At 38.4% G+C, this 72,089-nt stretch overlaps 3 protein-coding genes and 1 long non-coding RNA gene across 5 annotated transcripts; 2 read left to right on the forward strand and 2 right to left on the reverse strand.

Annotated features, from left to right (window-relative positions):
- Window positions 1-9,616: 9,616 nt before the first annotated feature.
- On the reverse strand, window positions 9,617-11,166 carry LOC311295574. The gene is made up of 3 exons (XR_014628358.1): window positions 10,818-11,166; window positions 10,263-10,318; window positions 9,617-9,986 (listed from the first exon to the last, which is right to left on the reverse strand). It is a non-coding gene; the product is annotated as an uncharacterized lncRNA (long non-coding RNA).
- Window positions 11,167-39,023: 27,857 nt separating this feature from the next.
- On the forward strand, window positions 39,024-48,714 carry LOC311296026 (uncharacterized protein). 2 transcript variants are annotated; one of them, XM_084417658.1, is made up of 5 exons: window positions 39,024-39,422; window positions 39,939-40,232; window positions 40,334-40,471; window positions 40,593-40,654; window positions 48,147-48,714. In XM_084417658.1, the coding sequence occupies exons 1-5, from the start codon at window positions 39,131-39,133 to the stop codon at window positions 48,192-48,194; spliced, it is 834 nt and encodes a 277-aa protein (XP_084273784.1). In that variant the 5' UTR covers window positions 39,024-39,130; the 3' UTR covers window positions 48,195-48,714. The 2 variants fall into 2 exon arrangements, with proteins under 2 accessions (XP_084273784.1, XP_084273783.1); XM_084417657.1 differs by lacking the exon at window positions 48,147-48,714 and having other exon boundaries at window positions 40,593-43,324.
- A 2,451-nt stretch (window positions 48,715-51,165) lies between these two features.
- Window positions 51,166-52,796, forward strand: LOC311295565 (uncharacterized protein). Its single transcript, XM_084417037.1, has 2 exons — window positions 51,166-51,560; window positions 51,666-52,796. The coding sequence occupies exons 1-2, from the start codon at window positions 51,366-51,368 to the stop codon at window positions 52,743-52,745; spliced, it is 1,275 nt and encodes a 424-aa protein (XP_084273163.1). The 5' UTR covers window positions 51,166-51,365; the 3' UTR covers window positions 52,746-52,796.
- Window positions 52,797-53,317: 521 nt separating this feature from the next.
- Window positions 53,318-55,986, reverse strand: LOC311295808 (uncharacterized protein). Its single transcript, XM_084417331.1, has 3 exons — window positions 55,509-55,986; window positions 55,167-55,316; window positions 53,318-53,952 (listed from the first exon to the last, which is right to left on the reverse strand). Exons 1-3 carry the CDS (start codon window positions 55,864-55,866, stop codon window positions 53,690-53,692), a joined length of 771 nt encoding a protein of 256 aa, XP_084273457.1. The 5' UTR covers window positions 55,867-55,986; the 3' UTR covers window positions 53,318-53,689.
- Window positions 55,987-72,089: the final 16,103 nt, after the last annotated feature.

Raw genomic sequence — 72,089 nt, forward strand, 5'->3', positions numbered from 1 at the left:
GTTTATGTTGTTTTTGTAATAAAGGACCATCTGATCTACATCCTCTTATGTTTTATTTATTTAAGGAATTTGTTTTTACAATATTGAAATTAAAATCAAAGTTTGAAAATGCAAATATTTAGAAATCTGAGTTTTCAGAATAGTGGGAAATCACAACTTAAGTTTATGTATTGGATTTTTTTTACATATCAGAGTAACTAAACACTATTACAATATACTTCAGAACTTTAGATTCTTGTTGGATTTGAATAATTAAAATTGCATCTTTAGTGTTTCTGACGGAGTTGACACAAATCCAGTTCTGAAGGGAAACATGTTTATTTGTTAAAAATGTGTTTTTTATTTAGAACCTGTTCCTTTACATGGTTAAATAGCAAAGACCTTTCTCTGCAGAAACATAACTCTAATTGATATAGTGTGTTTAAAAAAAAAAGTTTAAAACATGTTTTGTCCCGACTCTCAAGAATCAGAGATAGAGATATATATATATATATATGAACTCGTGAAATTGGTTAAATTTATATGTAATAGGTGACTTTTTACTGGGATTGGTGCCGACTACTGAAATCTTGGCATCGTGACGCAATTACTCTGTGAGCGATGAGAGTTTCAGCTGATCCTCGTCTCTCCATCATTTCCTAATTCTCTTCAGTGTCCATTGTTTTATTGGGAGCCTTGGCATGAGTCTTATTTATTGATGTTTCATGTCCTCCAAAGGAATGTCACTGGGATCATGTTGTGGGTTATCAGCATCACCCTCCTGAATGCCATTGGGATCATGTGGTGGGTTATCAGCATCACCCTCCTGTGAGAAAACACAGATTCACAGAAGGTTACTGTTACGTTCGGTTGAAGCGATTCAGGATTCGAATCAGGATCCAAGTGCAGCAGTCTTTTTTATAAAAAAAATATAAAATAATCTTAAACGCAAAACTTCACAAATACAAACTCAGGAACAGGACCAAGACTCGGGAACGGAACAACCACCATAGTTCAACGATAAGAACTGACCAAGACATGGCAGAATCACATGACAAACAGGGAATCACATTAACAAGACACAGAAACAAGACAATGACAAGAACAAGAACCAAAACCCAAAACGTTACAGTGAAGGATTGATGTGAACATGACTGCGATTGCAGAAGCCCTTTCTTGACTTTGAGCTGAAAAGAAACATTTTGGTCTGTGCATGTGAATACACATTAACAATGTGCTTTAAAAATATATAAACTGCTTTTAAACGTTATTAAATGACTCACCATGAACAGAAACACTGAAAAACTTTTTACTGTCGCTGCTGCCACTGATGATCAGTAGTTTATAAACTCCAGAGTGTGTGTCTGTGAAGTTTCTGGTGTTTGTGATGGTCAGAGATCCAGTCTGATGATCCAGCTTCAGTCTGTCTCTGAATCTCTCTTTACACTGAACATCTGTACAGATCTCACTCTGATCTCCAGTGATTTCAGCAATGAGAGTGTCATTAAAATACCACGTCATCACATCATTTGTTTTTCTTGCTACAGCAGGATCAAAAGTGACAGATTCTCCCTTGTTTCTCTTCACTTCATCCAGTTCAGCAGCAGAAACACCTGAAAGACAAACCAACAGATTCTGGAGGATCTTTTGCTGAAAACAAACAAAAACACAACATGTGTTACGAACTGCTCCGAGACGAGGGTTGAGATCCAAACGCAGCTTTATTGTATGGGGCAATCCAGAGGCGTAATCCAATGTACAGGCAAGGGTCATACACAGGCAGGCAGTCAAAACAAAGAAACAAACAAACAAACAAACAAAACAGGCAGGGACCAGAGGCAAGAGAGTAATCCAGGAAACAGGGCAAGATATCCAAAACCAAGAGACAAGAAAACCAGGAGAATGCTCAGAAATGCAGTGTAACACTAAAACAAGACTTCGCGGTGAGTGAATGAACATGGTATAAATCAGAGGTGGGACAAAGTCATTGTTATGCAAGTCACAAGTAAGTCTCAAGTCTTTGCCCTCGATTCCCAAGTCAAGTCGAGTCAAAGATGAGGCAAGTCCCGAGTCGAGTCACAAGTCAAAGCCAACAAGTCTCAAGTCGAGTCCAAAGTCCTACCATTTTAGTTTCGAGTCATTTCAAGTCCTCTTACCACAGAAATAAAATGTATACAAATCATGTATGTCTGTAAGATTTTTATTTATTTAAACCTCTTTTTATACAGTGACATTAATCAAATACAGTGTGTGGGGGGGGGGGGGGGGCAATTGTGATGCAATTATTAATAATTGTGACGTAATTTTTGCATCACAATAAGTGTATTGTGATTGTCAAAACATTTTTGTAACTAAACTGAATTTTATTAGGTTTAGTGACAACATGTTACAATGTTTACATGGTTCAATTTCTGGTAAGCTACGCTTTTTTATGATTTCAGTTCAATTCAATTATTGTGATTTGATTTAATATTGACTCATTTGGATAAATATTAGGTAGGCTACACAAGATAGGCATTCATTTTTCTCTAGAAAAAAACAACTCACCTAATGCTGTAAACATACAGAGAGCCCTATATCAGCTGGCAGTATTATTGAAGGTTAAAAATAACAAATTAAATATAATGTGTTTTTTTATTATAATAACAACTTTATTTAATGATATAAGTAAAAATATAATAAACATGCAATATAGTATTTAGCAAAATACTCTCTATAGCTCTTTTTTTCTAGCCAACTAACATTATGGTCATTAAATGGCTTTCCTGAGGTAAATGTTATGTGACATAATTGTTCTCCAGCTGTTTTATTGACCCCTTTGATTGATGGGTCGATATTATGTATGAGGAATATACATTTCGGTAAGTTGTACTGTATCTTTCAACAGTGTTCATTCGTGTTTAACGTTATTTACTATCAGCTAGAGATGATCGGTTCACGTGCCTGCTATGGGATCTGTCGTGTCACATTTACAAGCGCCAAAACGGTATTTATTGTCTGAATTTCGTAATAAAAGTGACAGAATCTGAGAGCTGAGATTTTTTTATATCATAACTAACCTGCTCTGTCTAGTCTGTCGGTCTCCGTGTCCTCTTTGCTTAGCGATTTTTCTGTGCATGAGAAAATGGATGTGTGGCATGAGAGCGTGTGAAAAGTGTCAATTGCGTGAGTCTCACAGTGAATGCGTGAGAGTTGGCAGCTATGTTACGGTACATCCGATAAGGTGCTTAGCATTCGTTCAAATTCGTAGCATGCGTTGTTGCGTGTTGCGCTTCATTGGTTGTCTTGCAATGTGCCTGCTTAGATGCTGTCGAATCAAAACAACGTGGGACTACAGTGATTGGATGTCGTGCAGGCAGCGCGCGCGCTCTCTGCATGCATACAGGTGGTGCACATTTTTTCACAGATGCAGATAAACTGAGAGCGGCGCGGCCGTGTGAACATTTTTTCCCCAGTTTTCATGGGAAGTAGCAAGTCTTCTCGAGTCAAAAGGCGCAAGTCCAAGTGAAGTCACGAGTCATTGATGTTAAAGTCCAAGTCGAGTTACAAGTCTTTGTACATTTTGTCGAGTCGAGTCTGAAGTCATCAAATTCATGACTCGAGTCTGACTCGAGTCCAAGTCACATGACTCGAGTCCACACCTCTGGTATAAATAGACTAACAGGATGATGAGACACAAGTGAATGCAATCAGTGAATGAGGTACAGGTGAATGTGATAAGTGATGATGAGTCCGGGCAGTGAGTTATGGGAAATGTAGTTTGTGAGTGATAATAGTTTTATGTGGAGTGCCCTCTGGTGGCTCTCAAGGGCACTCCAGCTGATGACCGTTACAACATGAGAGAACTGTGAACATGACTTTGCAGAAGCCTTTTCTTGACTCTCGATCTGAAAAGAAACATTTTGGTCTGTGCATATGAACACATTAACAATGTGCTTTAAATATATATAAACTGCATTTAAACATTTTTAAATGACTCACCATGAACAGAAACACTGAAGATCTTTTTACTGTCGCTGCTGTCACTGATGATCAGTAGTTTATATTCTCCAGAGTCTGTGTTTCTGGTGTTTGTGATGGTCAGAGATCCAGTTTGATGATCCAGCTTCAGTCTGTCTCTGAATCTCTCAGTACCTTCATTACACTGAACATATGTACAGATAAAACTGAGATCTCCACTGATTTCAGCAATGAGAGTGTCATTAAAATACCATTTAATCTCTTCTTGTTGGATTGTTTGAACAGCAGTGTATAAAATGACTGGATATCCCTCCATCACTGACACTGACACTTCATCTGTAATAACACCAGATGAACCTTGAGAAAAACATAAGCCAAAAAATAAATAAAAATACAATAGTGCTGTGAAAATGTTTTTCTACTGATCATATATTTTAAGTAGAAACATATGTCTGTATTCATAATGTAACATATGCAAACAAACAGCAGAAGAATATCTTCTTGTACAGTCGTGCTCAAAAGTGAACACACTCTTTGCAGAATGTGCACAATGTTCACTATTTTAACAAAATAAGATGGATCATACACAATGCATGTTATTTTTTATTTAATACTGTCCTGAATAAGATATTTTATATAAAAGATGTTCACAATAGTCCACAAGACAAAAAAAAAAAAAAAGCTTGATTTATAAAAAACAGATGGAAACATGATGCATAAAGATCCGGGGGTGTAAACGTTTTGATGTGAAGAGGTATTTTCAACTTAATTTGTCTTCTGGGGGACATGTATCTCTTCTGATGCTTCCAAAGGGCAGGACTAAATAAAATAAAAAGCTATTTAAACAAAATAAGAAAAATGTGGACGTCTTCATCCTGTTCAAAGGTTTACACCCCCAGCTCTTAATGCATCATGATTACTTCTGGACGAATATCAGTGAATGTTTGTGTCACAATGGAGAAGAGAGGACCCAAAAGCGATAGCAGGTAAACAGTCTCTTAAATGAAAACAAAGGCAGTAGGCCACAATAGGGCTTTCAAACAGAAAAGTTCTCTTTAGATAATAGTAACAGAACAGCAGAAAAGCCTGGGCTGGGTGAGCAGGTCCTCGAGAGTTCTCAGTGCAAAACCGGCAGTAGTAGATAGATGAATTTGCAGGACCTGGAGGATTTTTCTGAAGAACAATTTTCAGTTTAACTGAAACAAGGGACTCAAGAACAACCATCACAAAACAAAAAATAGTTGTGGATTATCCAGGTAATGACACACAGTATTAAAAATAAATAGGCTATGTAAACTTTTGAACGGGGTCATTTTAAGTTCAGCTTCTTTTTTTCTAGTGGACTATATTGTAGTAGGATATACATTATTTATGTAAAATATCTTAATCAGGACAGTAGGCTTAATCAAATAAATAATAACATGCATTTTTAATCTTATTTTGTTAAAATAATTAACATTTTGCAGATTCTACAAGGGGCATTTTGCCCCCTTTCCCTATATTTGCACATTTATATAATACAAATGTTTATAGACTCATAATAAATATTACAGATTATTCCATTAAAATACTTCAGATCACCCCATTTCATTACGATACGAATAATACAGTGTCGTTATTATCTATTGTTTTGTTTTGTCTTACCATTCGAATCACTCGCGTAAATAACGTTTTGAGGCTACATTACATTTTATTCATTCGGCAGAAGCTTTTGTCCAAAGCGATTTACATCACATTCAAGCTACATTTAATCAGAGTATGCACCTGACTGTGTGATGGCATATGCCCATTTCACGCCACTGAAACTGACATTGCTGATTTCTCCTTTACCATTATGTAATCAATCCTCCCATCACTACAGCGCCTATGCAGTCAGAGAAATCGATGCAACATCAGAAATAGATTATAACAAACCTGTTGTGTCCTCTCTATCTATTGATTTGCTATAGTATCATGTCCACTAGGTGGCACTGATGTGTTTACATGTTCAACTGAAGTAAGAGCTGTGGAAAAAAAGATAAGTAAAGAAATGCTAAGCTACTGCTCGTGTCTGTCTGCGTTTTATCCATTCCTACTCCAACTTAACAAAACCTTAATCTTACCGGTCGAGTAAAATCAAGATCACCCAGATCAAAGGAAAGAGAATCTTCATTTTCACCACTCTCCCCTTGAAACAATGAATGTCGATTGTAATTCATATGGGTGCGGATGCTGCGGCAGTTTTTAGACTACTGAAGCCCCTTTCACACAGAGATTCAGGAAAATACACGGATAAAGTGACCCGGGATTTGACCCGGGTTCATTTGATTTTGGTTCATTCACACTGCCAGTGATTTTCCGGAATCAGAGAGCGCGTTCACACACAACCCGTGTATGTCCCGGAAAGACACGTGACATCGATGTTGTAATGTCTCAGCAGCGTCTTCAGTTTGCATATTATGGAATGCCAAAGCTGCCAATATTAAAAATAAATAAATACATAAATAAATATACAAATAAATGTAAAAAATAAAAAAATAAATATATAAATAAATATACATAGAAAAGCAAAAAACGAAAATAAATAATTATTTATACATTTATTTCCTTATTTATGTATATATTTATTTTTTTCCATATTTTTTTATTTATTCTTTTATTTATTTATACATTTATTCATTTATTTATTTATACATTTATTTATTTTTACATTTATTTATTTCTACATTTATGTATTTCTACATTTATTTATTTCTTCATTTATTTCTTCCTACATTTCTTCCTGCGTAGGGTAATGAGGAGGGCGTGGTTTACCTCAGACATAGCAATCGAGCTCAGAGTAAGCGAAGGCGAAGGGTTGAGGCCACAGTGACACCCTGTGGCGAAATACAATAAGTATAGCTCACTGATGTTGATGCGGTCTGTGATAAGGATAATAAATCCTAAATCTTACTGTGTGACATGGATAGGCTACTCTTTATTCTGGACATGGCCGTAGAACACCGTTTGTCTGGATTTGTAAAATGTCCTGGGCAGGTCCGGCTGCAGGATGAAATGACTGAGGGGGCATGTGAAATTGTTAAGGGGGCTTAACTTTATACCATCAATGAACAATACACACTGATAACTTGCTTAGTAAAAAAGATAAGCCAGCGTCATTTATTATGCATATGACTCCCATAGTGAGTTTTTTCAAGGCGACTGTTATTAGAACGACCACTTTCTTGCATTTATTTTTCGGGAGAAACTGATGACTCACAGCCACAGGATTCTCTGAACTGCGGCGCAAAGATCTCACGTTATAACTGTTAGATCAAGATCAAGATTAGTTATAAAGGTTTTTAAATGACCAAACACACTCACATACACATTTTTGAGAATCGGAATATCAGATAGTTGATGACATGGTAAGCAAGTTTGTGAATATTTTGAATAAAAAAGGGAAAAGGAAATAAAAGCGATACATCATTGTGGCTGCGGTGTGTCACGTGACAAATATGACGCGTCGCCATGGAAACATTAAGGGGGAACGTTCTAAAATAACAGTCGCCTTGAAAAAACTCACTATGGGAGTCAGTTAGAATATTAAAATTAAGCGTGAAAGGGTTACTATATGCATAATAAATGACGCTGGCTTATCTTTTTTACTAAGCAAGTTATCAGTGTGTATTGTTCATTGATGGTATAAAGTTAAGCCCCCTTAACAATTTCACATGCCCCCTCAGTCATTTCATCCTGCAGCCGGACCTGCCCAGGACATTTTACAAATCCAGACAAACGATGTTCTACGGCCATGTCCAGAATAAAGAGTAGCCTATCCATGTCACACAGTAAGATTTAGGATGTATATACCTCGCAGTCACAGACCGCATCAACATCAGTGAGCTATACTTATTGTATTTCGCCACAGGGTGTCACTGTGGCCTCAACCCTTCGCCTTCGCTTACTCTGAGCTCGATTGCTATGTCTGAGGTAAACCACGCCCTCCTCATTACCCTACGCAGGAAGAAATGTAGGAAGAAATAAATGAAGAAATAAATAAATGTAGAAATACATAAATGTAGAAATAAATAAATGTAAAAATAAATAAATGTATAAATGAATAAATGTATAAATGAATAAATGTATAAATAAATAAAAGAATAAATAAATAAATATGGAAAAAAATAAATATATACATAAATAAGGAAATAAATGTATAAATAATTATTTATTTTCGTTTTTTTGCTTTTCTATGTATATTTATTTTTTAATTTTTTATTTTTTTACATTTATTTGTATATTTATTTATGTATTTATTTATTTTTAATATTGGCAGCTTTGGCATTCCATAGCTTATGAGCTGCGATTTCTCTCTCGAGAAACCACGCTTGTGCATTTATTTCTCTGATTCGATCATAAAATTGCGCATTTCGTACCGTTTCACAGCTGGCGAACGATCCCGGCTTCAGCATCATCACGACACGGCATTATTACGGCTTTTGTTCACACAGCGCGCGTTCCGGGACTGAACACAGCAATGGCTGCGTTCCAAACCGCATACTCAATGAGTAGGTACTTAATTTCAATAAGTACTTACTTAACGAGCGCTAAAAGAGTAGGTACTTTATAGCCAGATCTCGTTGAGTATGAATGCGAACCGGACATCTGCCATGTTGACGTTATCATGTGACCTACGACGCGTTAGCACACGCGCAACAACTTAAAAGATTTTAACGACACGTTTAATTCATCTATCTGTACAATATCTTGATATTGATTAAACTTGCTCATTTTGTGGTCTTTTTGAAGAAACTGCTGCCCATTTATTTTGTGAATACATTTAGGGTTGATTTAAGTTTTTATATTTAACCCTACTAATGTGACCCACCGTTTTATCCTTAACGATATTATTTATTTTTATTACGAAATCCCAAAATTGTCATCTCTTGAATATGTTAACTGCTTTATTTTTTCCTCTTTTTCTTGTCGAATTTAACTGTCGTTTCATCCCTCAGGCCTAGGCCTATAAATAACAAAAAAAGTTTTTTTTTAAATGTATTATAATGAATTATTTAAGAAAATATATATTAAGATATTCAACCTTGTAGGTTCTTTTTTCCTGTGTAAAAAATCTCATATTATGTATGCAAACCCATAATATATATATATATATATATATATAGGCCTATTATGGGTTTGCATACATGAGATTTTTTACAGATCTCATAACATCAGTAACTCGACAGCTCTACCTAGAACGGGTTTCCTCAGCGTTTGTAATGTCTGCACAAAGGGCAGCTTTTCGAAGATTCACCTTTGGAGGAAAACTGTTGATTTTATACTTGAAAAATGTAAGTATCATTAATATTAAAAATTAATATTACCTCAGAATGAATTGCATTGCTATCCCACCCCAAAACATACAATAACAACAACGATAAATGCTGACCAATACTTAATTATATTACTTTTTACTGAAAATGATATAATTCAATAAAACAAACAAAATGTAATGTATGTCATATGACATAGCTATGCATGATTGAATACACTCTAGATGTGTATATAATGAACATATCTACATTTTCTTTCAAACAATTAAATAAAACATTAATTAAATAATTATATTTTATTTACTGACAACAATGAGAAATATTAATAAATTAGTAAAAGAATGAATGAAAGTCACCATCACACAATAAACAAATGCATAAGTCAACATATGAAACAAAGCTTTATTCAAACTACAATCATGTATGTAGGCTACAGGCGCTGAACCCCTCATCCTTCTGCCATCTCAACACAGCGGTTCCCATTCTGCGGCTTTATTCTGATGAATCAGCTGACCGCCCGAGGTGAGCCGTTCCCTCGTGCCGGAGGTTGTTGCGTGATGTGTTGTGCTTCACAATCTGAGGCAATAAGAGCAGGTGGAGTGATGGAGGGACTCATAAGGGCAAGTGGAGTGATGGAGGGTCTCATAAGGGCAAGTGGAGTGATGGAGGGTCTCATCCATGGCACCGTTTCCAGGATTCAGCTCTGGGCTCCTCATCCTCAGTGCTCACACCAGCCTGCTGACATTTCAGATCCTACAAAATGCACAAACATAACACAAAAGCAGTAATTTTAAACGCACAATGTCATTTGATTTCAGTATTATTTAGAAGACAAAAACGCTTTTTTTCCACAAATGCCGCCATCATCTTTCCTTGCAGGTCCTGCTCCACCACAGAAGCTGTGCAGCAAATGCACAGAAATCAAGAATCAGAAAAGTACTGTAATAGCTCTGTTTGAAATTACAATAATTAAAATAAACTACAACTTAAGATTTAAATAGTTGTTATTCATTTCTGTAGTATACTCACTCAAAGCCTTCATGAGCCACTCTCCACCAGATAAACACACATCTGTTCATCTGTCCCTGTAACATCCAGACAAGATTCACGTTACCTCTGTGATTTATGAGCTCAACACTACATTTACATGTTGAGGTTGTTTTAACTTTTTATCCAACATAAATGTTCCTCAATTTATCAACTACTAATGGACAAATAAAATAGATAACTTATGTTTAACGTTGGTTACTTCATAGATTTGTTCTACATAATAGCACACATTCATCACTCAGATGTCTATTTCATGTGATATTTCAAGATTTTCCTGTCAGATGTAAATAGACATTTAAAATAAGCGTCTTTAAGATGTATATGGTTTATGTAAATCCACTTTAGAGACGTAACTTACGTGTCTTTACTGGAGCTCCCCTTTTAGCTAACGTTATACATAATAAAACGTGTTTTTACAGCAAAATCACAACTATACTATACTGTGTAACGTCTTTACACCTTCAACAATTCAACAGTTTACTCTACAGTAGTTCAACACATGCAATTTTAACAAAAGGAACTGCGTTTACTCACATTTGAAAGCACCCGCGTCGCCGATCTCTGCGATGTTTGATAATGACGTATCCTATCGCGTGGCCTCCTGGGATAGAAGAGTATCCATCGGTTGAGCACTCAAAAATCTGGCCGAAAGCAGTATGCCATCCGGGAACTTCTCGCCTACTCTTTTATGAATACTGATGTTTCGAATGTACTGCTTCCTTCACGTACTGTTTTCGCCTACTATATAGTAGGAAAGTAGGCATATTCGAACGCACTTAAGTCCAAATCTCGCGATAATTAGTACGTCACCCAGGTAATTCTCGCCTACTCTTTTGGATTCGTACATACTTTTTCGCTCGCCTACTCTTTTTCCCATACTAAATAGTAGGGAAGTATGCGGTTTGGAACGCAGCCAATGTTACTAGGTCCCCAACCCGGCATCGATCCCGGCATTAAACCCGGGTCATGTTTGCGTTCACACAGAAGGCGTTCCGGCAATTTGCCGGCAATTTCCCGGGTTCAATGCGCTGTGTGAAAGGGGCTTAAGTGAAACTTGATAGCCTCACGAATTAGTGGAAATGCAAAAAGGCTTTTCGCAGTCTTCCGTTTGTAACCTTTATATACTTTTGTGGCAGTATATTATTATTTTAAAGAATTTGCAGACCATGTTGAGTTTAAAGGATATAGTTTATTACTTTGGTTATTTGAAAAATTAAAAACGGTAAAGACAAGGCTAAATATCATGTAACATGAGTAGGCTAATATAAAATAAAATACTGTACCATGTGTACGGGACATGTGAATGTCTTTTTTATTTATTCCACAAGTTTTGACGCGCATCTTCTTGCCTTGTATTCACACTCAAATCCATAGTTCGTTCATCACTGTTTATTCTTACAAATCAACAAAGAATCACGTTTCTAACATACAGCATAATCCTCTTGTGCAGCGAAGTCTTCTCAACAACTTGTTTGTAGAGATACTATACTTATAAGGCAATTTATGCTATAATAAACGGTCAAAAGCCTTGTGTTCTCCCAACGAGCATCTGCACTAATTGCATGAGCTTCAAACTTTTTTTACATGTGCTACAAAATGGACGTTACTGAACATGGGCGGTAAGAACCGGTAAGAACAAATATAAAGTAAAGATGTATATTCAACAGGAAATGACTAATTAACATAAATGATAATTGTATCAAATTTACATAATAAAAATATGAAAATATACATTTTGAAATATGAAATATGGCTCTTACATCATGAGTCCAGATAAAAATAAAACTTTGTCCCACGACTCCCATCTGCTGGTAGGTGTTGTAACTGCATTACAACTGTCTGCAATAAGCTTCTGCATTAATGGCTATAGAAAAGTCCATGGGAGATTGTTACCGCAGCAGAATATATATATATATATATATATATATATATATATATATATATATATATATATATATAAACGTAGGCTAATTGTGACTATTTATCTCACAATTCTGACTTTTGTTCTTGCAATTGCGAGCTAAATACATGCAGCTGCGAGTTATAAAGTCAGAATTGTGTGAAATAAACTCGCAAACAGTGTGGTGGATTTGGTTTGAAACGCTCTGTGTTTGATTAAGTTGACTTATGTTTTTTTATTTTTTTTATTGCAAATTAAAAGATACATACATTAACAGTGAGAAAAAAACAAACAAAAAAAAACAAACAAGGGGGGTATACGGACATCAAAAGAGATTGAGGTAGACTACACAAATCAATACATTATTACAGTTTGTCAATATAATAAATTAAAGGTTCTTTACAACAGACTTAAGGATATTATTTGTTCTAGAAACCTTTGAGTTTAAAGGTTTAGACATTTTCTCAAAGGAAGAAAAAAGGGACTTTATATCAGAGGAGAATATTCTAAAATCAGGATTACAATGAAGGGTTCTGGCTTTATGAAGATGAAACTTGCCCAGAAGACAAAGTAATAATAGCGTATTATTAAGATTAGCATCGTTAGAATGAAAATCTGACAATTTTTTTTTATAGATTCTGACATTTGTACCAATTTGTTACAACAGCAAAAAACTAACAAGGTAACATCTGACCAGAAAGATTTAGAAAATGGGCACTGATAAAATAAATGTAGGATAGATTCTTCTTCAATATTGCAAAAGGAACATAAAGAAGATACATTCTCAGAAAACCTACTCAAAAATAAATTACAAGGGTATCTATGAACAATTTTGAAATGGAGCTCTTTAATTTTATTAGGAATAAAAAGTTTGTTAGAAAATGCCCATAAGTTATTCAAATCAGAGTTCGGATAACAGATTCTCCATTTAGATTATGCTTTAGGAAGGGTTCTTGGAGTTGAAGAAAGAGCATTTCTAATAAAAAAAGTTGTTGCATTTTTTATCCAATACATTAACACCATTGATTGCAAGTGTAGGAATATAGTTGTTTAAACAGCCATATCTTAAATGAGCTTTAAACAAGGTTCTAACAGGAATACTTTTAGTCACCTTATTAAAATCTCTTACAGAAACCACAGCACCTTTCATGGACATAAAATCAGAAAAAGAAAGAAGACTCCTTGAGCACTGAAGAAATCAGAAACAAAAAGAATATTTTGATCCACCCATTCTTTGAAAAAAAGTGATTTGTTACCACACAGTACATTTTCATTATTCCAAATAATATATGTGTGTGGGGAGAAATTATGTTTGAAAGCAATCTTCCAGGATTCTAGCTTGTTTATGAAAATTTGAGAGTTTAATAGGTAATTTGCTGCACTTAAAATTACAAGATAATAAAAATTTAAGGTCACCACAGTGTTTAAAGATTAAGTTAGGGATCCAAAACCAGGGTAAACTCTTATTAGAAATACATTACTTAATCCAGTTAATTCTGAATGTCTGTGGTTGATAGTTTAAAAGTCTAAAGCGTTAAGACCACCCTCCTTGTAACTTCTTATCAAAGATTTCCTTTCGCCTTTTCCTTAAACACATTCCGTCTTATTTTTCCAAATAAAACGGAATAGCAGACAGTCAATAGATTTAATCGTTTTTTTATCAACATATAAGGAAAGAGCAGGGTCAACTAGCCGTGATATGCCCTCAGCCTTAGACAGCAAGACTCTCCCATAAATTGTCAAGTCTCTCTGCAGCCAGCAACATATATTTTTTGGTTTTATCTAACCTTAATTGGTTGAAAATTGTTATGAAGACGTTCTGAACCTGATCTGCAAATATCGACCCCAAGGTATTTTACCTGATGTTTAACTTTAAAACCATCAACAGAAACTTTATCTGAATCATGCACATAGAAAATATCACTTTTCGTAGGATTTACCACCAATCCAGAAGCTTTGGAGAAAAGATTAAAACTGCTTAGGGCACCAGAGACTTGTGAATAATTTTTTAAGAAAGAGACAAGTATCGTCAGCTAACTGACTAATTATCAAAGTATTCTCTCCAATATTTATACCCTAAATATTTGAGTGTTTTATATACAAACTTAGAAGCTCAGCGGCCAATAGAAAAAAAAAAGGAGAAATGAGGCATCCCTGGCGAATACCTCAACCCACTGAAAATCGGGGAGAGGTGCTGGAAGCTAAGGAGACACAACTATTAATACCATTATAAAAAAGTACGAATCATGTTAATAAAGGAACTACCAAAACCAAACTTAGAAAGGGCTTCAAAAATAAAGGAATGCTCAACTGTATCGAATGCTTTGTAGAAGTAGATAAACAAAATTAAAGCCTCTTCGTTTATAAATTCAGAATAATCAAGAATGTCTATAATTAATCTAATATTATTAGAGATATGTCTACCTTTTAGAAAACCAGATTGAGTGTCAGAAATGATGTCTGCCAAACAAGGCTTGAGCTTTTCAGCATATATAGAAGCCAATAACTTATAATCAGAGTTCAAAAGGGTGACCGGGCGCCAATTATCAAAAAATTTGTTATCCTTATTAGGCTTGGGTATAAGCGAGATGAGACCTTGTTTCATTGATTCTGCCAATTCACCTTTCATTGAACACTCAATAAGGGCTTCGTGAAGAAGATGTTTAATAGAGTCCCAAAAGACTTTTAAAAATTCAAAAGGTAACCCATCTGGCCCTGGGGATTTATTATTTTGCATTCTTTTGACTATGTTATAAAGATCATCTATATTAAAAGGATCCTCACAAATTTTCCCGTTTTGGTAATTAATTTTAGGAATAACAGATTGAATCTTATGAAAAACCAAAGATGAAGCGTTGGGGTCAAAAGAGGAAGTATACAAATTTTGGTAAAATTTAAGAAGAAATCACAGAGGGGACATTAGATAATGTATTATTAATATATAGAGAAGAGATTTTTTTATTACTGCCGCATTTCTTCTCTAGGTAGAAAAAGTAGGCAGAATTTTTTTTCCCCAAACTCAAGCCATTTTGCCAACTCAAGCCAATCTAATAAATGCGCCCCTTGCCTTTTCTAGAAAGAGATCATCCAGACAGGCTTGTGAAGTATAAAGTGATTCCTTGTCATCCTCACCCGGGTTAGGGTTGTTTAAATTTTCATTTATTTTTTTAATTAAGTCTGTAATTTCCTTATTTTTAACAGACATTCTATTTTTCCCAAATTTAATCGATAATTTCCTACATTCATATTTAAATAGTTCCCATTTAGAAATGGCCGATATATTAGACTGAGATTTAACACTCTCTGCGATTTTCTCAATATGATTCAGACAATAAAAAGGAGCAATTTAACTTCCAGTACCCAGGGTTCACTTTCCTTCTCCGCTTGGATTTATCATCCGATAAAGTATTGTCAATTACTGCATGATCTGTTAGAGGTGAGGGTGAAATCTCTGCTGATACCAAAAATGAAATTAAAGAGTCTGATATCAGCCACAGGTCTATACGTGATTTTTGAGAAAAAATCTGATTTAAACCAAGTGTAGCCTACATGTGTATGTCGGGGTTTAAATATCTGTGTGAATTGATCAGGTTCAGACATTGACAGAGATTTGCTATTAGGTGGTTGACGCTATTAGACACATTTCTAGGCGGAAATCTATCAGCAACTAAATCTGGTGCCTCATTGAAATCGCCACCAAATAAAATAAAAGCAGAGGGATATTTAAGTTTTAAATTACTTATATAAATGACTATACTATCAAGTAGAGTTTTGTTGTTTGCAGAACTATTGAACCCATATATGTTAATCATTATAAAAAAAAAAAATGCTATCCAAGTGAACAACTGAGATAATCCACCTTCCAATTCCTGAAGAAAGCATTTCTATAACCTTTCCTTGAAATCCACTATTAAGTAATATAGCGACCCCACCTGACGAAGTGGAGTTATGACAGAAAGAAATAATCATCGTTTACACAAGAATGTGTCTCTTGCAAAAAACATATGTCCCTTTTCATGGATTTACAAAACAAGAATAAAGCTTTTCGCTTGTTTAAGTCACGTATCCCCCGAACATTCAAAGAGAAACATGAAAAATGTGAACTAAACATAAAATCAAACTCAAACTCTTGAGTAATACAACTGTCAGAAACAAGTACAGTAACTAAATATGCTTCTTAGAAGATATGCAGAGCTTAAGGCTCGAATTCCCAATAAAAATTAGGAAGGTCAACACACCCTGTCATGGACCCAAAAATAAAAATAAACGCACCCCCGTTTCGCAAAGTCACAATTTAAGGGGCATATTAAATATCGTAAACAGAAATTCTCTTCCCGTTAATGAAGGCAACGGGCCCATTAAACCCAGCTTTCTTTCCTTCCCTTCTTGCCTTTTCAACGAGTGGGCAAAGTTTGTTTCTCGCCTCTTTTTCTTCCTGCGTCAGATCTTCCAAGATCCGAATTTTCTTCTGTTTCAAAAGTTTGGATCGTTTGGCTTCTGCCCATATTGCATCTCGACAAATGCGGGATAAAACCTGAATGATAATCCGTCACGGATTGGAGTTACCAGACTTGGGGCCAAACCGATGCGTGATGTCGACCATGTCCTGCAGTTTTTCTGCGGTGTGTGGAGAGAGGTTCCTGAACAGCTCTATAACGACCATTTTGACATTTTCCCCTTCGCGCTCAGGTATCCCAGCAACACGGAGGTTCCATCTGCATTTGTAGCTGTCCAAACAGCTGCATTTCTCATTAAGAGCTTTATTTTCCTTTTCCAACTTCACAACTTTTGTTTGCAGAGAAAGGACCTTATCCGTCACGTCCTCCACCTGCTTGTTGATAGCTTCAAGCGAGCAGGTGAGATTACAGATTGAAGCAGTGTTTTCCTTCAACGATGCCTCGACGGAATGCAGTTTTACCAATGACTCTTTCTTGTAACCTGCTAACCTTTTCGATTGCTGCTAGCAGCACAGAATTAGAGACCGTGTCGGAGGCATTGGAACGAGGTTTCTTCAGAGCAGGGGACTTACTAGGAGTGTCAGGAGAGCCCCCAAATGCATCTTCTAGACGCCTTGTGTAGTTATGTGCCTTTAGATTGTCGTTGTTTGCAGAAGCGTCGACAGAGGCTGTATCCATATTTTCGTCCATGGTTGTATCAACAGAGCTACTTCACTCAGGCGTAGAAACTAACTAAAATAAACAAAAGAGGGTCCCAATAAACGTTAAAAACAGTCTTAAGAGGATATGTTGAGATTCCACTACAAGTTATATAAAAATTTTTAGCATAGAAATTCAAGCCCTAAGCACAGCACATAGCAATGGATTAGAGCGTAATAAATGTAACCAGGGCAAAAATAGCCTGTAGTTATGCTTCCCGCCTCTAGAGGGCACTCTGGTGCACATGAGTAGTGCAGTAAAGAACAAGAAGTTTCGGTTTTGCCTATTTTATAGACCTTCAGAGAACGCGTGAGCTGAGGCGCGTTAGAAACTAACACTAACTTATACCATTTGCTTATACGAAAGCGAAAAGGGGAAACCCCAATTTGGTGTTCTGTTTATTGAGCGGATGGAGCAGTGATTCATCGCACGGAATCTTTGTTTCTCCCGAGTGCTAGAGATTTCTGTGTGAAACGAGCATATACATTCCACAGTGACGGCGATTGAGCAGGGGAGAACGAAGAGACGTTAGTGCACGTGAGATGACCGTTGCGCGGGCTTTCTAGTGCGGTGCATCGCTTCACAGAAAAACATAAAAAGCCACTACCGTTGTTTATTTGGGGTATAAGTGCTCACATAAACCGTTTTGTGTATTGTTTTATTTTTGGGAATATACAATTATCTGCAAAAAGCTAAAAGGGAAAATTAACACAAATTGAGTATTGTGAAAGAGAACTTACTGAGGGAAAAATATGGTAGTGTAACTATTATCCTTTATTTCGGGTTGTTTCTTTGTACATTTGTGGAACATTGTAATTCACACTGTACGGGGCGAGCTCTGTTTGAAAGTTTTTATGTTTGTTATTTTCCTATTGTAACTCGTTGTATACATTTTTGTTTATATTCCTGACCACAAGCGGAAACTCCAGACATTAACGCTGCGTCTTTCTCATACGCAGTCGAAAATAAAGAACCCCTTTTTTTTTAGATGTTTGGTTGTGTTTGAGTTTTATATAGTGTACACATTTACACGGCCACATAAAGTTGCTGTTAACACGGCGCCATCTTGACCCGAACTCCTGACTTATGTGTTGGACTGATCATATTTTGAAATCTCATGCCTGTGTCTGCATGGACTAATCATCTGTTGATTGCTCATGCCTGTGTCTTGTATGAGAGTTCAGTAAAAAAAAAAAAAAAAGGATGCACAGCGCTCAGAGTCATATAGTCTCATGGTGTGTAATTATATTTATTACATGGCTTTGCAGCGAGGAGTACTTGTTCTAATGTCGAATGCGGTCTGTTATTTCTTGATAACAGACCGCTGCTAAGTATAACACACCGTTGTCATGAAAAACAGAGCGTTGCTATGGACGCAGGATTCTAACCGTAGAGACTGCCTCATTAGTCTGTCTGAAATCAGTTTTGTGAGGCACGTTAGTGTGTAAACGCTGCCTGCTAAGTCATTGCCTGATAGGGCTGCGAGGCAATGAGTCAGCTGCCTAAGTTTTCATATGCAGACTGTATGTTTCCCTCATCTAATACACCTGATTCATCACATTAGCTCATTAATAGAAACTGCCAGATCTGAAGTGGGTGTGCAGTACTGAGGGTTCCCAGGACAAGTTAGAAAACCAAACATTTGCCCATCATTCATCCAACTCAAATATTGCTTATCACATGAAACATGAAAGTAGTAGCAACTTTACAAAGTATGCTCGCTCTAATGTTACAGAACATATTTCTCCTGTTTTACAACATTTGCATTGCTTAATTAAATTTTAATAACTAATAACTTTTAAACAAACCGATTCAAGTAGAAAATAAATATTCTCAGATTATGTAATCCGTATGAAACGTGCAAATAGGCGCGTCAACTGGGGGGCCGAGTCAGCATCGTCAACTTACATTCTGTAGCCGAAAACACAAGAATACACTTTATAAATAAATTATTAAAATATTTAGACAGTCTCCTGTTTTTCACGACACTCATAATCATTATGTTTGTCGGTGTGCTGTGGCAAGCTTTATGCATGCGTTTGAGTGCTGATTACGCTATGAATTTGCATTGATTTGCACTATCATTTTTGTCTTTTTTAAAGTTTGTATTTCCACATAAAAACAAGCATATCTTAAAACTTTTACCCATCTTGCTCTTCACCACGTGCCCTCGCAGTACGGTTTCCTCCCCTGTCCCTGGCACCGATTAGCCACTTTGACACTGCCTTTTCAGCCTCTCTTCTGGTAATTTGGTTTTTAAGGGCTTTTTTTTTTCAAGCTTCCTGTAAAATACATAAAGAGCATTAGAGTGAGATTAAATTCCATATTTGAGCCTTTGCAACAAAGCAGATATCTATATACAAGAAATACAATAATGGTATCGGATATAATATTCTGTCATACACAGCATTTTTGCTGCAAATGTTTAAACGAACAAACATTTTTCAAATTTTCAAATTATTAAAATTTTTCTAATTATAATTATTATAATTATTATTATTAATAATATTTTGAGTAACATTTTAGAATACTGTTCTGTCATTAATGAATAACTACACAGGAACAAATGAGTAACACACTATTTACATAGTAATTACTATTAACTAACAAGGAACTCTAATTAATGAAATAATAAGTAATAGCACTCAGTTGAATGTGGTAGTTCACTATTAACTAATCAATAACTGCTATTTTTTTCATACCTCCCAGAGAACTACTAAGAACTACTATATACAGGTTCATAATGTATAATTAATTCTAAAGATCGTGGTAACCTAGTAATGACTCAAGTGTTACCAAATCCATCAGAAGGAATTACTAAATATTTGGAACAGTATTCTAAAGTGTAACTATATTGGGTATCTTTTGTGCATTTGTTATTTGAACTAAATAAAGACAGGAAAAAAAAGCACAGGAATCCGAGGGGTGCGGAGATGGTGTTAAAGCTTCTCAGATCTCATAATTCAGTGGATACTATCAGCCTGTCGGGGTTGTATTCGCTATAACAACCGCCTCGCTCTACATTATCCCTTACATAGTGATAAGACACAGACAAACATAAAAGGACACTAGAAAACAATAAACAGAAAAAGAAAGAAAGAAAAAAACCCACAAAAGACTAAACAACCAATGAATACTCATGAAAGCTCCTGATGTTGGAAAGGCCTCAATCGACAACACTGGGAAAGAAGGAACTTTTTTCTTCACCCACATCAACCACAGCTTGACTCTACCATGCAAACACACAAAGAGAGCACACATAAAAACAAGACAAATGCCCCTAGGCAACAGGAAAACACAAATGAGGAAACAGAAGCTAGTCAGGACTGTAACAATACATACTGGTTGTCATTGACCACTTTACCAGGTGTGCTCAAGCATATGCAACCAAGAACACATCTGGAAAACGGCAGCAGAAACAATATTCAATGATTTTACACCACACTTTGGATATTTTTGCACTGAACTCAGAAGAAACAGACGAGTGTCTGATAAGAAATGCTGAACACATTTCTCCCTCTCACGTGAAGATCAGAGAGCTCAGAGAAGTCAGAGATGATTTATTATAACATCTGCTGGTACTGTATCTTCAATCTGGACACTCAAGCAAGGCCTGCTTTTATTCCATTTCACAAGGCATTCAGACGCTCAGTTAAATGTAACCTCTCGCTTGATTTGACCGACTGTTTAAAAGCAAGTGTGAATGAAAGCCAGTAGTGCGGTGGGATTTTGGTCTGGTGACGCAGTGGGACACATTATTAAGATTCCTCTGAGACAAACTGAATGAAGCACAAGATGAGACTCAGTCCTTCCTCTTTCCTCTCAGTGACGAAACGCTCAAGAACCTGCTGATGCTTATTTGAAAGAGTTAAACACGACTTACAGTTAATAAGAATAAAATGTGTATTATCTTTTTTTTTTTTTTAAGGCTCCTTTAACAGATGAAAAAATATTTTTCAGTTTTATTAAATCAGTGCAATATCTGTCATTCTCATGTTCTGTGTACTGCACGATTACGGCTCGAATAACAATTTTATGTTTTTATTTAATATTTATGATTTGATTTTCCCACAATAATATGAAATATGGTTTGACATGCATTTATCGGACCCACTCTTGTCCATTTCACAGTTTTGGCCACATCTGACCTGAAGAAAGTTGTTCAACCCAGTGGGAAGCTACAAAAATTTAGAAGATATTTTATCACTGTTTTTTTTATTTTTTTATTTTATGTTATTACGGAGCCTCTGAACGGGACATGTTTATGGAAAAACAATATGAGATGGGAGGGAAAAATAGGCAATATGACAGCTTCATTATAATGCAGCCGAACGAGAGGGTTTTGTATAGCAAGTGCGCCCTCTCGTGACCAGTGTGCGCCTCTCCACTTAGCCTATGAGCAAAATTATTTATGCCAATTAACATTCTTTTGCAACTTTAGATTAAAATAGGCCTATGTTTACGAAAACAAAGTCTATCAATGAAAAATAAACGTAATAGTTGAACACTAAACATTGCATCATGATAGATCATGACACACAATCAGTTTATTCTAAGCTTGCGCACTGCGGTTTCAAATTTAGTGTGCAACATGTCATGTTTTTGCTCTTCTTGTTGCATTCACACGGCTGTAACCAGCATATGTCCTCACTATGTTTCCAGTGAATCTAGCTTGTGTAGCCTAATCGAACTGATCTAACAGCGAATAGATGACGTTGTAAATATAGGGAAGTGGAATTAAAACAACACAAATATATTGCAAATTCAAAGGAAGTAAGACCATGTTAGTCGATATAGCGCTCGAATACCTAAAGTAATGTTACTGTTTGCTAGCCTTGAGCCTACTGTTAATGTATCTTGGCAGCCTTGATCTATAAGAGGGTAAGACTAACTAGCAAGCTTTCTGGCTAACATCTACAATAACATCAAATTATGTAGTCTATATTTTGTGGGTCTCTTTTCATATTGCTCAGGTGCACTCGTGTATGTCTTTTGTCTGGTCTCTTTCATTATCCTAACAGATTCTCTCTTGAAGTGCAAGAGGCTTTAACATCTCCATATTCCTCATCTCAATAGGCTCCCGGTGACCAAAATAATAAATATCATGACCAGTTTTACTGTAGTAACAATCACTATAACTGTTGGTGAGAGTGAAATAATTTATAACCTGATGATCCAATGTAATCTTAGTCCACGATTATTTCTGACAACATGCAAAACTATTTTGGAGACATAAATTCTAGCCATTATGAGTGAATGATATGTTCTTAATAATATTTATCACATAAACACACAAAGATTTTTTAATTTCATTGTTTCAGAAATGAAAAAAACATTGTGGGTTTTCAGGCACTTTTTCCCATTGGCTGATGGAAATTTAAGGAAAACAGAAAGAGTAAGATATTCTTACTAAAAAACCTAAAGCATTAGTGTCCACTTATTAAATGATAGTCAAATCAGAGGTACAGGCTTGAGGAGTTTAGCATTTATTTGGTTTGACACTTAAAATAAATTAGTCTCTCTATTTACATATTTAAAATGAGCACCATACAAAAGACACCATCCACCATCCAAAAAAATGAATAAAATGACAAGAGTATTGCCAAAAGAAAGAACCAAAGTCAGCTGAAGGCTACCCTGAAATCATTTCCATCAAACAGTGATAATATTCTACATATCAGTGAAATACAATAATGCCATGAGTTTAAAAAACATTCACACTCATAAGCCCCAGCTGAACACAATAGAACTGAGAGAGACACGAGATGCTTGACAAACACAACTGAATATGATTCATGACCAAAACTGAATGAGACACAAGATTAAAAAACATAGACAATAACATGTCTCTTCATCTTCCTCCTCTCATGCCGACAAATAACATGAAAGAATTAATCAGTACCTCATAAAATATCTGAATTTGACCATTTCATTGTGACTCATTTTTGCATATTTTAACAATGAAGATAAAGATACATCTATCTAACGTATGAAGACACACCATGATTTAATTGCTATAAAATGCCATTGTTTAATACATACATTTGTGTGAAATTTGTGCTGTAACACTCCTCCTGACAAGATCACACCAAGTATTTTCATAACACCAACTTTAAAATAAATAAATGAATATGAATAAGCTGCACCAAGATAATCAGTAAAAGCTCCTTCAGTATCAGCAGTGCAGTAGAGCACTTAAGTCCTCTGAGACTGTGAGGTATTTCTGGAAATGCAGTAACAGTGAGGATGTACACAGGCAGGACATTAAGACTGATGTGTCAAACCAGTTCAGTGCATTAGAGCTTATTATGAAAATAACAAGATAATCACTCACTGTTCCTGTCTGAATCCATAGCTGCCAACTTTTGAGTTTAGCTTGTTTTATTTTAGTAACTAAACTGAATTTTATGAGATTTAGTGACAACATGTTAAAATGTTTACATGGTAGCCTACAATTTCTGGTAAGCTATGTTTATTATTATTATTATCAGTATTATTATTAGTATTATTGCTTGACAAATTCCACGATTTCCAACTACTGAAATCTTGGAATCGTGACGCAATTACTCTGTGAGCGAAGAGAGTTTCAGCTGATCCTCGTCTCTCCATCATTTCCTGATTCTCTTCAGTGTCCATTGTTTTATTGGGAGCCTCGGCCTGAGTCTGATTTAATGATGTTACATGTCCTCCAAAGGATTGTCATTGGGATCATGTGGGTTATCAGCATCACTCTCCTGAATGACATTGGGATCATGTGGTGGGTTATCAACATCACTCTCCTGAATGACATTGGGAACATGTGGTGGGTTATCAGCATCATCCTCCTGAATGTCATTGGGATCAGGTGGTGGTGGGTTATTGTCAGCATTATTCTCCTGTAAGAAAACACAGATTCACAGAAGGTTACTGTTACGTTGGGTTGAAGCAGAGGAGGAAACAGGATCCAAGTGCAGCAGTCTTTTATTAAATAAACTCAAAACTTCACAAATATAAACTCAGACTCAGGAACAGGAACAAGACTCGGGAACGGAACAACCACAACAGTGCAACGATAAGAACTGACCAAGACACATGGCAGGATCACATGACAAACAGGGAATCACATTAACAAGACAGAAACATGACAATTGTCACGTTTTTCATGGACTTTTAGTTTGTTTTCATCTATTCTGACTAATCTAGTCTTGTCTTATTAGTACATTCTGTTCCCTTGGTTACCCTCATTAGTCTTGTTAATTAGTTTTTCAGTGTCTAGTTAGTCATTATCTTCATCACCTGTTGTGCATTCATTTTCTTTGTATTTAAGTTCATGGTTTTCACTCTTATTGTTTGTGTAAGAGCACTCTGTTTGTGCATAGCACACTGTTTCGTGTATTTGCCTGTTGGAATCTATCGTGAGAATTAAACTCTTGTTATTATTTGTATCTTCCTGTTTGCCTTCTTCTTCATCTATCTGGAGATGTTACAACAATGGCAAGAACAAGAACCAAAACCCAAAATGTGACAGTTTCAGTGATGAGAAGGATTGATGTTTCAGTTACACAACCGCAAAATATACAAAATGTTTATTTGGGAGTTATTGGTGTTTTTGAATGTTTTGACTGTTTCACCGGTGGATATCTGCTTCTGTACTGTTAAAAATAAAAAATAAAAGTAAAGAGCAAAAAAGAAAACATTTCACATTTACATGTATTACATTTTATTTACATTTATGTTAAATCCAGAAAAAAGAACATTGTTTTTGCACAGTAAATCTCTTCTATCTTGTTAAATCAGCTGTATGTAATACTTACACTCTGCGGTACTGGTGCATGGGTCCTGCGGTGATGATAGTAAATCACAGCAGCAGTTACAGCAGCAAACACCAGCAGAACAACAACAACTATTCCTGCTACAGCTCCTGAAGACAGACCTGATCCTGGAACAGATAAAGAGAAAGTCATTATAACTTGAGAGTGATGATAATCCATCCAGTACTTTTTTTTTTTTTTTTTTTTTTTTACTTTAGACCCATCTATATTGATCATCAGCTGTATCAACAGGAAACAGCAGCATTCACTGGAAAACTAATATTATGCATTAGTTCAAGTTATCAAGTTAATAACATTAGTCAAAATGTTATTGAGCCGAAGCTCAAAAAAAGTCAACTCAACATTAAAAATATTGACTTTTTTTTTTAATTCCTCAAAGGAAAATGCATTGAATGATTGAATTATATTATATTCTTACCAATGACAGTAAGATTGAATGTCTTCACTCTAGTGATGCTGAAGCTGCTGTTGTTGATGATGATCAGTAGTTTATATTCTCCAGAGTCTGTGTTTGTGATGTTCATGATGGTCAGAGATCCAGTCTGATGATCCAGCTTCAGTCTGTCTCTGAATCTCTCAGTATCTTCTTCACACTGAACATCTGTACAGGTTTTATTTGGATCTCCAGTGATTTCAGCGATGAGAGTGTCATTAAAATACCACGTCATCACATCATTTGTTTTTCTTGCTACAGCAGGATCAAAAGTAACAGTTTCTCCCTCGTTTCTCTTCACTTCATCTCGTTCAGCAGCAGAAACTCCTGAAACACAAACCAACAGATGCTGGAGGATCTTTTGCTGAAAACAAATACAAACTACACAACATGAGAGAACTGTGAACATGACTTTGCATAAGCCTTTTCTTGACTTTCGCTCTGAAAAGAAACATTTTGGTCTGTGCCTATAAACACACATTAACAATGTGCTTTAAAAATATATCATCTGCATTTAAACGTTTTTAAATGACTCACCATCAACAGTAATATTGAAGATCTTTTCACTGTAGCTGCCGAAGATCTGCAGTTTATAAACTCCAGAGTCTGTGTTTGTGGTGTTTGTGATGGTCAGAGATCCAGTCTGATGATCCAGCTTCAGTCTGTCTCTGAATCTCTCAGTACCTTCATTACACTGAACATCAGTACAGATAAAACTGAGATCTCCACTGATTACAGCTATTCGAGTGTCATTATAATACCATTTAATCTCTTCTTGTTGGTTTGTTTCAACACCAGTGTATAAAGTGACTGAATCTCCCTCCATCACTGACACTGACACTTTATCTGTATTAACACCAGATGAACCTTGAGAAAAACATAAGCCAAACAAAAAAATACAATAGTGCTGTGAAAATGTTTTTCTACAGATCATATAGATTTTAAGTATAAACATATGCAAACAAACAGCAGAAGAATATCTTCTTGTACAGTCGTGCTCAAAAGTTTACACACTCTTTGCAGAATGTGCACAATGTTCACTATTTTAACAAAATAAGAGGGATCATACAAAATGCATGTTATTTTTTATTTAATACTGTCCTGAATAAGATATTTTATATAAAATATGTTCACAATAGTCCACAAAAAAAAAAAAAAAATTGATTTATAAAAAACAGATGGAAACATGATGCATAAAGAGCCGGGGGTGTAAACATTTTAATGTGAAGAGGTATCTTCTACTTAATTTGTCTTCTGGGGGACACGTATCTCTTCTGATGCTTCCGAGGGGAAGGACTAAATAAAATAAAAAGCTATTTAAACAAAATAAGAAAAATGTGGATGTCTTCATCCTGTTCAAAGGTTTACACCCCCTGGTTCTCAATGCATCATGTTTCCTTCTGGAGTATCAGTGAATGTTTGAAGCTTTTAATAGTTGTGTTTGAGTCCTTCGGTGTGAAAAGATGGATCTCATAATCATACAGTCACTGCTGGAAAGGGTTCAAATATGCAAAAGATGCTTAAAACAAAAGAATTTGCAGGACCTGGAGGATTTTTCTGAAGAACAATGTTCAGTTTAACTGAAACAAGGGACTCAAGAACAACCATCACAGAACAAAAAATAGTTGTGGATCATCCAGGTAAGGACACACAGTGTAAACTTTTGAACTGGGACATTTTAAAGTCAGCCTCTTTTTTCTTTTTTTCTAGTGAACTATAGGGTATACATCATTTATGTAAAATATCTTAATCAAGACAGTAGGCTATAAAATAAAATAAAAATAACATGCATTTTTAATGATCCCATCTTATTTTGTTAAAATAATTAACATTTTGCAGATTAGTGGAAATGAATAGTGGAATAAAGTCGTTATTTTTGTTTGTTTTTGCGCACACAAAGTATTCTCGTCGCTTGATATACTTAAGATTGAGCCACTGTAGTCACTTGGACTATATTAACGATCTCTTTAATAACTTTTCTGGGCCAGCAAGTTTGGACCACATAGCAGCCTATGGAGGAGTGAGACAGGTCTTACGCGGTTGGAACAACATGAGGGTGAGTAGCCTAATTACTGACAGAATTTTCATTTTTGGGTGAACTATCCATTTAAGCAAGAAATTTACTTTTGCTATGGTTTAATAATGTCTATGGATATCTTCCAAAAAAAAAAAAAAAATGGTATGACACCTAGTAAATACACCAAGTGTGTGAACATCCTAGCATGTTTGGAAGTATTTAAAACAAGTGCGTTACAAGTACAACTAGCCCCGCGTTACGTTGTGCCCCGCGCTCCCCTATTCCATTAAAATACTTCAGATCACCCCATTTCATTAAGATACGGATAATACAGTGTCGTTATTATTGTTTTGTTTTGTCTTACCATTCGAATCACTTGTATAACGTGTTGAGGCTACAATACATTTTATTAATTCGGCAGAAGCTTTTGTCCAAAGCGAATTAATCAGATTGTGCACCGATGCAAAAGAATACCAACATTTACTGACAGTATGATGGCATGCGCCCATTTCACGCTACTGAAAGTGACACTGCTAATTGAATCAATCCTCCCATCACTACAGCGCCTATGCAGTCAGAGAAACCGATCATGCAACATCAGAAAATAGATTATAACAAACCTTAATCTTACCGTGGTCGAGTAAAATCAAGATCACCCATATCAAATGAAAGAGAATCTTCATTTTCACCTCTCTCCCCTTGAAACAACGAATGTCGATTATAATTCATAGCAGGATGCGGATGCTGCGGCAGTTGTTAGGTTACTAAGTGAAACTTGATAGCCTGACGAATGACCTGCTGTTTTCTTAAGTGCAAATGTAAAAAGGCTTTTCGCAGTCTTCCCTCAGTAACCTTTATATACTTCTGTGGCAGTAGCCTATATTATTATTTTAAAGAATTTGCAGACCATGTTGAGTTTATTATTTTAATTTTTTTAAAAATTAAACAAGTTAAAGACAAGTACCATGAGTAGGCTATAAAGTAAAATACATTACATATCCAGATAAAGTCCAGATAAAAAATAAAAAATAAAAACTTTGTCTCACCTGCTGGTAGATGCTGTAGAAAAACAAAAAGAGAAAAAAAAAGGTAATTGTGACTATTTATCTCACAATTCTGACTTTTGTTCTTGCTATTGCGAGTTAAATACATGCAATTGCAAGTTATAAATTCAGAATTGCTTGAAATAAACTCATGATTGCAAGAAAATATCAGACTTGTGAGCTGACCCCCCACCCCCCAGAATTGGACTTGATAACTAGCTTCCATAAATATCACTACGAGTCCACACACTAACTAACTACATAAAATTAAGAATTCATACAAATAAAAAATGTTGCAGGTCCCTGTAAATGAGAGAGAGGTTGGTGATGGTCAGATGGTCCTGTCACCCAAAGATAAAAACATGTATCCTATGATAGTGCTCCAATGAGAAGCATTACAACTACTTCACCCCTTGAACTCGTTTCTATCTTCACTTGGAGAGGAATAAAGATGACTTTGAGTACCTTTACAAACCACCTGACTCAGGGTAGTATAACAAATGGGGAGGCCACACGCAAATTAAATGAACCAAAAAGTAGATTTTATTAAGGTAATGCATAAATTAAGCAAGCAACATGGAAACAGTGTGGAGGATTTGGTTTGACACACTCTTGTGTTTAAGTTGACTTACTGTATGTGTTGGACTGTTTATCTGTTGATTGCTCATGCCTGTGTCTTGTATGAGAGTTCAGTAAAAAAAAAAAAAAGGATGCACAGCGCTCAGAGTCATATAGTCTCATGGTGTGTAATTAAATATAGTGATAAGTAGTGATGGCAAAATGAGGCTTCCTGAACCACTGAGACCTCGCAGCCCATTGCTTCAGCCAAAGCGGAGCCCGTCTACGGAGAGCCTGCCCACTCCCTATTAAGTCCTATTGTACCGAATTTTGATTGTAGTACCACCAGAGTTCCACTGGGGGCGATCGCCATGAGTGCAAAATGAATGGGAGTCAATGGGGCTAGACAGCTAAATTTGTCTCTTTCACCCGATTGCCGTTGAGAAATCTCAGATCTAATTGTAGATTTTGCAAGTTCAACATGGGTTTTAGGTCGAAAGTTGAATGAACGAGTACTTATGTCCTTTCGATTTCTTACAGGTTGAGTTGTTGTTGCCCATAACACGCTAGCATTCTACTAATGACGTCAGCATTCTGACGTCATTGACATTTTGAAAGACTTTTTAAAGCAAATAACTGACTCTAAAAAATCTAACATCCAGCAATGTGTAATTTCTTTGCATCTCCTTTCGAATACAACATTCAAATTATTAGACAAAAAATTATATCCTGAGAAAAGTGGATTTTGAGGGGTATACCGCCATTGACCTCCATTCATTCTGCACTCGTCCTGTGAGCGCCCTCATATGGAATCAGAGTGGAACTGCAACCAGTTCAGAAGCCGGAAGTGTAGTGAGAGTGAAACTTCTCGCCATATTAGACATTCTCTGGCCAAAGGTTCATTACTTGAAGCTTCATTCAGCATTGCTCACTAGTGACACCTAGCTACTGTGCAAAGAAATAGCAGACAATTGAATTTATTTATTTATTTATTTATTTATTTATTTATTTATTTATTTATTTATTTATTTTCTCCTCACTGTTAATGTCTGTACCCTTTCATTTGCAATAATAAAAAGACCTGAGCAGACATTTGTCCAATTCCTGGGTATAATATAAAATATGTATCTTTCTCTGCCTGAATTTACTTGTGCAGAGACAACTGTCACACAAAGAGTTAATTAATTATTCATAAATTGTTTGGATAGTGACAGTATGAACAACAAAAGTGACACTGTGTTGAGTGCAGTGATTATGGTGGAGGGAGTTGGAGTAAACTGCAACAGCATAGGCTGGGGTGGGAAAAATTGTGCAGTGAACTGTTACTAGATTTAGTGCAGTGTTGTTCTCATTGGACTGGGGATATAGAGGAGCAACCTGCAACACTGCAGTTTGGGGTGGGTGAAGGAAGGATTACAATAGACTTTTATTGAGAAATAGAATTATTTCAAGTGTGTTGGGGTTTAGACGATTCCTCTTCTCGGACAAAATCTCTCCAGCCTTGGAAAAGAAGGAACAGAGGATGCAGGGGAACATAAAAATGCCTGTGCCAGCAGGTGTAAATAAGGATACTGATGCTTCTGTTGAGCCCAGACAGGGGAGGATTCCCTCTTTCTTGCTGGCTCCATTACCAGGAAAAAGGAAGAGGTCACAAAAAGCAAAGTCATCATTAGTCACGTGATTTTCACGTTAACAACACAAGCCTCGAATCGCGGCTTCATCTGGAACGCCCATTATTTCGACACCTCGGTTCAAATGTCACATCACTAGTGATAAGACAGAGATAAACATAAAAGGACACTAGAACACAACAAACAGAAAAAGAAAGAAAGAAAAAAAAAAAAACCACAAAAGACTAAACAACCAATGAATACTCATGAAAGCTCCTGATGTTGGAAAGGCCTCAATCGACAATAACACTGGGAAAGAAGGAACTTTTTTCACCGCCCACATCAACCACAGCTTGACTCTACCATGCAAACACACAAAGAGAGAATACACAAAAACAAGACAAATGCCCCTAGGCAACAGGAAAACACAAATGAGGAAACAGAAGCTAATCAGGACTGTAACAATACATACTGGTTGTCACTGACCACTTTACCAGGTGTGCTCAAGCATATGCAACCAAGAACACATCTGGAAACCGGCAGCAGAAACAATATTCAATGATTTTACTCCACACTTTGGATATTTTTGCACTGAACTCAGAGGAAACAGACGAGTATCTGATAAGAAATGCTGATAAATGTGCTGCAAGAATGAAAGAAGCATAAGGAATTCCGAGTGAAGACAGCAACTTGTCAAGAAGTAAGCAGGGAAAAATATTATGATCATCAGTCAATAGGAAGTTTTTTTTTAAGATTTTATTTTTCAACAAGCAACTTCAGGAGAGGACAAGGCCAAAATCTCTAAATTACTGGGAAAAAAGTTAAGAAAATACAATAAAACTCAACTTCCCTATATCCCTAAATCAAAATAGCATGAATGAAATAAATTGCATCTTGTCCCCACACATCCCTTGTTCCAGAAACATTTTCTGTTATGCTGGTTTAAAGTCTCTTCACATCCTGATAGCAATCACTAAGTTAAGTGGTCTAAATGTATTTATATGTACAGTATACACAATGATACAATGGTCCCACCTTCCTGTCTGCTGACAGACTATGTATTTCCATACCTCAACGCATTCATGCCATAACTACTGTAATTTGAAAGAGATGGAAACCTGTGATATTATATTCGAATGATTCAAATGTGTGCGTTTCGATGTCAACACTATCAACGTCGAAATTAAGGTGGTACATATGGTACAGAGGAATAATAATCATATTCACCCACACAGTCACACAGAGCCCAAGCACAACCAAAACAATGTTCTTCTGCAAAATGCATGCAGTTGTGTATTCTAATGTATGTATTCTATATAGTTTAAACAAATCTCACATGACATGACTGAAATTTACCTGAGACTGACCATCATGTGAAAATCTCAGAGTATCCACTGTACGTTCGACTGACTTCTGTATTCTTCCTTTTGATTCTAAACTGAACTCAAATGGCTCTGAGAATTGGGTAAGAGAGAAACATAAACCACGTGGGGAATTGAAAGATGCAAAATAAGATACACCAGTGTTTTGCCAGATGAGAAGTTTATTCTATGTAATCTTTTTACTACTTTAATTAATTTTACTCTAATTCATTCATTTTATAACTGCTTTTATTTTGTGCTTATTTTCTATGCAAAGCACTTTGAATTGCCATAGTGTGAAATTTGAATTCCTTTCTATGTAAAGCACTTTGAATTACCGAAATGTGCTATATAAATAAACTTGCCTTGCCTATACCTTTTACTGCAATATAAAGGTCTATTATAGTTCTGTAATGCCAGCAGCCATATCACCCTGTAGCCCAAGACTGGTTGCCCACTGAAGCTAAGCAGGGTTGAGCCTGGTCAGTATCTGGAAGTGAGACCTCCTTGGAAAACCAGGCTGCTGTTGGAAGAGGTGTTAGTGAGGCCAGCAGGGGGTGCTCAACCTGTGGTCTGTTTGGGTCCTATAACGCCCCAGTATAGTGACTATACTTTAACAAGCACCATCATTTGGATGAGACGTTAAATCGAGGTCCTGACTCTCTGTGGTCATTAAAAATCCCAGGACGTCCTTCGAAAAAAGAGTAAGGGTGTGTGATAGATTTTTCCCCTACGTACCTGACTAAGGTTGCACCTGGTGTCACCTTGACACCTGAAAATATTATACTCAGTTGATTTACCTCTGAACGTGCGAGTTGATGCCTAAGCTGCAATCTAACTTCCAAGATCCAGAAAAAGAAAAAAAGATCCAAGAAAAAAAGATCCAAGATGGCGGCGCGAGTACATCGCGAGGCTCGCGGTCTCTCCAGATTCTGTAATTTAGCAGTATTTTTCTTGCTCATTTCGGGTCTGTTCGTCCAGAACAGTTGTGCCTTAACATCGTACACCCAAGGTGAGCTTTTGGATATTGGTTTGCGAATTTCCGACAGTTTTATGGACAACCTTCGACTCCTTCCTGAGATCGCCAGATCACCCGAGGCTATGCACTCTGCCCGGCCGGGCGGAAGTGCTCGCAGGCGCCGGCGAGATCGTAAACAAAGGCGGGGGAAGCGCGGAGGACTAAGAGCTAAGCTAAAGCTAACACCACACCGGCTCTCTTTACCCAGCATTTTCCTTGCCAATGTACGGTCGCTGTTGAACAAAATGGAGGAGATCCGACTCAACATCACATACAGCAAGAGACTTTTGAACTGTAATGTTCTAATTTTCACGGAAACATGGTTAAACAGCGGAATACCGGACAACGCTATTGAGCTAGCGGGACGCCATACATTCCGGGCGGATAGAACATTACATGGCTCCGGTAAGACCAGAGGTGGTGGATTGTGCATTTACATTAACAAAGCTTGGTGCACAAACTCTGCTATTGTTGGGAGACATTGTTCAGCTAACCTTGAGTTTCTCATGGTTAAATGTAGACCGTTTTATCTACCGCGGGAGTTCACTTCCACTATTATAACTGCAGCCTATATTCCCCTGGATGCTGATGCCAAGTTTGCTATGAAAGAACTTCACGCAGCCATCAGTAAACAACAGACCGTTCACCCGGAAGCTGCGTTTATTGTTGCGGGTGATTTTAATCATTCAAACTTAAAGTCAGTGCTACCGAAATTTCACCAGCATGTTTCCTGTCACACCAGAGGAAACAAAACCTTAGACCATGTTTACACAAACATGGCTGAAGCTTACGTCGCGACACCCCTCCCCCACTTGGGACAGTCAGATCACCTTTCTTTGTTCCTCACCCCCAAATATGCACCTCTGATCAATCGCGTGAAGCCATCAGTGAAGACCATCAAGGTGTGGCCTGCGGGGGCAGATTTCTCACTCCAGGAAAGGTTTCTACACACAGACTGGAGTATGTTTGCTTCTCAAGCCACCAGTGGCTCTCACACGGACATTGACTGCTACACCTCCTCTGTACTGGATTATATTAATACCACCATTGACAGTGTTACAACCCAGAAGCAGATCACCACATACCCAAATCAGAAGCCATGGATGAACAGGGAAGTGCGACTCCTATTGAAGACACGCAATACTGCCTTCAGATCAGGAGATGCACAAGCCTATAGCACATCCAGAGCAAATCTGAAAAGGGGCATCAAAGAGGCCAAGCACTGCTACAAGCTTAAGATAGAGGGACACTTTTCCAACGCTGACCCTCGGCGCATGTGGCAGGGCATTCAGGCCATCAGTGACTACAAACCCTCTCACTCCACCCCCGCAGCCACTGATGTCAACTTCCTGAACGAGCTAAATGACTTTTATGCTCGCTTTGAAAGAGACAACAGAGAAACTGCCACCAAGCTCAAATCCTCAGCTGACCACCCACCGATCACACTCTCCTCCACAGATGTCTGCAATGCACTGAGCAGGATCAGCGCGCACAAGGCTGCTGGACCAGACAACATCCCTGGACGCGTACTCAGGGCATGTGCGGAGCAGCTCGCTGGGGTTTTTACAGACATTTTCAACCTGTCTCTTGCCCAAGCAACTGTACCAACATGCTTTAAATGCACATCCATTGTGCCAGTGCCAAAACACTCCAGCCCGAAGTGCCTTAATGACTACCGCCCTGTAGCACTCACACCCATCGTAATGAAGTGCTTTGAGCGGCTGGTCCTGGCACACCTAAAAGACTCTCTACCATCCACATTGGACTCACACCAGTTTGCCTACCGTAGCAATAGGAGCACAGAGGATGCAGTCTCCATGGCACTGCACTCTGTGCTCACACATCTGGACAATAAGAACACTTATGCACGCATGCTGTTTGTTGACTTCAGCTCAGCATTCAACACTGTCATCCCAACTAAGTTAATAGCCAAACTTGGAGACCTGGGCTTCAACACCTCCATGTGCAACTGGATTTTGGACTTCTTGACCAACAGACCCCAGAATGTTCGATCAGGCTCCAACTGCTCCACATCCATCACACTCAACACTGGTGTACCACAGGGCTGTGTGCTAAGCCCGTTCCTCTACTCCCTCTTCACCTCCGACTGCAAGCCTGTGTACGGATCTAATTCCATCGTCAAGTTTGCGGACGACACCACGGTGATTGGTCTCATCAGCAACAACGATGAGACTGCCTATAGGGAGGAGATCAAGCACCTGGCCACATGGTGCACCGAAAATAACCAGCTCCTCAACACCACCAAAACGAAGGAGCTCATCGTGGACTTCAGGAAAGTGTCAAGAGGCACACACGACACCATCCACATCAATGGAATGGCTGTTGAGCGTGTCTCCAGTTTCAAGTTCCTGGGGATCCACATCTCGGCGGACATGACCTGGACAACCAACACCTCCAGCCTGGTCAAGAAGGCTCACCAGCGCCTCTTCTTCCTGAGGACACTGAGGAAGAATCAGCTTTCCTCCACTATCCTGGTGAACTTCTATCGCTGTGCAATAGAAAGCATCCTGACCAACTGTGCTACAGTGTGGTATGGGAGCTGTTCTGTTGCAGAGCGCAAGGCACTGCAGCGGGTGGTGAAAACCGCCCAGCGCATCACTGGGACTCCACTACCTGCCATCGAGCACATCCAGAGGAAACGCTGTCTGCATCGAGCTCGCAGCATCCTTAAGGACTCCTCTCACCCAGCCCACAGACTGTTTTCTCTCCTGCCTTCCGGCAGGCGTTTCAGGTGCCTCCGGACCAGGACCAGCAGACTAAAGAACAGTTTTTTCCCCAGAGCTGTCTCTTTATTAAACTCTAACCCTCATTGATCCCACTCCACTTATATACTGATTGACTCTCCTCTCCCTCCTCACACCTGCCTCCATTTTGTTATTTGCAATACTATAATGTTCATTTGCACTGCTGACTGTTATTACAGTAACAACTGTTTACATATGCATCTTGCACTACTACCTTGACTGGAATATGCTCATTTGCACTGCCGACTGTTTATTTACAGTACCGACTGTTATATATACATTGCAATATCGTACCTTAACTGTAATATGCAATTACTTTCCACTGCACTCACTCGGATAGCTTCTGTCCAAACTTTATTTGCACTACTTTAAATCCATTGTTATACTGCTCATTAGCCTAACTTATACATATATCTATTTGTAAAATTCTGTTTATAGTAATATCCATCTGTATATTATGCTCACATTCTGTTTATAGTAACAGCCATCTGTATATATATTCATAGTACATATCTATCTGTAAAATTATGTTTATAGTAACAGCCATCTGTATATTATATTCAGTACATATCTATCTGTAAACATTCTGTTTATAGTAATAGCCATCTGTATATTATTATATTCAGTACATATCTAGCTGTAAATTCTGTTCACAGTAATAGTTATCTGTATATTATATTCATAGGACAATCTATCTGTAAATTTTTGTTTATAATAGTATTCAACTCTATATTTATTCAGTACATATCCATGTTCTGCACTTATGAACCACTGTATATCCTGCACTTGCTGCTATTGCACTTCTGGTTAGACCTAAACTGCATTTCGTTGCCTTGTACCTGTACTTGTGTAATGACAATAAAGTTGAATCTAATCTAATCTAATCTAACTGTACAAGTAATACAAGAAAAACGTAAAACCGTACTAAGAGTCTCACAAAGAGTCGAACAACATCTCGCCCCCTTATCGAACACTATTACTTGGGAATAAGGTCTCAAGTGTTCTTCACGTGATCCACACTATCACTTGGTAGTAAGGGTCTAGTGTTTCGCTAAATAACTTGTTTCCCTAACTAGCTTTCTTGTTGCGCAGCAATACAGACTTCCAAACAGACTTCAGCAAATGTCCTCCAAATGCTTTAATCACGGCCGGAGGATCTCTCGAGCAGTTCTCAGAGAATCTCCCTGAAGAAGAAGCAAGGCTGGAGGATCTCAGACAAATTCCATTGAGAATCCCACCGGAAAACACAAATACAACAGTTTTTATAGAATAAGGAGGCAAACATGACATGAAACATTACATAATTTCTCCACAATTTGATTGGTCCTTCATATGCAAACCCTTCTGTTACCAGGTAGAACCGAACTCGGTTTTTGGTTTCAAGTTTAGACATCTGTCTAGTTTCATATCCCACATTTGTTATTTATAGACTCACACAATTAAAGTCAAGGGGGTATGGCAACACAACATACAACATTCAAAAACACAGGACAGTACATTGTGTTCAAAGTGTTAGCGTGTTAGGCCTAAAAAGAGAAATACAGTTAGATGTTAGAAACATGGTTAGTTTAATATACAGTTAACTATTTTATATATTAAAAATCCACCACAGGTGTAACCCGGGGATCCTGGCCAAATTTGCCCATTGGCCTCTATCCATCATCATGTCTCCTCCTAATCATGGCCATATATATACATACATACACACACGCCAATATATGGTGATTGTATTCATCACTCCATCTCCTCTCCACCAATAAGCTGGTGTGTGGTGGGCGTTCTGGCATCGCATCATCGAGGTGGATGATAAACACTGTGGTTGAGGAGATTTCCCCCCTTGTAAAGCGCTTTGAGTAACCAGAAAACCTTTAAAACCAAAGATGTTCATTAGTGATTGCATATCTAGAGCAGGGAGTTTTTTGTGTGCATTTTGTTTTGTAATTTCACCAGAATGAATAGAGTCTGCTACACAACTAGACGTTTACTTTGTATTAGATACATCTGTACCACATGATGTAAAGAGGCATGTCCCTCCAGCAAACCTATTGCTGTCAATGTTGTGTATGTTATCATGTTTGACCTGTGAGTTAGATTTGACTGTTTTTATGCATTCAGTATTTTTATTTGATTTTACTTTAAAGCTGTTTTATGAGGGAATCAACATCTAGGTTCATTCAAAGCAGCACAGGAAGAAACACTTCACCTACAAACTAAACACAAATACACTGAATGCCCCCTCTCACCTAAAAGACCTTTGCGAAGATCAAACCTCATTTCTGAAGAAAACCGACCACAGCAGGTTTCAGTTTGACTAAGATGAGCAGCTAGAACCACAACATAAGTTTGCAGATGGTGTTAATTGTTAAAACCATATACAGTAATTTATAATTGATTTAATTTTGATTGATTTGAATGAAAGTGAATTATAAAACCATTTAAATCTCTAATCAAAAAGTTCTAATTCAGCATGAAATTTAGGAAGATGTACACAATATTCCAGTTTTCTTCTCATTTTACCTAATGAGTTTGGAGGTTTGCCCACCTACAAGCAGATCCACAACCACAACCACATCTCTGCAGGTTTCAGTTTGACTAAGATGAGCTGCTGGTGTCACAATGTAAGAATGTTTCACGTGTTTGTTTTGTTCTGTTTGTGCTGGTGCCGTCTGACTGGTAAGTTATAAATTGACATATTTTTTGCTAAATATCAGTGACATTCTTCACAGATGATAAAAGTCATGGAAGTGAAGTTGCTACATTGAATGTAACTTCAACCTTTGGAGACTCAAAGCAAATCCTCCATTAAGCCACATTTTTGTGGGTTTTAAATTATGTTAATTTCATGGATTACAAACGCAAATCATCTCTAAACAATTTTATTTTTTAGTAGTAACATAAAAAAATATATACAAATTCATTAAATAAAAAGTGTAGGAACCCTGTTTTTTCTATAAATATCCCATATACCAAAATGTTGTAGGTACTGACAATTTCCAGAAAAAACAAACTTTCCATGTTGTAATTACACCATTTAAATTATGTTCATATATCTCACCTTTCATTAGTAAGCTATTTACAAACTACAGCTGATTTCTGACTTTGTAATCCATCAGGAGCCTTAATCTGTGTAAAATCTGTTTGTTCTCCAGGTGTGTTTGGTGATTCAGTGTCAGTGATGGAGGGAGGTTCTGTCACTCTAAACTCTGATACTCAAATACGTGAAGACGACTACATAATGTGGAAATTTGGAGCTGAAAAGGCTCTCATAGCTAAAATGAAGAAAAAAAAGCAAATCTTCGCTATATACGATGACGCTCCTGATGGGAGATTCAAAGACAGACTGAAGCTGGACGATCAAACTGGATCTCTGACCATCACAAACACCAGAACTGAACATTCTGGAGCTTATAAACTACAGATAAGTGGACTGAAACTGACATCAGAAATATTCAATGTTTCTGTCTATGGTGAGTAGAGATCATTTGTCCTACCCTATGCAATGGGGGACTATTTGTGGGTCCTCATAATGCCAAATGTCTTATATTACCAGTAAAAAAGTGGCCTACATTATTTTAAATATATCTAATCAGTGACCGAGTGCAAGCATGTTCGTCTAAAAATAATTCTGTATTTTCAGCTTCAGAATCATGAATATTTGTATTCTGGTATCACCATTATCCCGTGCAAGTCCAAGCCTATTCATTTACACCCAAAATGTAATATCAAATTTTGCATTTTATTCAACAGTAAATTTTTTGTTAACCTTTCATCATATGTCTTGAAGTATCACAATAATATTGTATTGTGAGTCCAGTATCGTGATATGTATCGAATCGGGACATGAATCGGGACATACAAATGTATTTTTTTTAAAGTCAGGGCGATCATCGTTTTCATGATCGATAATCGCTGTCACGTTTGACTACTCGAGTACTCATGCCCAGATTAATTCATATTTCTGTTTATTCTTTGATGTTTTCCAGCTCATCTGCCTGTTCCTGTCATCATCAGTAACTCTTCTCAATGTTCTTCGTCATCATCATCAAATTGTTCATTGGTGTGTTCATCAGTGTTGAATGTGTGTGATGCGACTCTCTCTTGGTACAAAGGAATCAGTGTATTGTCCAGCATCAGTGTGTGTGATCTCAGCATCAGTCTCTCTCTACCTCTGGAGGTGGAATATCAGGATAAAAACACCTACAGCTGTGTGCTGAACAATCCCATCAGCAACCAGACCACACATCTGGACATCAACACACTCTGTCACACATGTGCAGGTACCACAGCACTGATGATAGATGTGTGTATTTACTGACCTGATCTCTGTCTTCTGTTGGAGATCAGACTGATGCATTCACTTTATCTTTATCAATTACAGCACCAGACACACAGTCTCCTTCAGTTCCTCCAGTCTCAGTGTTTCTGATAGTGTTGACCTCTGCTGCTGCTGGATCTCTGATGATTGTGGTTGCAGTCGTCGTGATCTTCTGCATCTGCAGGAAATGCAGAACAACAGGTCAGGAGAGCAAGCAATTAATCCAGAAGTCGAAATATTTATCTTTTTTTAAAGTACAAATTTCAATATAGGATTAAAAAATATTGTTGTTTTAACACATCTGTGATTATTATTAATGCAGTTCAGACCTGTGAGGAAGACAGAAATAATGCATCATCCTGTCAACAAAAAACACGAAAAATGGTAAGATCATTTATGACAGTGTTGCAAGAAGTTTTTGCAGTCAGTCAGTATGATTTAAGCTTTTGTGAGTAATATTAATCAAATAGCTAAAAAAAAAATAAAAATAACACTAAGTGTATTGTCCACAGAGGTGTCAAAAGTATTCACATTCATTACTCAGGTAGAAGTATAGATACTAGGGTTTAAAAAGACTTCTGTAGAAGTAGAAGTATCAACTCAAGCTTTTTACTCAAGTAAAAGTATAAAAAATAATTATGTAAAAACTACTTAAAGTATAAAAGTAAAAGTAATGTAAAGAAAAAATCTCTCTCTCTCTCTCTCTCTCTCTCTCTCTCTCTCTCTCTTTTGGCTTTTGGCGCTGCGCACAAACAAATGTGACTACAGCCTCTCACAAGTTAGAAAGACACCACAACGCCAATCAGTTTAGCGATGTGTATTCAGGAGGCGGGAGTCAGGTCTAAACCGTTTGTGTAATTGGGCCATTTTTTTTTTTTTTTTTTTTTTTTTTTACGACGACAAGCCGAAATTAAATAGGAGTAACGAGGCTATTTTTAAAATGTAAGGAGTAGAAAGTACAGATAATTGCGTCAAAATGTAAGGAGTAGAAGTAAAAAGTCGTCTGAAAAATAATTACTCCAGTAAAGTATAGATACCCCAAATTTCTACTTAAGTAAGGTAACGAAGTATTTGTACTTCGTTACTTGACACCTCTGATTGTCTGTACCTCAGTGTAAAAACTAACATACAGTATTTCCATTTTGCAGTCCTACAAATTAATTAGCACAAATCAAAATCTATTTGCACGCAGTTAGCAATAGGATGTTATTGATAAATTATCAGTGATTAGTTCATCCAAACATAATTATACTATTTACTCACCATACAGTACTGTTACAAACCCACATGTCACTGTCAGTCTCTAACTTTCTGCCTATGTAAATTGATCTCCTGTTGTGTTTCTCTGAAGAAAGTAAGTTTATCTTCACCGCGAGTTAGGTTATAACGGTAGACTTCTGTGTTCAGGGAGAAAGTGATGCCTTAAGATGCTCGTCCTTCTATAATCGCAATCTTTTATTTATTACAAACAGTTTTATAACCCCTGACATATGCTTTAAAAGTGCACAAGAACGACATGGGTGAGTTGACATTTGACCCGGTGTTATGGTTTAACGCATAGGTTTAACTGGTGTATGTGTTAAGTTGTGACTCCAGAAGTGAACGTCTTGGGTTACGACTGTAACCCTTGTTTCCTGAGAAGGGAATGAGACACTGGGTTGATTACGACACTTTGGGGAACGCCCTTAACGCATCTGAAATATGAATGAAACTAATCCAATCCTTATTGGTGCTGCGTTATGACATAACATGTGACGGCATACATGGAAGCTATAAAGGGCACTCAACAGAGTTAACTTCTGCAATGAAGCATGTAGCTCCCAGGCAGGGGAAGGCGTGGCGTGGATGTAGTGTCTTGTTCTCTTCTCAGGGAACAAGGGGTTACAGTCGTAACCCGAGACGTTCCCTTTCGAGAGAACTCGAACTGCGACGACTACGACACTTTGGGGAATGAGTACCCACTATGCCACAACGAGCCCTGCCTGTCCCAGTATGAAGCTGCGCACAGGCACACTTAGGACAAGAGCACAAGAGTGTCTTGCGTAGAAGGAATATCTAGGCTATAAAATCTGATAAAAGTATGAGGGGTGGCCCATCCTGCTGCATCGCACACTACTTGGATCGGGACCCCTGAAAGGAGGGCTCTAGAGGACGCCATGCCTCTGGTTGAATGAGCCCTCGTGGCCAAAGGTGAAGGCAAGCTGCATGCGCACCTGATGGGCCATCAGAGCCCCACACGGAAAGAAAATGAATAGTTGAATAAAGTCGTTTTTTTTTTTTTTTTTTTGCACAAAAAGTATTCTTGTCGCTCATCCATCCATAACCATTGGTCTTGTCCCACCCATATACAATGGTTCCGACGCCCATGTAATCAGCAACCTATTAGTACTTTCAGGTAATGAAATCACAATGATACCAACATTTAAATCATGTTTTGCCTGCTTATGCCTTGTCGTCTTGAGTATAATAAACAACTCCCTGAGCACGGGTGTTGTGTCTGCTGCACTCAAAATCACTGCTATAACACTGGTACCAAAAAAGACCAACAGACACTGGGTAAACCTCAATAATTTTCGTCCCATTTCCAATCCACCCTTTCTGGCTAAATTGCTTGAGCGAATTGTGGCTTTGCCGTTATACGCTCACTTCACTTTACATTTCTTTTTGAGCGCCTCCAATCTGGTTTCCGCAAACTGTATTGAAACAGCATTAGTTAAAGTCACCAATGACCTGTTACTTGCTGCTGACTCTGGCTGTCATTCAATCCTGATTCTTCTCGATCTCAGTGCAGCTTTTGACACTGTAGATCTTTTACTCGTTTGGAAACTGTTTCTGTTGTTACTGACACTGTATTAAACTGGTTCAAGTCTTATCTCTCAGACAGTTTGTGGCCCTGGGGAAATTTAGGTCCAATATTGGTTCAGTGCAATTTGGTGTTCCCCAGGGTTCAGTTTTGAGTCCCCTACTTTTTTGCGTTAAATCTTTCCCTTTGGGCAACTTCTAAGATCCTTTGGTCTTAAGTTTCATTTTTATGCAGACGACACTCTGATTTACATTCACTCAAAACCTGGTGATAACTCGGCTTTCTAGAACACAGCATATCAGAGGTAAACATATGGATGTCACAAAATGTTCTTTGTCTCAACAGTTACAAGACTGAGGTTATGCTCATTGGTTCACCCCACCAAATACGTAAAGCTGGCCATTTAACCCTAAAAGTTGATGGCTCTGCTATGGAGTTTCAAACTAATTTACAAAATCTGGGGATGATATTTGATTCAAACTTAACATTTGATCCACATGTCCAGAACATGGTTAATGTATGATTTTTTTTACCTCAGAAACATTGTAAGACTGAGCCCCATGCTATCTTTATCCGTGGCGGAAAAACTGATCAACACATTTGCTTTTTCTCGCATTGACTATTGTAATGCTCTGCTCGCTGGGGTCTCTAAATCAACTCTAAACAAATTGCAGTTGTGTTCAAAACTCAGGACAAGTGAGCACATTACTCCAATCTTGGAGGCCTTGCACTGGCTTCCTGTCAAGTGTCGCATATAAAAGTCTCATCCTTACCTACAAGGCCCTGCATGATTTATCGCCAGAATACCTGTCTGAACTTTTAATGGTTCTGTAGGCTTTTCATTCTCCACCTCACATGACAGATGAAAAATGACTTAATTTGCTCTGCCCTGTCAGAGCTCTCAAGATTTATGTCCAGAGGTCTTTTTCATGGCGGAAGTCAGACGAGTTGCTTGTGTGCTTCGGGTTACCCAAGAAGGTGCTTCCCGCATCCAAACAGACCATCAGTAACTGGATCATTCAGGCTACCTCTATGTAGGGCTGGACGATTTTGGCTAAAATCATAATCGCAATTAATCAAACAAGTTACCTCGATTACGATTATTGAACGATTATTTATATAAAAAAATTCCTATGTCACTGGCAAGGCTTATACTGTAAATACGTTCGTATTTTTTCTAATGAAAGATTTAGGGATGTCCCGATACCACTTTTTCACCGATACCGCAGCTTTGGCTATTTGCCGATACCGATATCAATCCGATATCTTTATTTTATTCTTGAACTAATACTACTAATAATAAAATATATGGAAGCACTTTGCTCAATTAGCCACATAAAAACATCTCACTCAAATGGAGAACAAATACTTCTCCAGTATATAGTCCACATCAACAGTTGATAATGAAGGACTGCCACCCTTTATTCAAAAGGCCTTGAGATATGTTTGGTAACCTGAATTTATTTAAAATTAATTAGCTATATTTCAGATCAATATATTTGTTTCCTTAAAATTTAAATTAACTTTAATAACTTCTCATCTGAATTATAAATCGTTAATTTCTGTATAAAATAATAGTACCATTAAAAACACATTTGATTTTATTTTTTAATCAATTTAGAATGTGTAGGCCTAACTTAAAAATAAAAAGATTAGTGCTCTGTTTTATGGCAAGAAATGAAAACCAATGCAATATGATGAATGTACAAAAGATGAGATCTTTTTTGCTTTTTGATAATTTTATAAAAAAAAATGTACACGGTGTGTGTGTGATTTTGGTTGGGTGACAGTTGTAGGTTACAGTTTGACAAAAGCACAATGTTTTACACAAATATAAGTAGGCTAAACACTTTGCAGTTTTAATGATGTCCTGTATGTAGGCTACAAATTGACGTTGATGTTATAATGACGAATGATGTTTTTATGTTTCCACTGTTAGATCGCGCCCATGCCTCTCTCTCTCTCTCTCTCTCTCTCTCTGACACACACACACATTTCAGCATTGCAATCTTGACATCGCAGCCTGTTCATTATGCTGCGTTCACACCAAACGCGAATAGAGCGTCAAATTCGCGTCTATCGCATCTAGTTCTACGCTTAAACATTTTGAATCCATTCGCGCGTCCAAAGCGAGTTTGAAGCGAAATAGACGCGCGTTCACGGGCGGAGTCACGTGACTACACACGCGGTAATATGTTTTAAAGGAGTCATAATGTTGTGTTACCTTGGATACCCAAATGCTCTATTATAGTATTTTTTAGGCACTTCTAAAAAAGAAAAGTGGAAAAAAAATCAACACAGAGCCCCTCAGACCCTTATTTCTAAAGGCATTATTGTCTCGCGAGATCTGATGCGATGTTTTGGCTGTCGTGGACGGTCATTATAATAATGCAAATGAGGGGCGCGTTGATTGGTTGCAGGAATGTATTTTACTACTTCCAAGCGGTACAAAAACATAGACAAAATACTGCAATAGCTCAATAAATGTGACGGTACTTATTGTTAGTGAAATTGTAATCACAACCAAAGAAAAAAGAAAAAATACACCATTGCCATATACATTCTTACAGAAGCCCCACTAACTGAAAGCTATTTTCAAACTGCATGTTTTGCATGAGTTTGGCTAATAATGTTTAGTGGTATATTGTTTTCATACTTGCATTTAAACAGTTTTAGCCACTGAGCATGGACTCCTGTACCGTCACTACTGTAGCTGCTAGTGTAAAACAAAGTCGAAAGATGTGGCTAGCATTCGTAGAGTCCATTCCCCGTGTTTACCTCGAAGGTAACGTTACATACAATAGCCGCATTAGCTGTTAGCTGCTATTTGTTAACCACAGTAGAGCAATAAAAACACAGTCTTACCTTTTCAATTTCTGGCAAGTCCCTGATGGTTGGGATGGCACCTTTTCCCAAACGGAGCTTCGAGGCCAAGTTCGCCTGATACTGCCCCAAATTTGTAAAAGATTCCGGTGTAAAATGTTTAGCACACACACCTAACGATACGCCACTTGAAAGAGTTGTTGGGACAGCGTCATTAAAAATTTATTTCCTCCACTGTTCCCTGATAGTTTTATCCGTTTTTGGTAGATAAAACACATTTGCATCTTGTTTGTGGCAGTCACCCACAGAGCATCTCAGGTGTGCACTCGATTTCTCCATCTTTCTCGAGTCAACTAAACTGAATCTGAGGGGGAGAGGGGCGGGCTTCCCGCGGCATAGGTTTGCGGTGTCCATATTTGGTATATCCTCCCCCGTCTTGACGTCAAGAAGGGGAAGAAATCAAAATCTCGTTTTTTCGTGCGCGTGCACGTGGCCTATTTTACAAACCCTGAGGTAAACAAACGCTTCACTTTTAAATATCGGCTTCCCGGCCAGTGTACAATCATTATGCAATCATAACATACATTGATTCTCATGGAAAAGTGAAATTTCTACATTATGACTCCTTTAAGGGGAAAGTACATTAGCACACAGAGGGAAATAACCGAAATAACCGTCTTGGTAAAATTACGTCGGTTATAGGCTCTGAATTTCGGTTTCGATTACTTTTCAATTAATCGTCCAGCCCTACTCTGACGTGAGTTCACGAGAGTGCCACGATGCATGTGTGAGAACCAAGCGTGCCGCACAAGCCCTGAAAAGTGAAGCCAAAATGTCTCGATCGCCCCCCGGTCCTAGTATAGGTCATAAGCCCCGCCTCCCCATGTTATTCAACGGGACGTGAGACCAACTAAACAATTAAATTACACTTCAAATATCTATTTTCCAAAGGTGGTTTCTTTCATTTGCTGTCGTTTTTATCACGCTGATGTAAGTTCAAGTGTCTGTTTCAAAAATAAGTTGTTTTTTAGTTAGTTACGTGATGCGGTGGTGTAACGTCATGATTGACAGCTGTGATTGACAGGTTCTCGAGCGAAGTAGTCACTGAAGCACCAACGGACATTTTTTTCGTGATCTTCGGAGGACTGAGGAGATTGTATTTACTTTATTTTAACAAGCCTCTTGTCGTACTGCAATAAAAATTTTAAAAAGTGTGCAGAATCCACTCTCCCTGAGTGCATTCTGCGAGAGTGAGGGTGGAGCGTTGATTTCGCGGCTTTACTTCCTGCTCACTACTGCGCAGGTCTGGTCCCGAGATCGCTACTGCGCAGACTCAAGTTCCAATATGTCAGCGCCATATCGGGACTCTGGCGGCTTCAGTTTTCATCAATGGAAGAGAGCGAAGGGGCGTCGTCCATCTTTTTTTACAGTCTATGGTGAGAACTGAGAAGATGACGTCCTGACATAGCCGAAATAAGATAAGATAAGATAAGATAAGCCTTTATTGTCTCCAGTTGGAGAAATTCGTCTTGGGCATTCGAGAGAACAATGGCGACACATTGTATATACACACCCAACACACAGTTAACCTACACAAACACGGAAGCCCTACACTGTCTTTTTACAAGCAGAGGAAGACACGTGGTGTATGTAAGCTATTGAATTCGGACATCCAGGAAATGCACACTTTAGAGCCATTGTAAACACTTCATTAAGACCTAAAACACAATCAATGTCAAATTGAAATTGGCATGGATCTCTCGTGAACTTACGTTAGAGGCCCACACGGAAAATGAATAGTTGAATAAAGTCGTTATTTTCTTTTTTTTTCTTTTTTTGTGGAAGTTCTTCATAAACTTAAGGTTGACTCACTGTAGTCACTTGGACTATTTTAAACATTGTCTTTACTCACTTTCTGGGCCGGCAAGATGCAACTACCTAGAAGCCTATGGAGGAGTGAGACAGCTCTCAGATTTAATAAAAAAAATAACCTAATTTGTGTTTCCATGGAAGAAACGCCAACTAGAAAATATAAACTATCATCCAGATAGAAATGCACTATACATTACATAGACGACAGCAATCATTAAACAATACATATAATCAACAACATTTTTCAAATCTTGAAACTATGACCAGTCAAAGAAGTTATTTTACAGAAACAGGGCCTTATAAGGTATTTCAATTTGATGGCAAATTTTGTTAATTTTGTTTGTTTGTTTTTAAATATGACTGCATTTTTCCTTGCAGAAATCAAAGAAGGAGGCTGTGTATGAAAATTTCCCCAAAAAACGATGATCAATAACCGTATCTACTGGAATAAATGTTAGAGCTCATACGACCTTGACTCACATATCTTAGTTCACATTATTCTCTGATAATATGTTTTAACTTCATGGTTTCATGCTTTTTTTCACTCTCATGTGTTGTTATTGTTATGTCTGAAATTGTGTTGTTCTGAATTAGTATAATGGTTCAAAAATAGCATTGCATTCAGAAACTCTACTAAAAGCCTGAAGTGAATTTCCATACACATGAAGCTTCGAAACCTTTGCCATTGATTTGTTTTGAACCAGTGATTCGGGGCATGTTTAATACTGCCACAGTAATGTGATTTCAGTAGAGTTTTATGCACATCATAACGGTTTTGAATTGTCAATGGTTCGCCGCTAAGGGGCGATGATCTCTGGGAAACATGAACCTGACCTTGGATACATTTTTATACATTTGTAGGTATTTAATGAGGCATTTGTATAATAAAAAAGTAAGAGTTACAGTTAATAGTCTCTTATTGGTCTGACTGCAAAACAAACAAAACTTGTTTACTATTTACTTGTTTACTAACTTAAATAATATTTAATGGTATTAGATGATTTGTTAATTGTATTTAACAAATTACACCTTCAATAAAACATTTGTAACTGGTTTGAAAATCTGCTTTTATGCATGTTTGGCCTGAGTTTTTGTTGTATTTACACTGTTCTGACCAGCAGGGGTCACCAGGGTGTGACAATTTGAGCGCTTCAAAAGAGTGAATCATTTTTTCTAAGCAAATGGTTCAATTGATTCAGAGTTTCGAAAAGGTTTTTTTCTTCCAACACTATAATGAAGTAAATAAAGACACTTCGCTGATCACAGGGCTGCCTCCTGATGCCTGTTTATAACAAACTCAATTATTGTAATAAAAATAGCCTACAATATTTTTTTGGCACACAAAATTTTTACATCAGGCATTTTGTCCTGCTCATGTTACTTCAGTTATAGTAAATCACACCAGCATAATAACAACACACATCCCTGCTACAGAACCTAAAGACAGACTTGAATATGTATATTGATAAATGCATGGATGATCTAAACTTAACTTCGTCTCTTGCTTTTTTGCTCTTTTTTTGGATTCCTCAGTCACCCTCTCAGGTTGAGTTATATCTTTTTGTATGGGAGAATCCTGAAATCTCAAAAACTGCTTGGCGAACTCACAATGAAATAACATATTTTGAAACAGCAACAACATCTGAAATGAACTGTCCCAAAAAAATGTTGTTTCTTCTGCTTAAATAGCTTTAAAAAAAGCAGTTTTCAGGCTAGACCAGCCAATGCGCATGTATTTAATAATGAATGAATTTTGTAAATTTACTTAACGAAGAAAATAATTCATAAAACAAATATCATTTGACCCTTATATGTTTATACTCTTTATGACACAGATGTAGCATCTGGACCAATCAGACACACACAAATTATTCATTATATTTAATGAATAATCCAGCAAACTCACTCTCCCAATAAAGGTCTATGAAACTGTAAGAATTGAGAAATTTTAAAATCTGCTTGTCAGATGCCGGACTTTGGGCCGATCGAGCGCGAGCCCCAAAACTAACATCCCAAATGATGCTAACACACTGGCCAAACCCAGTGTCCTGTGAAAGGACATATTGAAACTGATAAGGATTTTACGACCCCAAAAGGAATGTGCAGGGAATTGTGACTCACTTAATTATTGCTGAGAAGGAGAAATAAACCCTTTTAATCCTATATATTCTATATATATATCCACGTGAGAAATGTACTAACATATATCTAATTTTCCCATCTCATGATTTTCCTTTTATGTGGTTTGGTTTATGTCTTCATTTTCTCTTCTAAACTCTTTTAGATTAATGTTTCAGACGTTGTTGCATGGTTAACCAAAATCATATGTGTGGCATGTTTAGGCTCTATAAACTCCATTTGTTCATTTACAATACATTTTGCTAACTTTGTGACGCATTAGTATTATAAGAATCTTGAAGATTTATGAAGTTAACATCCAATCAAATTACACGTTCAAAGGCCTGCCTGAACAATGGGCCATAAAGAAATTCCCTGGAAAACACTTCTTATTGGCTCACACACCTCCAGAGGGTGTGACGTCTTCACACTTTAAAAGTCACTGATCACAAGATCAGCTCTCTTAGTCCTCTTACTCTTTTCTGGAATCCTGATATGAAGATGATGCTGAACTAGAAGTTTTCTAAGGACCCCTAAGCTTGTGCCAGGCTGCGGCCTTGTCTTTCCATTCAACAAAGATCCTCTGACTCCCACTGGTTCTCTCTCATCAATACCACATCAGCAAAGATCAACTGGAGCCTCAACACGGGACAAACAGGTTAATTGATTGTAATATTAATTTACAACATTAAGTTAATTATATTAACTGATCCAAATATTCATAATCAATTATAACCAGTTATTATTGATTATTAATATTTCATAGCTAATTTGCTACACAGACAAAAATGAAAAGACTAGCCTATCCGTCAAAGCTCAGCTTTAGGAGGGGAAGAGCTACAGAGACTTTGCACAACAGTTCTCGGCCGCCCAGAAGCAGACAATAAAGCATATTCTGCCCCGACGGCCAGCTGCTGCCTCCACCCAGCCGTCGGTGCAGCCCCCTCAGTCTGCTTCCCGCCGAGGCCGCCCCCCTTCCGGCTCCCACCCCTCCTGCTTGGCCCAAGTAGCAGCCTTCACCCGGGTCAAAGCAAGGAAGGCGGCACAACCCGTCTCCGCCCCTAAGCCTGCCAAACTAAGCCAGGCTAAGCGGCGCTCCTGAGACGGGCAGCTCGGAGTTAGTCTTGTCAGGAGATGGTGGCAGGACCACTCCTTGCCCCGGTGGAGGGCCGGGGGAGAATCTTTTGTTCTCCCTTTTACAACCCTGGCCTCATATGGCGCTTTTCCACTGCATGGTACGGCACGGTTCGGCTCGGTACGGCTCGGCTCGGCTCGGTACGGTTCGGCTCGCTTCGCTTTTCCACTGCGTGGTACGACTCGACTCGGTACGGCACGGTTCGGTTCGCTTTAGCTCGGTTGCTTTTCCACTGCAGATAGTACCGCTTCAAAGTGGGTGGGACTGATCGTTAATAGTTGCCGCCTCTACTGTCATGACATCATCCTAAACGCGCCACATTTCAAACGCACAACACAGGAACAATGGAGCCTATCGAGGGGATGGTGTTCTTGATTCTCGGCATGTGGATGTTTTTAACTTCAAGACGGAGAAATGTGTTTAAAATGAGGCTGATGGCAGCACAACAAATTACTGCAAAAAAAAACAAAAGAGTCTGGGAACTCTTACAACAAAGCGAAGATGACGACATCACTCGGTTTGCCCGACGGCGCACGAGGGTAAGCTAATCTTGTTTAGGATCTCAATCGCTATATTGTCACAAAGCATATAATGAATTTAGCTGCCAATTTTATGTATTAAAATGTGTACTCTGTGTATTTCAGATGTATCATATTTCGCAAAGTCGCCGCCACAGACCATCTGTTTGGACATTTAACAGAGCTTCTGAGTGGTGGGATGTGATTGTTCCTGGCTTTACAAACACGCAGTGGTTGGAGAACTTTAGGATGTCGGAAGAAACGTTTATTTACTTGTGCAACAAACTGCGTCCTGCGATGGAGAGACGGGACACAAACTTCCGCGTGTGTGTACCTCTAAAGAAGAGAGTAGCCATTGCACTGTGGAAACTTGCAACCGGCTCTGAGTACAGAAGTGTTGGACATCTTTTTGGAGCAAGCATTTCAACTGTGTGTCGGTGTGTTCAGGAGTTCTGTGCTGCAGCAGAGACGTTGTTGGTACCGGAACAAATTCGTTTTCCAGATCAGGAGAGGTTTAAAGAAATGGCTGCCTATGTTGAGAACAGATGGGGACTTCCACAGTGTATTGGTGCTATTGATGGATCACACATACCCATAATAGCACCACAAGACTATCACTGTGACTATTTCAACCGTAAAGGCTGGCACTCCATCATCCTTCAAGGTGTTGTGGATGGAAAGGGACTTTTCTGGAATGTTTTCACAGGACTGCCTGGAAGCCTGCATGATGCTCGGGTTCTGAGACTGTCCACACTGTGGGAGGTGGCAAGCCGTGGAAACCACATACCAGCTAGCACCAAAAACATTGCTGGGGTGAATGTTGGTTACTACATCCTTGGAGACTCTGCCTATCCCTTGCAGAACTGGCTATTAAAACCATTCATTGACACTGGACGGCTAACAGCGGAACAGCGGGTCTACAACATGAAAATCTCCAGAGCACGTGTAGTGGTTGAAAATGCTTTTGGTAGATTAAAAGGAAGATGGCGTTGCCTTATGAAAAGAAATGACTGTGCGGTCGACCTTGTGAAATCTATGGTGCTGACATGCTGTGCTCTACATAACCTTTGTGAGAGTCATGGAGAGGCCTATGAGATTGCATGGGATCCACCTTCAGCAGCAGAGCCTGTGCTGGGACTGGCACAGCATGTAGAGGAGGAGGGCAGGGATGTCCGTGAGGCTCTGATGCGTTACTTGAATAGTTGACTATGTCTGTTCTGTAAAGTGTGTTGTAAATAAACTTTTGTGCAGTATTTGAAAAAGTTTCCCTTGCATATTTATTTACCCATTTATTATAAATATAAAATTAATAATAAATAGCATCATTATAAAGATGTAAGACTCCAGCTTTGATATTTGACCACTGTTTATGATAAATCTGCTTTGCAGTGACATTAAATTCGTAATTTATTCCAGGAGTGCAAAATTATTAATCTGTAACATTTGATATTTTGAATAGGTAATGCAGTCAATCATGTGGGTTTGTGTTCACTTACATGCAATATACAGCATTCATCAGGGCTCTTATCCAATTGTGTGCATATTTGGAGAAATAATTATCACGTTCTTATAGATATTTTGTCATACAGAATAGCATTTTTGTTCATTTTATGTCCAAACACTATTTTAAACCGCGAGCGGAATATGATACAAATACTCAATAGCGGTTTAAAGTGAGTTTTAGGTAAAAGTGTACTATTAATCTTTTAAATTGTGACATGTAGCTTGATACCTGTTGCTCTAATCCACATGCGCCATTAAAAAGGAAAGTACATGTTTGACAAGTACATTTTATTGAAGAAAAATGTAAACAGATCAAACATTAAACAAAGTGCAAACGTATGTAGTGCAAAAAAATGTATATAAAGACATATATAAAGACAAATTTAAAAGTAAAGAATGTACACCAAGCAAACTTTAAATGTGCAAATGTATGTAGTGCAAAAAAATAAATATAAATACGACATATATAACCAAATTTAAAAGTAAAAAATGTACACTAAGCAAACTTTAAACGTTGTGCACAAACGTATGTACCGGTAGTATAAAAACATTCACAGGAAAAACAAGTTAAAAAAAATAACTATTTCCGTGAAGTATGGACTAGGGAGGTTTTAGTCGGGCAGAGAGTTCTGTTCTTGTCGGTTCTGTCACTTTTCTGTTCGGTCACTCATCGCCTGTACAAGCATCCCCATGACGTTGAGAAAGGCTTGATTGAATGCAGCCGTTTGTGCATTTTCCTCCCTCCTTAAGGCCGCTTCGTGCTCCCTTGCTTGCCGGGCCTCATCTATTGCCATCTGCAAATGGAGCTCCCTCTGTGCACGGTTCAGTTCCTGCTGTTGAATATCAGCCACCTGCATCTCTCTTAAAACAGCAAGATGCTCCTGATGGTGCATGCTCCGTTTCCTCTTGCCTGGACACAAAGAAAGAAAAGTTATAATTGTGATTTTTTTTCTAAAGGTTTTTTCTAAAATCAAAAAAAAAATTGAGAGTAAAAATAAAGCTAACATTATCACATATCAATTAATCTATGAAAGAACTGTTCATTAACAACCCCATGATCTACAGTGTGAACTAATCAAAGTTACAGTAACTAGCAATAATGTACAGTACCAGTCAAAAGTTTGGAAACATTACTATTTTTAATGTTTTTGAAAGAAGTCTCTTATGCTCATCAAGCCTGCAGTTAAAAAAAAAAAAAAAAAAAGTTATATTATGAAATATTATTACAATTTAAAATAATGGTTCTCTTTTTTAATATACTTTAAAATGTAATTTATTTTTGTGATGCAAAGCTGAATTTTCATCAGCAAGTACTCCAGTCTTTGCTGTCTTATGATCCTTCAGAAATCATTCTAATATGATGATTTATGATCAATGTTGGAAACAGTTGTGCTGCTTAATATTTTTTTTATAACCTGAGATACTTTTTTCAGGATTATTTGATGAATAAAAAGTTAAAAAGAACTGTATTTATTTAGAATAGAAATCTTTTGTAACAATATTCACTACCGTTCAAAAGTTTGGGAACAATAACTATTTTTTTTAAGAAATTAGTACTTTAAATCAACAAGGATGCGTTAAATTGATAAAAGGTGATGGTAACGATTTATATTGTTAGAAATGTTTTTATTTTGAATAAATGCTGTTTTTATGAATAAATGCTGTTAACGTTTTACTCATCAATGAATCCTGAAAAAAGTATTCCAAAAAAATATATTAAACAGCACAACTGTTTCCATCATTGATAATAACTGAGTATCAAATCATCATATTAGAATGATTTCTGAAGGATCATAACACACCAAAGACTGGAGTACTTGCTGATGAAAATTCAGCTTTGCATCACAAAAATAACTTACATTTTAAAAAACTGTTTTTTTGTTTGTTTAGTTTTTTTTTAACTGCAGGCTTGATGAGCATAAGAGACTTCTTTCAAAAACATTAAAAATAGTAATGTTTCCAAACTTTTGACTGGTACTGTATTTATGGTGAGCAACAGGAATTCATGATATATCCAATTTTAGTGCAGGCTTTCAAAACGACCTAAGAAAAGAATTAGGTAAGCTTAGTCTACTCTAAATATATATGTAACAGTAGCCTAAGTGTTTTAGTCATATTTCATACCTAGTACCACACGCTCTGGTGTCCTGCTGCTGCTGCTGGAGGTTGCTGGTGTCGACGGTCGTGCTGGTGTCGACGCTGCTATCACCAGTTGGGACGTTGAGGCATCACTGCACGGAGAAAGTGCTAACGAGTCAATCGTAGACAGTGCATCTGAAACAAAAAGTTTGTACAATGTTTGTTAATGCTCAAATTACAGCAACACAAATCAAACTAGCAACAATAACAAATCCAGAACAGAATTGAATAGGCATTCATGTAAAAAAACAAAATAAAACTTTACAGTATAGATGGTCAGTAAAGTGAAGCTTTCAAACTTAATATATTGTACACAACGTTACGTACCATCCTCGATTGTGTTGTCCAACAAAGAGGTGGCCGAGTCCAGGGCACCCTCTCTCCCATTGCTCGCAGGTCGACTTCCGTAGATAGCGTCCATTTGGTCGAACCACTTCCACGTTCTTCTGTTTGCACCACTCCGGCCGTTGTGATCCTTTATGGCTCGGTAGTCACTTTTTAGTTTTTTTAATTTGTCCCTACACTGTTTGTAGGTCCGGTGGTAGCCGTGTGCGGCTAGGAGCTGTGCTACTTCTTGGAACACTTTTTCATTCCGTGTCGCCCCATCCAGCTCTCGCTGGATCCGCTCCTCGGCAACCAACGAGAGGAACGTCTGCACCTCGTCCACTGACCACGATTCAGCCATTTCTTTTTTAAATTTTTTACTTCTTTTGTCAAATAAATACTCTAAAAACAGGTGCTACCGCGTTGGCTGTTGTCTGGCTATTTAAATCTAGCGGGTGTAGTGTCTCGTGTCGCAAATACAATGACGCTGGTAGTGACGATTCTGTCTGACCAATCAGTGATCTGCATTGTTTTCACGTCACATTTCAGTATCGGTACGGTACGCTTGGAACCTCAACAGAGGTGGTACCATTTAAAGCGAGCCGAAGCGAGCCGTACCGTACCGTACCATGCAGTGGAAATGCGCCATAAGTGAGCCGTACCGAACCGAGCCGTACCGTACCATGCAGTGGAAAAGCGCCAAAGCGTGCCGTGCCGTACCGAACCGTACCGTACCATGCAGTGGAAAAGCGCCAATAGTCGGCGGCACAACTGTTAAAGAAAGAACTGACACCCCTTTCTCCGAGCCCCAAGAGGTTGCGGATGGCAGTGTGCAACGCACTCCCATGGCTGGGCCGGTCGTTCCGCATCGAGAGAGAGAGAGAGAGAGAGAGATGAGCAGTGATTGTGCGCTTTGTGATATTTTGATATTATTGTTTTGTTTTTTTTGTTTGTTTTTTTGGGGGGGGGGGGGGGGGGGGGGTCAGTTTTTTTAGTGTGTTATTGTCACAGGTCGGGGTGGGCCAAACCAGACTGCACCCACCCCTAAACCACTATCACCCAGAGGAGCGTATCAAAGGAGGAGGCAGGAGGCAGGAGTAAAAGGAATAACTTTATTTTGTATTAAAAAGCAATTAAGAATTCCTAGTCTAAAATTCCTTGTCCTCTCCTTCCCAGGGACCCAGAGCAGCACCGCCGCGGGTATGAACCGGCGAAACTCCCAGTGGGAGAACGTTGGACAGGTGAATGTCACAGGTGAGTAGAGAGAACAGAGATCACTTTCTTCACAGACTGGCGTCAGACTCACAGTGGGAGAGCGTTGGACAGGTGAATATCACAGGTGAGTAGAGAGAACAGAGATCACTTTCTTCACAGACTAGCGTCAGACTCACCGTGGGAGAGCATCGGACAGGTGGATATCACAGGTGAGTAGAGAGAACGGAGATCACTTCCTTCACAGACTGGCGTCAGACTCACAGTGGGAGAGCGTCGGACCAGTGAGTATCACAGGTGAGTAAAGAGATCAAGGCTCGGCTGCAGCAGACTCCAAGTCGCAAGCGGAACAGGGCTTCCCTAGGACAGACAGAATCAACTTCAACAGCAGTGCACAGTTCTCACGTGTATTGCAGGGGACAGATAACTTCACACCAGGCAGGTAGGCTTAGAGCTGCAGCAGACTCACAGTCGCAGGCTGTACGGGGCTTCTCTAGGACAGACAGAATCAACTTCAACAGCAGTGTATAGTTCTCACGTGTGTTGCAGGGGACAGATAACTTCACACCAGGCAAGTAGGCTTAGGGCTGCAGCAGACTCACAGTCTGAACGGGGCTCCTCTAGGACAGACAGAATCAACTTCAACAGCAGTGTACAGTTCTCACGTGTATTGCAGGGGACAGATAACTTCACACCATGCAGGTAGGCTTAGAGCAGCAGCAGACTCACAGTCGCAGGCTGAACGGGGCTTCTAGTCGCAGGCTGGACGGGGCTTCTCTAGGACAGACAGAATCAACTTCAACAGCAGTGTACAGTTCTCACGTGTGTTGCAGGGGACAGATAACTTCACACCATGCAGGTAGGCTTAGGGCTGCAGCAGACTCAGTCGCAGGCTGAACGGGGCTTCTCTAGGACAGACAGAATCAACTTCAACAGCAGTGTACAGTTCTCAACAGCAGTGTACAGTTCTCAACAGCAGTGTACAGTTCTCAACAGCAATTACACAGTTCTCACATGGGGTGAACGTTATCTCACAGAGGTTCTTCTTTCTGAACACCGCACGTAGATGTAAGCAATCTCACTCAGCTCTCATGGTAAATAGTAGATCCCCAGGGCACATGGGCAGTTGCGGGGCAATAACAGGTATTCTTCCACACACACACACTGCAATCCAACTCTAAACATGTATTTGTGAGTGGAAACGTCAATTTACACACTGCAATTCCACTCTTCCAGTGCGCATAAGGCCAGCACTCACCCACAGCTCCTGGTCTACCGGACTGAGGATCGCCAGGGGCGGAACAGAACACTCGAGAGATTGGTCTTCACGGTCACAGACGGACTTCACTCTGCTGGACTCCAATCGGAGAGAGGAGATGAGGAAATCAACAGGAATCAATATTTCACTCGGTGAAAGGTGTACACATGCTCCAAACACTTCAATCCAATACCCAATTTAGTGTAAAACACATGCAGTTATGAGATTCAGTCTGATAACTACTCATCTCTCTCTTCCCCAGCTCAGTCAGCGAATTTCACTCCTCTTGACCGTCCCCGAGTCCTCTGAAATAACACTCCTTTTCCTTCAGGACGACCCCTCAACTGCAGTCTCATAAACAAATCCCCACGGGAGAGAAGCCACCAACAATCAGGGGGAAGAACAATCCAGATCAACGGGGCAGAAAAACAGCGCAACACCACACAGCACAACCCAGCCTTCTCTTCCTTGTGTGTTTTTATCCTGTCAAGAAGCGGGAGTGGTCTCAATCAAACACTCAGCGTGAAGTCCTTACACCTGTCACCAATCTGCCGTTTAGTTGTCATGACGACAAACACTCATACAGGTCCGGGGATGGTGTTACGCTGAAAACGTCCCAACGGGAACAATTCTCCAGAGGGGAATTGTTCCGGGGCTGTTTGTCACCCCGTGACATTATGATTATCATCTGAAGAGTAGCTGGGCACTCACCGTGCCTTAAAATTAGTCCATATGAGGTGTGTTGACAAAAACCTCCAATTAGAGAGGCACTTCAAAAGAGTCCGCACACTCCACCAAAGACAAAAGACGTCAAAAAGCAAGGTAAAATCAAATGCTTTTACTGAGAAAAGTGGCAAACGTTCCGGTCACGTGTGTCCTTTCTCAATGCCAGAATTATCATCTGAAACCGAATGATCTTGCCATCTTATTATTGAGTGTTTGAGAGCGTTAACACTGTGTATGGATAGGGGAAAGGGAACAGGTAAGTTCTGTCATGTGATATTGTGCTAACTCGGTTTTGTTTAGACACACTAGGTTAAGGGAAATGTGACATTCGTTGTATTTTTTTTGTTTTGACAGATTGAGTAGGGAACGTTGAAGAATGTCTTTCTTTTTTTTTCCTTTGTATTGGGTAGGCTACTTCCTTGTCTAGCTCAGAATAAAGGGAGAGAAAATACAATTACAAAGGAAATGGCACCCACCTCCCTATATGTTTCCAAGAAATTCGAATAACAGAAAAGGTGTAACAAATTGACCCGTCAGCAAATGGTATACCAAAACACATTTTGGTTGGCTGAACATTCCTATACTTTCAGTTCAACAAACACTGAAGATCAACTGATGAACATCACCGAGAAAAAAAAATGAAAAAAACAGTCGGCAAACTGTCTGGGACAGGAGAGAATGAGTCTCTGCTTGCTGTGCTTCTTTTGCTGGGTGTATGAGATAAATATCTAGAGCAGCAGCACAAAGGAAAAATGAACAGTAGAGAGGGAGAGAACAGACAGCGAAACAAATGCAGCCGCCCATCCATCATTACATTACAAGACCTAACAACCATAATAAAGTTGCTAGTGAAAGTAGTGCATCAGTGATGAAGTTCCTGTAACTAGATGATTCAATATTAGCCTAGATATTTCTGATAACAAAAATATTTTAGAGATGCACAGATTCCAGATGTTATGAATGAATCATATGTTTTTAATAATATTTATCACATAAGGATACAAAGAATTTTCATGTTAATTTCCTTGTTTCAGAAAAGAAAACAGTGTTTTTGTGGGTTTTACTTCAAGTCACTTTTCATGGCTGATGTAAAGATAAGCTGAAGGCTACAGTATAAAAACAGTATTAAAGTGAAGGCAATCGTCTCCATCAAACAGTCATGATATTCTAATAAACATATTAGCAAAATACAATAATTCCATGAGTTAAAAAAAATATATATATATCACTCGACAATCACAGTTCAATATTACTGAAAAAGACACGAGAAGGTCTTCATCGCCTCACATGCCAACAAATAAAATGAAAGAATGAATCAGCACCTCATAAAATGTCACAGATGTTTGTTCGCAACTTCAGGTGAACTTCATTTTTGCACATTTCAACCATGAAGATACATATCTATATACCTAATATATAAAGATTTACAAGTGTAAGTGTATTGTTTTATCAAGTATAAACACATTTGTATGTTATTATGGCTGTAACACTCCTCCATAAGTATTTCTCAGGTTTAACACAGCAATATTTAACACAGACTGTATCATATATAGGTCCAGTTACAGGCATTGAGCAGAATTAATACCTGAATGTTTTACCAACTTTAAAATAAATAAATGATATTTCAAGCTGGTCTTAAAAAAAGTCTTAAAGCTGGTTTTGGTTTCAGTCTAGCTGAGGGAAAGTGTTTTCTGATGAAGAGTTAGTGTAAGAGCTTAAACCATAAACACTGGCAACATAAGAATACCAGATATTTCCAGTAACAGCAACAATACCAGTAAAATCCCCTACAGTAGCATAGCATCTTTGTGTTGAGGAGGAAAATATTGGTCATAATGCCCATCTTGTTGAGGTAATTGTAAAAAACTATTTCTATCAGTTATTAGAGGATGTAAACAGACAGGACAAAATAACTGAGATGTCAAACCAGATCAGCAGATTATAGTGGAAATGTTAAGAAACAGAGATCGTCTCACTGTTTGTGTCTGGATCACTATATCAGCTTTAATAAACCTGTACATCCTGAGGAACATCAAGCACTCGCTGATCTACCTGCTGAAAAACTGTTGCTTTGTTTCTTACTTTATTGCTCATATACTGTTTAAGGCTAAATTTGTTATTATATAATGTTGTGTCGAGGCTTCGAATCAATACAACACCTGTCTCAACGGTGACACCTAGTGGTCACTTGCAGGTGTTGATCTGAAACAACCTTGACAAGCCATTAAAAAATGTGTTGTTTTTTATTATTGTATTTTTCTAATATGTGAAGCTTGTAACCTATAGGCTCCTCACTGTGCATAATGTTATTTTGGTCCTGCAAAATGAATATTAATAAAAGAAATCAAGCCACAATGTCTCACTTTTTTTTTGAGATTTTTATTCAAAAATATAAATTTCTCTGCTGTGGAAGGACTTAGCTTACTTCTTTTTTTTACAGATAATTTCTCCAGCCTTTGAAAAAATCCTCTCACAAGGGACACTTGTTGCTGGCATGCAAAGATATATTTTTAGCTAGGACATACAAATGAGGAAAGATTACTGCTCTCTCTTTCCAGTAAGTTAGTGGATCATGAGTTCTGGGCAAAAACGCATCGTTGATGTATTTTTTCACTTCCACTGTGGCTGTAGCCGCTGTAGCATTGTGTGTCTCATATGTAGACCTATAAAATGTATATTCACACAATATTATATTATATTATATATGACAATGAAGCTATTTTTAACATGATTGGCAGTTTTGATTGGGACATTAGGTTGTAGGGCATAGGGCTATGGATTTTCTAAACAGTGTCCCAAAAGTTTGTAATTATATTTCAATTATAATTATATATTAAACAATGCATACCTTACTTAGATGGCCCAGCAGTGTCAGTAGCATGCCTAGGTACAGGGGGAATGCTACCATCCTCTGCTGCACCCTGCAAAATGGCACGATGAGTGCTCCTCAAATGGCGCATCATGGATGATGTATTGTTGCAGTAGGCTAGCTGCCGATCACAATACACACATCTCACTTTATTTGGGGTTTCTAAACGGAAATGCTCCCACACCACAGATGCACGGCATCTATTCTGGGGAGCCTCCATTTTATCTATCTATCCAAATCTATCTATCTATGTATCTATCTATATGAATCTATGTATCTATCTATGTTCCTATAATCTAGATATGTATCTATCTATATCTATGTATTTATATTATGTATCTATAATCTATCTATGTATCTAGATATGTACCTAGATATGTATCTATCTATAATCTATCTATCCAGATATGTAGCCTATCTATAATCTATCTATGTATCTAGATATGTATCTATAATCTATCTATGTATCTAGATATGTACCTAGAAATGTACCTATCTATAATCTATGTATTTATATATGTATCTATAATCTATCTATATATGTAGGCCTATCTATCTATCAGAGGTGGGACAAAGTCATTGTTATGCAAGTCACAAGTAAGTCTCAAGTCTTTGCCCTCGAGTCCCGAGTCAAGTCGAGTCAAAGATGAGGCAAGTCCCGAGTCGAGTCAAAAGTCAAAGCCAACAAGTCTCAAGTCGAGTCCAAAGTCCTACCATTTTAGTTTCGAGTCATTTCAAGTCCTCTTACCACAGAAATAAAATGTATACAAATCATGTACGTCTGTAAGATTTGTATTTATTTAAACCTCTTTTTATACTTTGATTTATAATCAAATACAGTAAAAAACAGAAAATTTAATTTTCACAAAAAATGCTTGTATTTCAACAGCATATTGCACTAGAACAATGCACAGCATGCAGCTTCAGTCCTGTATTGTATTAACCTCATATTGCAAAACAGTTTAACTTTCAAATAGATATGGGTCGTTTTAGCCTAAACCTTTTTAAACATGTCATCAATAAAATCCTCACTCCTCAAAATTATCACTTCTGAAAAACTGGACCAACCTGATTGGAATGCGTGTTGCAACTTGCAGTGCGTATGCGGTGCAAGACCAGCACGCGCAATAGTGCTTTCACATATGCTGCGTTTGCAGTGCGTGATCCGCGGCTGTACCACAAATACATACTCACTATTTGTATTTCAAATCCAGAAGTTATTAGCATCTTTTATTTAAAAAAAAAAATTTGCCAGCATTGCGATTCTCTTTGTACACACGTATACACTCTTTAATAGACGTATTCACGTTTAAATACAATTTAAACAACGTATTATTTAATGCATTACTCTTATATAATTATATATTAAGTTGCTCAAACAAGTGGTAAAATATTTAACCATGTAGGCCTACTTATATTAAAATCGCATAGCCTACATTTTAAATTAAAACTTAAAATTGACAAAAACAGCAGACTCATACTCTTTCTTTTGCATAATTTAAATCTTTATACAATAAATCTCGCATGTCACAAAGAACTTGTTTTTCCACCTCCACGAATGAGACGAGTGTTATGTTGCCTTGTTGAAATATGTATTTTCCCTTGATTTAGGCTACCCCGGTCTTACGTCTCAGCATTGCGATTCTCTTTGTACACATATACACTCTTTAATAGACGTATGCACGTTTAAACACAATTTAAACAACGTAGGCCTATTATTCAATGCATTATTAAGTTCCTAAAGCAAGTGGTCAAATATTTAACCATGTAGGCTACTTATATAAAAAAACAGCCGACTCTCATGCCTTTTATTTTATATTTAAATTAATACAATAAATCTTGCATGTCACAAGGAACATGTTTTTCCACCTCCACGAATGAGACGAGATTTGTTCATTATGTCGCCTTGTTGAGGTAAATTGTAGTTTTCCTTGCTTTACCCTGGTCTTAAAGTGAAAATAGTATTTAATTAAATCCATTTATGGTGAGATTACTACATTTTATGTAATTAATCGCATTTATGGTGAAATTACTAAATTTTTTGGTCAATCTGTGTTCATTTTGACCACGAAACATGCGCTGTCACTTTAATTCAGCGCGTGCAGCACAGCAGAAATAGACTCGGTGCGGAAACGATCGCGGCACTGCTGTATACGCACCGCACCTGGAACGGATCGACGGACTGCAACCGCGTGCAGTGTGAAAGCTCTAACCTGTTAACATGGGTACGGAAAAAAATACGCACCCGCTGGCGCATACGCACTGCAAACGGAGTATGTGTTAAACGGGCGTTAGATGCTGTCGAATCAAAACAACGTGGGACTACAGTGATTGGATGTCGTGCAGGCAGCGCGCGCGCTCGGTGCATGCATACAGGTGGTGCACATTTTTTTCACAGATGCAGTTAAACTGAGAGCGGCGCGGCCATGTAGACATTTTTTCCCCCAGTTTTCATGGGAAGTAGCAAGTCTTCTCGAGTCAAAAGGCGCAAGTCCAAGTGAAGTCACGAGTCATTGATGTTAAAGTCCAAGTCGAGTTGCAAGTCTTTGTACATTTTGTCGAGTCGAGTCTGAAGTCATCAAATTCATGACTCGAGTCTGACTCGAGTCCAAGTCACATGACTCGAGTCCACACCTCTGCTATCTATTAATCTAGCTGTCGATATATATTTATATCTATGTATCTATTAATGTGTCACTATATGTATAGGCTACTCTGTCTGTCTCTAGCCTATCAGTCAATGTGTTGTGTAAATGTAACGTTAAGCCTAAATAGCCTATAACTAATCAAATCGCACTATACGTCACTATATCATAAAAAATCTGCTATCTCAAAATCAAACTCCTCTCACAAAAACCCACGAGGTCAGTATGCGTTGATTTCACTTTTATACAGATGTGCGATTGTGTGGTCTGTTCCCGACCGTGTCAATCAAACGCTGATTCGGCGGACCACATGTCACAGGTCGGGGTGGAGCGCCCGCGGGCCGCCCACCCCTTCACTTGCGTGCCGCCCCTGAGGAGCCGGCCGTGGACACAAAGGAAATGGCGGACACAGCATTCAAAATAAATATTCTTTATTAACTAATAAAAACAACATAAAGGCATTATCCGGCTCTAGCATCAGCAGGCTCTTCCCGTATCAGCAGGCCCTTCCAGCGTTAGCCGGTTCTTCACTAGCCTCAGGCTCTTCCAGCATTAACAGGCTCTTCCAGCATCAGCAGGCTCTTCCAGCATTAGCAGGCCCTTCCGGCATTAGCCGGTTCTTCACTAGCCTCAGGCTCTTCCAGCATTAACGGGCTCCTCCAGCATCAGCAGGCTCTTCCAGCATTAGCAGGCCCCTCCGGCATTAGCCGGTTCTTCACTAGCCTCAGGCTCCTCCAGCATTAACGGGCTCTTCCAGCATCTGCAGGCTCTTCCAGCATTAGCAGGCCCTTCCGGCATTAGCCGATTCTTCACTAGCCTCAGGCTCCTCCAGCATTAACGGGCTCCTCCAGCATCAGCAGGCTCTTCCAGCATTAGCAGGCCCCTCCGGCATTAGCCGGTTCTTCACTAGCCTCAGGCTCCTCCAGCATTAACGGGCTCTTCCAGCATCAGCAGGCTCTTCCAGCATTAGCAGGCCCTTCCGGCATTAGCCGGTTCTTCACTAGCCTCAGGCAGAGAGTGGAAGATACATGTAACTCACGGCGTTAGCAGATTCTTCAAGCGTTAGCAGGGTCTTCAAGCATTAGCAGGCTCTTCACTGGACTCAGACAGAGGGAGGAATAGACATGTGTAACTCACAGCATTAGCAGGCTCTTCAAGCAATAGCAGGCTCTTCAAGCATTAGCAGGCTCTTCAAGCATTAGCAGGCTCTTCAAGCATTAGCAGGCTCTTCACTGGACTCCGACAGAGGGAGGAATAGACACGTGTAACTCACAGCGTTAGCAGGCTCTTCACTGGACTCAGACAGAGGGAGACATGGACACGTGTAACTCACAGCATTAGCAGGCTCTTCACTGGACTCAGACAGAGGGAGGAATAGACACGTGTAACTCACAGCATTAGCAGGCTCTTCACTGGACTCAGACAGAGGGAGGAATGGACACGTGTAACTCACAGCATTAGCAGGCTCTTCACTGGACTCAGACAGAGGGAGGAATGGACACGTGTAACTCACAGCATTAGCAGGCTCTTCACTGGACTCAGACAGAGAGAGGAATAGACACGTGTAACTCACAGCATTAGCAAGCTCTTCACTGGACTCAGAGAGAGGAATAGACACGTGTAACTCACAGCATTAGCAAGCTCTTCACTGGACTCAGACAGAGGGAGGAATGGACACGTGTAACTCACAGCATTAGCAGGCTCTTCACTGGACTCAGACAGAGGGAGGAATAGACACGTGTAACTCACAGCATTAGCAGGCTCTTCACTGGACTCAGACAGAGGGAGGAATGGACACGTGTAACTCACAGCATTAGCAGGCTCTTCACTGGACTCAGACAGAGGGAGGAATAGACACGTGTAACTCACAGCATTAGCAGGTTCTTCACTGGACTCAGACAGAGGGAGGAATAGACACGTGTAACTCACAGCATTAGCAGGCTCTCCAAGCATTAGCAGGCTCTTCACTGGACTCAGACAGAGAGAGGAATGGACAGCTGTGATTGCGAGTGAACAGCAGAAATAATTCCCACACTCACATTTCCACCACACACTGTAAGGTTTCACTCGTGCTCATTTCCACAATAAAACTGCAATTCAACAGACTCAGTGTACCAAGGCTTCCGCCCGCAATCCAGCCGAAGTTTTCTCTGGCTCTCTCATCTGTCTCTCTCATCTGTCTCTCTCGTCTGTCTCTCTCGTCCTCTCTCCCGCGGCCTCCCGCCGCTCACGTGCTGCGCGTCTCACCTCTCATTCTCGTCGTGTCCCCCTCTGCTTGTGCCTCTCTCTCCCGCGGCCTCCCGCCGCGACCGCGGCCACGGCCGCTCACGTGCTGCGCCTCGCCTGCCCTCCCCCGTCGTCTCTCTCTCTCCTTATATCCCATCCTAATAACAACGTGTCTCATAGTGCACAGCTGGCGGCCATTTCGGCTAATTATCCTGAGTGCGGAAGATTTGCGCTCGCCCGGAACTAAGCCGGTGTTCTCGTATTTTGGGTGCGGCGGGAAGCAAATCCCGGCGGACATTAGTTCCGCCTTGTCTCAACCTAGAATTTTTCGTCACCCCGTGACACACACCTGATGAAACACTTAGTGAAACACTTCGAGGCTTCGTTTGGCCATAGTCACGTGACATGGGTGTTTTGAATCACGCTTCGGATCAGTGTTTCGAAACATCCGCGCTTCGGGATCTTGCAAAGCTTCGGAACGACTGTTTCGCGTCAGCCATCCCTAGCTACTACCACAGGTGGAGTACTCTGGGTACGGGCCAAATCCCGAGCTCGGAGCCTCTCCCCCGGACAGCACGCTAAATACTCATAAAGCTTCACTGCATCTAATTATATGTAAGTGTGAACTCGTGAAATTGGTTAAATTGGTATGTAATAGGTGAAATTTTTACAATTACTCTGTGAGCGATGAGAGTTTCAGCTGATCCTCTTCGCTCCATCATTTCCTGATTCTCTTCAGTGTCCATTGTTTTATTGGGAGCCTCGGCCTGAGTCTCATTTAATGATGTTCCATGTCCTCCAAAGGAATGTCATTGGGATCATGTGGGTTATTGTCAGCATCACTCTCCTGTAAGAAAACACAGATTCACAGAAGGTTACTGTTACGTTCGGTTGAAGCAGAGGAGGAAGCAGGATCCAAGTGCAGCAGTCTTTTATTAAACAAGACTCGGGAACGGAACAACCACAACAGTGCAACGATAAGAACTGACCAAGACACATGGCAGAATCACATGACAAACAGGGAATCACATTAACAAGACACAGAAACATGTCAATGACAAGAGCAAGAAACGGAACCCAAAACGTGACAGTTTCAGTGATGAGAAGGATTGATGATTCAGTTACAAAAACACAAACTGTACAAAATGTTTATTTGGGAGTTATTGGTGTTTTTGATTGTTTTGACTGTTTAACCAGTGAATATCTGCTTCTGTACTGTTAAAAAAAAAAAAAAAAAAAAAAAAAAAAAGTCAAGAGCAAAACCTTTGTTTTTGCACATTAAATCTCATATATATTGTTAAATTGTTAAATCAGCTGATACTTACATTCTGTTGTACTGGTGTATAGATCTTGTGACGATAGTAAATCACAGCAGCAGTTGCAGCAGCAAACACCAGCAGAACAGCAACAACTATTCCTGCTACAGCTCCTGAAGACAGACCTGAACCTGGAACAGCTACAGAGAAACAGACATTATTGTGAATGATAATCCATCCAGTACTTTTTTTTTTTTTTTTTTTTACTTTAGACCCTTCTATGTTGATCATCAGCTGTATCAACATGAAACAGCAGCGTTCACTGGAAAACTAATATTATGCGTTTTTCAAGTTAATAACATTAGGCAAAGTGTTATTGGGCAAAGCACAAAAAAGGCAACTCAACATTGAGTTCATTTAAAAAATATTGAACTGTTTTTTCTTTAATTCCTCAAAGGAAAATGCATTGAAAGATTGAATTATACACTCACCAATGACAGTAAGACTGAATCTCTTCACTGTACTGATGCTGAAGCTGCTGTTGTTGATGATGATCAGTAGTTTATATTCTCCAGAGTCTGTGTTTGTGATGTTTGTGATGGTCAGAGATCCAGTCTGATGATCCAGCTTCAGTCTGTCTCTGAATCTCTCATTATCTTCATTACACTGAACATCAGTACAGATATCACTGACATCTCCAGTGATTTCAACGATGCGAGTGTCATTAAAATACCACGTCATCACATCATTTGTTTTTCTTGCTACAGCAGGATCAAAAGTGACGGTTTCTCCCTCATTTCTCTTCACTTCATCTATTTCAGCAGCAGAAACACCTGAAACACAAACCAACAGATGCTGGAGGATCTTTTGCTGAAAACAAACAAAAACTACACAACATGAGAGAACTGTGAACATGACTGCTTGCATAAGCCCTTTCTTGACTCTCGATCTGAAAAGAAACATTTTGGTCTGTGCATATACACACATTAACAATGTGCTTTAAAAATATGTAAACTGCATTTAAACATTATTAAATGACTCACCTTCAACAGTAATATTGAAGATCTTTTCACTGTCACTGCTGCTGAAGATCTTCAGTGTATAAACTCCAGAGTCTGTGTTTCTGATGTTCATGATGGTCAGAGATCCAGTCTGATGATCCAGCTTCAGTCTGTCTCTGAATCTCTCAGGACCTTCTTCACACTGAACATCTGTACAGATCTCACTGAGATCTCTATTGATTTGAGCTATTCGAGTGTCATTATAATACCATATAATATCATCTTGTTGGTTTGTTTGAACAGCAGTGTATAAAGTGACTGAATCTCTCTCCATCACTGACACTGACACTTCATCTGAACCAACACCAGAGGCACCTGCAGAAGAAACAGTTAACATAAGAAAAACAAAACTATGCAACTATTATTTTCTAACGGATCATACAGATTGTGAGCAGAAAAATATGTCTGGATTCATAATGTAACACATGGAAACAAACAGCAGAAGAACATAATTGATTTAAACTTTCACTCATCAGACAAACACAAGTCTCATGGATGATCTTATACACACACCCAATACACATTTTCATAATCAAACATTTTCATAGACTCATAATGTATATTACATAGATGAATAGTACCCATAAAAATATTTCAGAAAATTATGCTATTTTCCACAGCATCAAGACTCTAATACAGACCCTTTCTTCAAAATATTTTTAGTTCTCCCCGTAAATAACATGTTTAGGCTATTTGGGAGAAGCTCACTCACATTACATTCAAGCTACCTTTGATCAGTTTATGCACTGATCTAAAATTATATTTACTAACAGCATCATACCATGTTTTAGGGTTCTGTCACTTCGGTCTAGTTTGTTTTTGTGACACTCCAGCATTTTCTTATCTTATGTCTGTGTGTGCTTGGTTTTATAAGTCATTTACAAAGTTCCCATTTTAACGCCATTGAAACTGATTTGGGCTGATTCTATGATTTGTTGTCCCCCAATATGTTAATAATCTTACCATCAATACATCACTACGATACATATTCGTTCAAATAAATCGGTGCAACGCCGTTAAAGAGATCATGTCTTACCGTGGTCGGTTGAAATCAAGATCACCGAGAGCAAATTAACTAGAAACGACATTTTCCCCACAGAAATTGAAGGGTTATTCTGATTCATAACTGTGCTGCTTTAAGGGCGTACTTGTAAAATTAGTAGCCTACTTGTAAGTGAAACTAACCTGACAGCATGAATGGAATGTATAGCGATGACGCAGTGAACGTTCTAATTTGCATATGCAAAACGGCTTTTCGCAGTCAACCGTTTGTAAAATATCGTATAGCCTAAATGTACTTGTATGGCATTAGTTTAGCCGATTACTTGTTATTATGTAAAAATAATTTAAAGACCATGTCAAGTTTAAATGATAGTTTATTATTTTAGTTATTAAAAAAAATAAAAAATAAACACAAGGCTATATAGGGTAGAGTGGGGGAAAACGCCCCCCTTAAGGAAAATGTGACATTACAGTGAAACAAAACATAAATGTGACTAGAATTGCCATCCCGGTTTTGAGTGACTATGGCAGGAGTTATTCACCAAATATTAAAATTGCTCAGCCTTCATAATTAATTAGTATTTTCACTGAAAATATTTTTGTACAAAGGGGGCGTTTTGCCCCAGCGGTGGGGTAAAACGCCCCCCAAGGTGGGGTAAAATGCCCCCTTTCTTACCAACCAGTTTGCTTCATAGATCAACAGCAAAATTAACAGACAATAGTTTTTAATCTCTAAAGGTAAAAGGCAAGTAATGTATCAACATGTATATATATTAATATTTATTTCAGCAGTTCAAAATAGGCTAAATTAACTACCTTCTATCAGTGAGCTAACTGTGCTAGCAAGCTAGCTAGTTAATGCTCACTTGAGGTAATTTTTTCATGTTTTGTTCAAATATTTTGATTTTACCACCTAGTTATACTGCATTAAGTGTAAAACAAAGGATTTGATAGACAGAAATATTTTATTATAGTAATTATGATAGAGAAACTATGCCCCCAGGGGGGGCGTTTTACCCCTCAGCGTAGGGGGCGTTTTACCCCACAAGCTATGAGTTAAAAAAAAAAAAAAAAAAAATTAAAATATAATTATATTCCTTATAAATAATATATGATCTCAAACTACAGACTTCACTATTCATCTATCATACATCACTGCGATATCCTGCAGAACAATATTCTCTTAAACACTTATTTACTAATATCTGAAAATTATAGTATTTACCCTGTAATCCTCTTCTCTTCAAATGTGTCGCTGGTGTCAGCTTATCCATAGAGATTTGTATATCCCCGTTATCAACGTAGTGCATAGCAACAGTAAAAATGTATCTTGACTACTTTTAGTGGTTATTTTGGGAAAAACAGGTGGGGGGGCGTTTTACCCCAGGGGGCGTTTTCCCCCACTCTACCCTATCATGTAACATGAGTAATGTGAGAGACTTAATAAATAAAATGCATATGAGTCCAGATAAAAAAAAAGACTCGCACCTGCCGGTAGAACTTGAAACTGCACAATAAGCATTATAACTGACTGCAATATTCTTCTGTAGCCTATTAAAGGGATAGTTCACCCAAAAATGAAAATTCTGTGATCATTTACTCTCCCTCAAGTTGTTCCAAACCTGTATGACTTTCTTTCTTCTGCTGAACACAAAAGAAGATATTTTGAAGAAAGTCGGTAACCAAATGTCTGATGGACCCCATTGACTTCCATAGTAGAAAAAAAAATAAAAAATACTATGAAAGTCAATGGGGACCAGCAACTGTTTAATTACCAACCTTCTTTAAAATATCTTCTTTTGTGTTCAGCAGAAGAAAGAAATTCATACAGGTTTGGAACAACTTGAGGGAGAGTAAATGGGTGTTCATTTTTGGGTGAACTATCCCTTTAATGTCATGGCTATAGAAATATTTATGGAAGCTTGTTTCCACCGCGAAAAATTTTTTTTTGACTATTTATCTCACAATTCAGGGTTTTTTTCCCCTCGCAATTGCTAGCTTAAAATCAGTTATTAAGTCAGAATTGTGTGAAATAAAATGCAAGAAAATATCAGACTTACCTTTATTATGGAAACAAGCTTCCATAAATATCACTCTGAGTCCACACACTAACTAAATAAAATTAAAATACATAAAAATGTAAATAAGAGAGAGGTTGTTGATTGTTAGATGGTCCTGTTACCCAAAGATAAAAGCATGTATCCCATAGTGCTCCATTGAGAAGCATTACAACAATTTTTTTTTTCTATACATTTCTATTCATACTTATTTCTATCTTCACTTGGAGAGGAATAAAGATGACTGAGTACTGAGTACCTTTACAAAACCA

The sequence above is a fragment of the Rutilus rutilus genome (genome assembly GCF_951802725.1).
Source record: "Rutilus rutilus genome assembly, chromosome: 8".
Classification (NCBI taxonomy): Eukaryota; Metazoa; Chordata; class Actinopteri; order Cypriniformes; family Leuciscidae; genus Rutilus; species Rutilus rutilus.

Bases quoted from the DNA above. Each gene is read 5' to 3' on its own strand.
- LOC311296026 (XM_084417657.1), top strand. From the start codon at position 39,131: ATGGAGGGAGGTTCTGTCACTCTAAACTCTGATACTCAAATACGTGAA. The intron at 40,233-40,333 runs GTACCACAGCAC...TATCAATTACAG, and splicing joins ACTCTGTCACACATGTGCAG to CACCAGACACACAGTCTCCT. The intron at 40,472-40,592 runs GTCAGGAGAGCA...TTATTAATGCAG, and splicing joins CAGGAAATGCAGAACAACAG to TTCAGACCTGTGAGGAAGAC.
- LOC311295565 (XM_084417037.1), top strand. From the start codon at position 51,366: ATGGAGCCTATCGAGGGGATGGTGTTCTTGATTCTCGGCATGTGGATG. The intron at 51,561-51,665 runs GTAAGCTAATCT...TGTGTATTTCAG, and splicing joins TTGCCCGACGGCGCACGAGG to ATGTATCATATTTCGCAAAG.
- LOC311295808 (XM_084417331.1), bottom strand. From the start codon at position 55,866: ATGGCTGAATCGTGGTCAGTGGACGAGGTGCAGACGTTCCTCTCGTTG. The intron at 55,317-55,508 runs GTACGTAACGTT...TTTTTGTTTCAG, and splicing joins GGACAACACAATCGAGGATG to ATGCACTGTCTACGATTGAC. The intron at 53,953-55,166 runs GTATGAAATATG...CTTTGTGTCCAG, and splicing joins ACCAGAGCGTGTGGTACTAG to GCAAGAGGAAACGGAGCATG.